Source organism: Apodemus sylvaticus, chromosome 5, assembly GCF_947179515.1.
Source record: "Apodemus sylvaticus chromosome 5, mApoSyl1.1, whole genome shotgun sequence".
NCBI classification, from domain to species: Eukaryota; Metazoa; Chordata; class Mammalia; order Rodentia; family Muridae; genus Apodemus; species Apodemus sylvaticus.
Window position 1 is genome coordinate 159,569,894 of NC_067476.1, and position 69,991 is coordinate 159,639,884.

General features: G+C 50.8%; 2 protein-coding genes across 2 annotated transcripts in view; one reads left to right on the top strand and one right to left on the bottom strand.

Moving 5' to 3' along the window:
* The first annotated feature begins 4,297 nt into the window (after positions 1-4,297).
* Vapb (VAMP associated protein B and C) lies at positions 4,298-48,551 on the top strand. Its single transcript, XM_052184451.1, has 6 exons — positions 4,298-4,478; positions 30,553-30,705; positions 40,166-40,269; positions 43,373-43,453; positions 45,058-45,234; positions 47,238-48,551. Exons 1-6 carry the CDS (start codon positions 4,421-4,423, stop codon positions 47,394-47,396), a joined length of 732 nt encoding a protein of 243 aa, XP_052040411.1. The 5' UTR covers positions 4,298-4,420; the 3' UTR covers positions 47,397-48,551.
* Positions 48,552-63,174: 14,623 nt separating this feature from the next.
* Positions 63,175-69,991, bottom strand: part of Apcdd1l (APC down-regulated 1 like) — a 6,970-nt gene continuing 153 nt past the window's right edge. The window contains 10 exon segments of the mRNA XM_052181739.1: positions 63,175-63,353; positions 63,356-63,394; positions 63,397-63,472; positions 63,474-63,842; positions 63,844-63,925; positions 67,967-68,049; positions 68,051-68,229; positions 68,232-68,273; positions 68,276-68,484; positions 69,439-69,484. Coding sequence (XP_052037699.1) covers positions 63,175-63,353; positions 63,356-63,394; positions 63,397-63,472; positions 63,474-63,842; positions 63,844-63,925; positions 67,967-68,049; positions 68,051-68,229; positions 68,232-68,273; positions 68,276-68,484; positions 69,439-69,484 — 1,304 coding nt within the window.

Sequence of the window (69,991 nt, forward strand, 5' to 3'; positions counted from 1 at the left end):
AGAGGCTGAGGCTGAGGTGGCATTTGAAAGCGATATTGTCACACATGCTGCACAATGGATGAGCCCCGGGGGACCTCAAGCTGTCAGCGATGGTGGCAGGGAGATACAGGCCAGCACTGCTGCCAACAGCCTGAAGAGCTTCCTTTCCCCTCAGAGACCTCTGCTCAGAAAGCCACATGCTTAACAATGGCGCCGAAAAGAATTTCAAGAAGAGACAAACTAAAGGGAAAAAAATCACTAACTTTATTAAGTATTTAGACAGAAACACAGGAAAAAGGCAGTGTGCACTCTAGCCATGCGTGTGTGCTTTTTTAAAAAACGATTTATTTATTTATTATATGTAAGCACACTGTAGCAGTCTTCAGACACTCCAGAAGAGGAGGTCAGATCTTGTTACGGATGGTTGTGAGCCACCATGTGGTTGCTGGGATTTGAACTCAGGACCTTTGGAAGAGTAGTCAGTGCTCTTAACCTCTGAACCATCTCTCTATCCCAGGTGTGCACTTCTTAAGAGAGTTCCAGAGTGGCCTGGAACTTGCTCGGCAGGCCAGGAGGACCTTGAACACAGGCATGTGCTCCGCTGTGGCTGACATCACTTAGGTGGCGTCACAGTGGCTGTGGACATGATCCTCTGGCTTTAAGTTGCATTCTTCAAAGGAAGCAATTTATTACAAGGTTTAGAGATTAATAGAGCTTGAAACTAAGTTTAAAAACCTTAGTCGCATTGTGCTCTGCCTCAGCGACGCTGTGAGAGACCATCTGAGGTGCACTGTTCCAATTAAGAGATGTGAGGGCTGCCTCTACCGTAGGACGCACTGTTGTTAGGTTGGTTTTGTTTTTGGCTTTTTTTAATCCTTGACTGAGGCGTGGTCAGGGAAACACACATTAGCTCTGACTATCTTGGCTCTGTCATGTGAACCATAGTTCTTGCATAGAAGCTGTATCTCCCAAGACTGGTTGGCAGGGCAGACGAGCGGTGATGAGGAGAGGCAGGAAGATTGCCAATCGCCACAAGTCATCTTATGCCTCCCGATAGCCATCTGCTGCCCTCTTCTACACCTGACCTAACAGCTCAGTGACCACTGGTTAAGTCCTTATGTATGCACAGACCCCTAGTTTCCACCAATCAAAGGGCCAAGAATACAGACAGATAGTATCTATGGCCTATAGTAGGATTTCCCCACTTTGCTGCAACCCGTCCACCTGATATCCTCACATATGCATTTGAAATAAAAATCCATAGGGTTACTGCTTCACTGGAATATGGAACTTGGGGAGAGTTTACATCTGCATTCCCCCACCATGGTCACTTTTGTTTGGTTCAGAATAATCATCTCCTTCAGTCCTCTGTGAAGGGGTGGTTGCCTTCGCCGACAAGAGGTGGTCATGTGAAGGTACTCTGACTTTTAGTCAGCAAATTATGTCCCAGGGAGGGTGGGGAAGGGTCCTTCCCTTCACACATCCCCTTAGCTGCACTCCCACCCCCACCGCCTTCTGCTCTCAATGCTAACTGTGAGATTCTACCTCACACCAGTCAAAATGGCTAAGATCAAAACCTCAGGTGACAGCAGATGCTGGAGAGGATGTGGAGAAAGAGGAACACTCCTCCATTGCTGGTGGGATTGCAAGCTGGTAAAACCACTCAGGAAAGCAGTTTAGCAGTACATCAGAAAATTGGACATAGTATTAATGGAGGACCCAGCTATACCCACTCCTGAGCATATACCCAGAAGATGCTCCAACATGTAATAAGAACACATGCTCCACTATGTTCATAGCAGCCTTATTTATAATAGCCAGAAGCTGGAAAGAACCCAGATGTCCCTCAACAGAGGAATGGATACAGAAAGTGTGGTACATTTACACAATGGAGCACTACTCAGCTATTAAAAACAATGGATTCATGAAATTCTCAGGCAAATGGATGGAACTAGAAAATACCATCCTGAGTGGGGTAACTCAATCACAAAAGAACACACATTGTATTTACTCCCTGATAAGTGAATATTAGCCCAGAAGCTTGGAATACCCAAGATACTCAGACCACATGAAGCTTAAGAAGGAAGCCCGAAGTGTGACTACTTTGGTCCCTCTTAGATAGGGTACAAAATACCCATGGGAAAAAATACAGGGACAAAGTGTGGAACAGAGACCTAAGGAAAGACCATCCAGAGACTGCCCCACCTGGGGATCCATCCCATATACAGTTGCTAAACCCAGACACTATTATGGATGCCAACAAATGCTTGCTGACAGGAGCCTGATATAACTGTGTTTCTGTCAGGTGCCTAGAGCACTCAAATTCAGAGACATAAAACAGAATGATGACGGCCAAGGGCTGGGGTTGCAGAAGGAAATGTAGATTATCGTTTAAGAGTGTGGAGTTGTGGAGTTTTGGCTTTGAAGGATGAATGTTTGGGATGGGTGAACCAGCTGGTTGCAGGCAACAGGAAAGGGGTCAGTATTACTGGGCCACACTCTTGAAAATAGAACATGGGAAGTGCTGTGTTAGCTGTAATTTACAACAACAACAACAACAACAACAGCAACAAAGTGACTTGAAGCCACCCTGGTCTCTATACAGTGAGCTCCAGCTAGCCAGTGCTATGCAGTGCCCCTACTTCAAAGATAAAAGAGAATTAGAGGCTGAGAATTAGAGCTGACAGCTCAGCTGATAGTGCTTGGCTATTGTGCAGCCTTGGGCCAGCTTCAGCCCTGCATGCACTGGGTATGAAAGCTAACACCTGAAATTCCTCACTTGGGAGGTGGAAGCAGGAGAATGAAGGTTATCCTCAGCTACATTGGGACTTCAAGGTCAGACTGGAATATAAGAGATCCTGTCTCAAAAACAAAGCAAACAAGCAAACAATAACAAAAGGAATAAAAGTAAAAATATTGACTGAAAAGCTTTGAGCTTGATGAAAGATACTCAATCAACAAATTTAGAAGGCCCAAAGAGTTCAAAGTATGGCAAACACAGCCAAACACAGAGACAGTGTGACAAAACAGGACGGAGACTGAAGGAAACACGGTTTCCTTTAAAAGCACAGCAAGGCATATAATTGAGCAGTGGGCCACTATAATGAACTGAAGTCCTTAAACTTCAAGAGAGCAGAACAAAAATGTCATAAAAGCTAGACTTTCAGAAAACCAGCACACATGTTAAAAAAATTAAAATAAGCACTGAAGAAGCAGTAGCAGAACACACAAGGAAAGAACAGATTGAGAGGAAAACAATAATCCTGACGAGTTAGAAATGAGAGGCAAAAAGGAACAGTACACCCAACGGGAAAAACAATGTAAGGTAGCAGAAATAAATCTAGGAATGCCAGCAAATATAATAAGTATAAATGGACTAGATACACAAACTAAAAGACAGAGACTACCTCTTGAAAACTTTTATTATGAAAATAAGTTCAGGTTTATAGAACACGGGAAATGCAAGAACAACATAGATATTCCTACCATACAGAGTCATGTTTACTCCATATATGAATGTTTGAGGAGGAGGCTATTAACGTCTATTTTACATAGTATATGTTACACAATGAACTACTGCTAATAAGAGCATACAGGGCTTATTTTGGGCATTAGACAGAACTAGGCTCCCAGTCACTTTTAATCATGTGATTTATATGTGAAACTAATTTATTCTCTCAGTAGGGTCCTAGCAAGGTGCGAAGGGGGTCGTTTTCTGGTTATTGTATTTCTAAGTATTTCTTGCATAAACAAATAATGCTATCAGCAAATGGTTCAGTGAAGCGCTTTGCGGTTTGGTAAACACTGAATGGAGAATAGCTTTTATTTATGACAGTTACTGAAAGCATTCAGCAGAGTGGCACGAAATAAGCAAACAATAATTGCCAGTTTATTATATTTATAATTGTTATTTATGAACTGTCACAAGGCCTGGCACATATCACTAACCCGTAAACATTGAGTTTGTGAGAATAATAAGTACTTTATTATATTCAGGCTCAGTAGAGCCTGGCGCCACACGTGCGGGAAGAAAGTGGAAGTTTATTCTTGTTAATTATTATTATTAAGTAAAGCACTTAACAACAGTTTTCCCTGCAGGGGCTTACTGAACAGTCTCACTACAGACCGCCCCTCCTCCCAAGCCTCGAGAGACCACGCCCTCTGCCGCGGAAGCTCCGCCCTCTGCCGCCCGGACTGTGCCTGCGCAGTGGCCCAGCAAACCGTGCGCATGCGTAGTCTCCCGTTTGCCGCTGGAGCCTCTGGCCACTGCCGGAGCCCGGCAGCTGCTACGTGCGTGCGTACGTGCGTGCGTCGGGGCGTGCGTGCGTACGTCGTGCGTGCAGTGAGCTTGCCCGGCACCGCGGCCTCGCCCTCCGCCCCTGAGCCCCGCCACCCAGGCCGCCGCCCCCCGCCCGCGCCGCCGCCCCCGACGGGGAGGACCATGGCGAAGGTGGAGCAGGTCCTGAGCCTCGAGCCACAGCACGAGCTCAAGTTCCGAGGTAAGCGGCCGGCCGGTACGGGAGCTGTCACTCAGCAGCCGGCGCCGGAAGGGACGCGCCCTGAGGGCAGGACACTGTCCGGCTGAGGCCCGCATGCACCCGGCGCCTAATGCATGCATGTGGAGTCAGTGCATGGAGTTGGCCTGGGTACCCTTCCGTCAGCTCCCCCCACCCAGGCAGCGAGCTGCCAGGGCGACAGCCCACGAAGTCTGTGCACACTTTCTGTGTAGTAAACTTTCTGTATAGTACACTTTCTGTATACATTTATGTGTAAAGGTGCACTTCATACATGCAAGCATGCACAGGTGATTAAAAAGGTGCACTTATACAACTATATATGACCATGTTATAGATAGTGTGTATACATACATACATACATACATGTGCGTACATATATATAGGTATACATACACATGTGTATGTGTGTGCGTGTATGTATGTATGTTTCCATTCACTAATTTTAAGGGCCACGAGGCAACAGGGTCCATGCCCAGCCTGTGCCTTGCTTCGTTGCATGTTTGAATCATGAGATTGGGCATTGGAGGCCTATAAAGCTCAACAACCAGTAAGCAAGACAGCAGCAGACAGCGGTGGGGATTAGGAAGAAGAAGATGAAACTGCTCAATGGAGGTGCACTTTAGCAGGGCCGGTGTGGCCCTCAGTGCATAGCCCACATGTAGCCCACAGCTGGGGGCTCGCGATTTGGGGTGCTTGGGAGTCATCGTTTCTCTGCCACCGGGAAGTTGTCGCATTTGAGTTCTGGTTTCAGACGTTCAGCTCCTTGGCCACTGTACCCACGGACTCTCAGAAGATGCTTCAGAGCGGAGGCTGCGCACGTTGCCTTCCAGGTTCCAGTGTGCAAGGACTCTTACGAGGAAGCAGAGGCCGTCCCGTTACCCTGAAAACCAAAAATCCTTAGGCAGCCTCACCCAGGCAGCTGTAGAGGTGGCTCACCAGATAAAGGAGCTTGCTGTCAAGGCTGAGGTCTCTAGTTCCATCCCTGGGACCACACAGTCAGAGGAGACCACCGACTTCTGCGAGACGCCCTCTGACCCCAACAGGTCACACGCGTGAACAAACACACGGACATATACACAACAGTTTTTAAGTAGGAGCATCCACTAAAATGTGGCTCCTCAGCACCAGAGGTTCCCCCACTTATGGGGACCCCACTTGTTAGGTGCGCGTTTGGTAGCGACTAGTTGGAATTTCAAATTCTGATCCTTTTCCAGGTTATGGTGTTGCATGATCCCGCGCAGGACTGCACAGCAGTGCACCGCCATCCAGTTATAACTGTAGCTCTGCATATTTCGTGTGTTTGCACCCTGTCGTGTGTACCAAGTATCCATCTCTGTGGTGGGGGTGCACATGTGTGTAAGTTCTTCAGCATATGTGCGTAAACTCTTCCGCGTGTGTTTTTATTTATTTTGCATTTATATATTGCGACTGGGGGCATGTGCGCCACAGGGAGCGTGTGGCGCTCAGAAGACACTGTGTAGGATTCATTTCTGTCCTTCCTTCACCGGGGTGCCAGGGACTGAACTTAGGTCTCCGGTCTTGCACAGCAGTGCTTCTGCTTCCTGAGCTGTCGTCACACGCTCGTGTTCTCCTTTAGAGATATGTAGTTCTCACGTTCTGAGGTCAGTTCAGGCAGACCTCAGTCTTTGTTTTGTTTTTTGATGTTTGTTTGTTTTTCAAGGCAGGGTTTCTCTGTGTAGCCCTGGCTGTCCTGGAACTCACTTTGTAGACTGGGCTAGCCTTGAAATCCGCCTGCCTCTGCCTCCCAAGACCTCAGTCTTGAGATGATCCTCTTGTCTTTGCTTCTCCAGGAATAGCATGTTACCAAACGGGCTTTGTGAAGTAGGGTTCTGTGCAGCTGAAGGGTGGTGTGAGCCTGGATTGGGGTCAGCTGTGATGTTTGAAAGGTCAAATAGGTTGAATGCACTTTTACGTAAACGTACTTTCAATGTAGGAAGGGGTTGTCAGGATCTAAGTTTATCAAGGGACTTCTTTGACTTTCTGTGATGTCTCAGTGGTTTCTCTGGAGGGGGAGACTGGGAAAGGAAGACCACAGCCGAAGTGACTTTACTGGGGTTGCCTGAAGCTTTTCCCCGTGCCGGTGATGTGGCACACTTATCCCGTTGGTCTGCCTCCACGTGTCAGAACCCAGGAGCATTCAAATCCAGTTGGTTGCTGTCGCCTGCTGTTCTCCAACACCCACCTGTCCTTTGCATCCAGGGAAAGAGAGGGCAGATGAGGTGACCTAGACTAGAGAGTGTGGGAAACAGCTTCCCAGGGCGTGGGAGGTCAGATCATGACAGAGAATCACCGATTCTGGTTACAAAGGTCCAATGACAGCAAGGGGGACGTGGGTGGGCGTGACCAGGCATGGACAGTAGTGTGCATAGAGGTCCCAAAGCTGGAGTGCTTGCTTCTTGGAGATGCTGTGGGTAGGAGGGGCGGGGCAGCATAGAGGAACAGACTGGCTGGTAACTGAGAGTCAGGTCTGTACACCCACTAGGGTGTGATTTGACTGACCTTCCTCCGGTTGATGCCCTGAAGCCCCCACACACTGTCGTCTCTGACAGAGGAGACCCCAGTGTCCCAGCTCTTTGGGTTCAGCGCGTGTGACCTTCCCTGGCCGCCTTTTGCTTTCTTACCCTGGGTTGGTGGCAGTGTTAAGAAGGTGACACTTCTCCAGCCAACATCATTGGTTGCCAGGAAGGTAGCCCAGAGGTTTGGTGTCCAAATGTCCTCACTCTGTAAGAGTCATCCAGGGATGTGTGGAGACTTGATGTGGGGGGGGTGTCTCATGAGTGCCAGCCATGCATAAGCGGGGAGCCCTTGCCTTGCAAATGAAGTCTCACTAAGCCTTCCAGGCTGGTATGGAGCGAGTGATTTTCCTGCCATATCTTCCTGGTGCTGGGATTGTACGTGGCACCACGAGCCCAGCTGGGGTGTTCAGTTTCTTGGTTTGTTTGCTTTAAGCTGAGTGCTGAGACAGTAAAATGAGAGGCCCAGTAAATTGGCTCATTGTGTTAAGGGAATTCATTTTAGGGTGAGAACCTTCGGATTTAACCGGTCTCCCTCCTGTTATCCGGAATAATGACTCTAATTTCTGAGGTTCATCTAAATGAATTACACTTATGAGCTAATCAAAGTACTTGTCATCCAGGGAATCATGGGTCTTTTATTGCAGTTGAAGATGTGCTATGGGATTTAGTATTGGTTGTAATCTTGGGAATTTTGTGTGATGTGTTAAATTTAAACGCATTATAATCTGGACATGGTAGTGACATATGCCTGTAAACTAAGTACTTTGGAAACTAAGGCAGAAAGATTGATTTCCAGATCAGATTGGACTACTTCTCAAGATAACATAAAAATAAAATAAAACCAAACCAAAAAAAACGATATAGGTCAGTGGTAGTGGACTCTTTGTTTGATCCCTAGCAACACACACACACACACACACACACACACACACACTGTGCATGTGCACACACATGTACGCACACTTGTATATACACACAGCTGCATATGCACACACAAGTACACACATGCAATACACATACACATATGTACATGCATGCACACACAATTACAGAAGAAAACAGCCTACAAGTTCCTATGCTTTGTTTAGTTCTGTGGACCATGCTACACTGCACTGTAGTAAACACCCAGAGGAGAAAGGCTCATGGGAAGACACAGTGCGTGTGTGTGTGGGGGGTTCTTGGACTCCTGATCTTTATGAGCTATCTTTATGGAGTCAGAATAGAAGTCCCTTCAGACGAGGGCACTTTCTGAGAGAGTGAAAGACTTCAGAAGCTTGTGGAAGGACTGTTCCCTTCTCTTTTCTCCTCCAGGCTTTGTAGGGTCTGACTGCTTCTTCCATCCTCCCGGGAGCTGGGACTTGTGTCTACCCACTACCTCTCAAAGGTTTGTTTTTCCTTTCTCTTCAGTCAGATCTCTTCTGTGGTGTGTGGTGTCTTGTATATTTTAGGTCATTGTCTAGGAGTCAACACCCCCACACCACTTTCTATTGAAGTCATAGCCGGGAATGATAGCTAAGCACCTCACTGGGTAGAGGCACCAATCTGTTGTGGGTTCGAGGCCTCCTGGCTTTGTTCTGGCAAAAGCTGGTTCACAGCCAGTGACATTTGGGAAGTCAGAAGCAGCTTAAGTACCTAGGTAGGAGTAATCACTTGAGCACTCCAAGCTTGTGGGTAGATACTGTCTTTTGTATGGAGAGAAGAGGCTTGGTATTGTTGGTTCAGGTCATTGAGTTGGTATAATACAAACTTGGTGGGAAGACACCAGAAGCAGTCTCCCAAGCAGAAGCTAGAGTCCTTGTTGGCAGTAATTACCTTCCCACTGCTTGCTCAGTGGGTCAGAGCTCTGGTTTCCTTAACATTTCAGGATCCTGTTGGCAGACTGCTTTACAGCACAACAAAATGTCAGCAGCGTGCTTAAGGTTCTTTATTGCTGTGCTTTAAATCCATCCTGAATAGATCATCTTCACGTATTTAATTATTAACCAGCTTGCTCATCAGAAAAGCAAGTGGCATTAAGTTTACTGAGTCAAACTTAAATCTTCATTGACAGTACTATTTACTTCTGAAACCTTATCCCTGGGAGAGAAATGAACTAAAAGGTAACTTTCTCTTATCTTCTTCTTAGAAACGTTTGCACAGCCTTGGCCTTGTACTTGGAAGGCAGGCTGGTTCTCCGTGAGGGCTCGTGTTGGGCATCCTGGTAGTTCCCCAGTAACTTTTCTCCCGTGCTGACTTACTGAAGTAATTAGACTGAACTGATGCCTCTTAAAGAGCCCGGCTCTAACGTAGCATTAACGCCATCTTTTATCTTTACACTTTCCGCCACAGAGCAGTATTTTGCGCCTGCAGTCTTAGGCTGAGTAGTTGGAACTGAGGGTTGGGACAAGGGAATACGTTCCAGAGGACATTAGAACTAGAAACTTGAGTTTTAAGATGAAGAACTTTCTCCCAGACTGCTCCATCTGTCTTTTCATTTGGTAAAAACTCTGCCATCTGAAGGCTGACCTGGCCTTGAAGGAGCACTGCTGTCTGCCAGATGACAGAAGATGAACACAGATGAGCCTTCCATTAGCCAGGGTGAGCTCGCCGTGGACTCTTTCATAAAGTAAGAGCCTTGAATTGTACTAAAACAAGGGTGCATTATGGTGCCGGTGTGGCTCGTTTTCTGTCATTTCAGGGCCTTCTAGACCCACGCACGGTCAGCACATCACACCCAGAGAGCTTTGGCCTTGTTCACTGGTTCTTTGAAGCCTTTGCCTGGGTACCTGGGCCCCTCTGCCTCAGAAACAAAAGTAGCATTAAAGAGTCTTGCTCACTGAACTTGATGGTCATTTCAAGATTATCTTAAAAAGTAATGGTGTGGTAATAAAATACCTCCTAGAATCTCCATATTTCAAAATGCTAAATGCATCCTTTAAACAGAAGCTGTTGTTGACTGGAAACAGGACCTCATGGGTACCTTGGGGTTCCTCCCATGCGTGGGGTGTCTGGAGTCACTGCTGTTAAAATTTATAGTCTCATAAGAAATTTTTTTATTATTTATATATAATATTAAAAATACATATTCGCTGTTTAAAATTGGTTGTCTAGAAGGATATTTAGTACATGTCTCTCCTACCCCCTCTCCTGATAGCTCCTTAGTGCTGGTTCACACAGTTTCATTCTCTGTAAAGTGGAAGTTTTGCACCTATGAAGGAATGGCCATCAGGATAATTTCTTTTATTTTGAGGGTCTTACCATGTTTAATTTTTAAAAAGATTTATTTATTTTTATATGATGTTTGCCTGCATGTATGTCTGTGGGAGAGTGTCAGATCCTTTGCAACTGGAGTTTCAGAACAGTTGTGAGCTGCCGTGTGAGTGCTGGGAATCAAACTGAGACCCTCTGGAGGAATAAAATAGGCAGTGCTCTCAACCGCTGAGCCACCTCTCCAGCCCTGATATTGTAAAAAAATTTATGTACAAGACTTGCATGCTCTCCTTCACTGGGTAGCCTTGAATAATCTATTCAAGAAAGGTCGCTTGGTTCAACTTAATGAAGCCTGTGTCCTTTGAGTACTTCTGGGAGCGTGGCAGGCACAAATCCGTCCTGCCTGCGTTTTCACTAAGAGCAAGGACCCCTTTCAGATTTTTGATGTGACTCCAGCACAGTGACAGACTAGGGACCTGTCACTCCTTCAGGTGTAATTTCCTAATGTTAGTTCATCTTTTGACCCTGTAGAGGCTGGTGACTGCAGCATGTTCACCGGGCCTTCTTGTGAAGACCAATTCGTCCTGTCAGGGTCTGTGGCATTTATAATTGCCTCCCCATAAACCCTAGGCAAGAACAGGCTGTGGTCCCAACCACCTCTTGGGTGTCAGCAGAGCTCACAAATGATAGAGGTTTCCTCACCTTGCAGAGACTGACAAAGTGTCAATCAGGAGAGGTGAGCGTGCACCCAGAAGGCACCACCTGAGGTAAACGGCCTTTCCAGGTGCAGCAAAGCCTCTCCCAGCTGATCCCTGAGCCTTCCTGCGGTAGCCTTGGCAGAGAGGCAGGGCAGGGTGAGTTATGTGGTTCTGTACTCGGTGTGCCCAGAATGACAGCGTGAAGCTGGTGGTGAGTTGAGGGCAGCTTGAGGTACACCCTGTCATGTTACATGTGTGGTGGTGTTTATCCACAGTTGTGGTACTTGGATGGTCTTCCGTTTGCAGCATTCATGCCCTTGGTACCACATTCTCCTTGCCCTCCTCTCTTCCTGCTAGCTCATTGAGTGGCACTCACATCTGTGCTGAGCAGCCTAGACAGGCCGTGACTATTGTGGCCACCTCTACCCTGTCCCCTCTGTGGTTGGCTTGTTTCACTCTGTCTGACTAATAGCCTCTTAACAGATCTTCCACTCTGAGACCTGTCTTTCTCCACATTGGTACAACTTTCAGAGATGCAAATATGACCATATTTTGCTTAAGTTTGTTAATGTTGCCCCGTGGCCAGCAGAGTCAAGATCATATCCTTTAACAGATTAAGTGTGGCTGTCACTTCTATCTGGTTAGTGTCATCTCCCCTCCAGCCCGTGCTTGCCTTGGCCATAGGACTTTCACACAGACCGTCTTGTCTTTCCTACTCTCCTGTTTAGTTCTGAGTCAGTCTCTCTCTCCCTCTCCCTCTCCCTCCCTCTCTCTCTCATTCATTGCTCCAGTACGAGGCTTCACACTTGACCCTGTGTGTTTTCCTTGGTGTCCTGTGTTAGTTGGGGCCTTCCTCCCCAAGCCTTGTGTAGCCAAATGACTGGGCACAGATTATTCAGCCCAGGGTTCCTTGCTCCCTGATTCTTCCCCAGGCCTCTCCTCACCTGTCTCCTGTCTCCTCCATCCTCACTTGGCTGAGGATACAGTGAGTTTGACATGTCTTCTCTTTGCCTTTGCATCCCTCTCTTTACCCCTCCCTGGACCCTGTCCATTCCCGGTTTTTTCCTGCCTGACTTGCTGTTGGAGCTCCTGGAGACTTGCTGGCCTCTTCTTGTCTCTGTTTCCATCTCTCAGGATTCTGGCCTTAGGCTTCTCTTATCCTGCCCTTTCAACTGTGTTTCCACACAGTGCCTTGACTACTCTGTGGCTCCAGGGGGTTCTTTGGGTCTTTTGGCTGGCTTGAGCGCCTGTCAGCCTGGTTGCCATGGAAACCATAGTCTCAGCCCACCCTGCCTTCCTTGGTGATTCTTACCCCTGAATGTGATCCTGTGTCTTCAGAATGTTTTTACATCCAGTTAGGCAAACATCCTTGATCCCCTTTTCCCTCATTCTCACACCCGTGAGTGAGTGAGACCACTTATATCATTAAAGTACCAGCCTGTTCGCTGCACACACCCTTCAGCAGGTAGTACTGTGTTCTCAGTCTTCCTGCTTCTGTCATACTTTGAACTATTGTGCATACAGTTGACAGACTCTCATTTCTTTAGCACTGGGGACTGACAGGATCCCATAAATGATAGGCACGGCCCTACTGTGGAGCTCCATCCCCAGCCTTCCTTTGTGAGGGAAGGGAACTTTTTATTTTGAGGCAGGTGTCTCTAAGCTGTCTAGGCAGGCCTTAAGCTTTTTCTGCTCCTACCTCAGCCTCCTAGGTTGGCTGGTATTACAGGCCTGTGCCACCAAGCCTGACTCAGAAAATCCTTCATAATTGAAACGTTACCTTGAGAATTCACTATTTAAGAACTATCGTTGGCTCCTTCAAGCTTGCACCACACCTCAGCTGTGTAGGAAGAATAATGTAAGTTAGTTTGAAGAGCTTATGATAGACCTCGGGACTCAGGCTCATGTCACACTTGAATTTTAGAGATAGGCCATATTGGTCTCAGTCTTGTGCTCAGTCACAGTCCTAGTTACGGATGGGATCCTCCATTCCAGCAGACTAGTTGCTCTATCTCCTTGTTTATGGAGCTCATCTTCCAGAGAGGAAAATTGGACTCTGGTGTCAGCAGGAGATGAATGCTGAGTAAAGACGGGCATGAAGTTAAAGGATTTGGGAACAACTTTGTTTTTATCTTTTTATGTGTTTTACTTACTTTTATTTGTGTGTTTTGTTTTAAAATTTAAAAAAGATTTTTGTTTTATTTTTGTATTTTAAAATATTTAAAAGATTTTGTGGTTCTGGGGATGGAACTTGGGGTCTTGTCCATGCTTGGCAAATGTACTTTACTGAGTTATATCCTGACCCCTGGGCTCCATTTTAAATAGGGCATTGGGGAAGCCACTTTACTGAGGTTGGTGATATTTGAGCTGAAAGGTTGACCTATATACAACTTGTGTAAACCTGAGATGTTTGGTGAAAGATATTTTAGACATTGGGAATGGCAAATGCAGAGCAGGTAGCTGTGAGCACCTGAAGTCAAGGAATAGCAGCAGCCTTGTACTTTGAAAGATAGAGGGGTAAGATGAGCTTTTAAGGGCACAGTCAAGGACTGCTGGAGAGATGAGATTGGGCTGTGATGGGTACAGGAAGATTTGGAAAGATTTATTTTTAAATTGGCCGGCTGTTAAAATCTGGTGATTTTGACTAGGTGTGGGAGCACTGTGATGATCAGGACCAGAGAGACAGGTGCAATGGACCAGAGTAGCAGCAATGAAAGGGGAGAGGCACTCTGGTTCTGACTGTCTCGAGGGTGGAACCCTCAGAATCTGCTGGCGACCAGGCAATAGAAGCTAAGGTAACTGACTCAAGGAGAGGCAGAATGGGGAAAGTGAGTCCCAGGCCGGTTGGGTAGGTGTGGCAAGTACACATGTAAAGGAATATGCCCAGAGAGATGGAAAATGGCTAGTGGGCTGGGAAGCCTAGAAGCCAGGGACAGGCTGCATACACATCTGCAAGTCAGCAGCTTGTTAAAGCACAATAGAATGTAGTAGTCTCTCCTGGTGGAGGGAGTCCTTAACCCTTTCTAAAAAAGATGTTTGAGCAGAGCTTTGAAGAATGAGCATACTCCTAAAACAGAGGAGGGTCCTGGAATGGCTACTTAGGGTCTTCAGTAACAAGTAAACCAGGCCAGAATCCATCCTACCAACCAGCTACATGCTGCCCTTTCTCCCATTGGTGAGGAGAGACTCAGAAGACTAGCCATGTCCTCCATGGTCTGTGTTGTTTGTAGGGAAGAGGGGCAGCTTGGGGGAATCCTATAGCCTGAGAGATTGAAACGATCATGAGCCATTATTTGTATTGCAGAGGCTGCAGCCCAGAGAACTTAGGGCCTTGCTTTAGGATCATTCCAACCCCTAAGATGGGTGTCTCTCAGCCGGCCCCTCTGTGCACTCAGGCTGTGTTTATGGGAAATGGCTTGTTCTGTAAAAGTTACTAGGTGTTTGTTAGTTGATGGGGTAAATATTATGCACAGGGAAATTTGTCTTTTGAAGATTTTGGGGGAATGGGTATATAAAATTCAGCTTGCATTGGGTCTATCCTGCTGGATGTCCTAAGGAACTGTAAAGGGCTGCGCTATATCTAGGCAGCCAGTTTTCTATTAGAAAAACCTAGAATATCACAGCAAGTCTGTCTGTCTGTCTGTCTGTCTGTCTGTCTGTCTGTCTCTCTCTCTCTCTCTCTCTCTCTCTCTCTCTCTCTGTGGTGTGGGTGTGATTTGTAAGGCTGGCTTAGAACTCATAGCAGCAATTCCTCTACCTCTCAAGTGCTGTAATTTTAGGAGTGACCCACCGCACTGATCTGAGCAATGTCTATTAGGTAAGTGAGGGTATCTCTTATGCTGATAACAACTTCTGCCAAAGTTGGAAGTTAGGTTCTCCTAGAATTATTGAGACTACTGCTGTGCTGAACATGTTCTAAGCAGGAACTTGGATTTTTATAAGTTATATTCCAATGACTATTGCCAGAAGTCTATTGGTTTTGGCCAGTGGATTAGGATGATATTTTTGTACCCACAGGATGTTTTGAACTCTTGAGACTGGGTTTCACTGTGTATCCCAGGCTAGCTTCAGACTTACAGAAATCCACATGCCTCTGCCTCCCCAGTGTTGAGATTAAAGGTGTGTGCCATCATGTCTGGACACAGGAGTTTTCTTTATGTAGAAAACATAGAACTAGCCAGATAATTGAGTACGTTGCAGACATAGCGTAGACACGTTAGTGGGCACTAACTCTGATTTAAACCTTTCTGTAGTGAGGTAAGTGAAATTGAGGAGTCTGGGAGTCTTTACTCCTCGGTTGCCGGCCCTCACTTCCTGCTTTCTCTTATGCGCCAGAGGAGTTTAGTGTAGTTTCTTTCTGTGTTTTCTGTATTAGCTAGCTGTGATCTATGTGTCCCTCAACATGCTTTTAAGACACAGTTGAGACACAGATACAGGTCATTCTTTCAAATGGCTGTCATCTTCCTTCAGACAGACGTAGTACATGTGTTGCACGTGAAAATTCTCTATAGCCTAAAGTCTCAGCACCTTGCTTCCTGGGCCCTCCTGTCTGACTTGCTGTGTTTTCTAGGTAGCTGCGAGTCTGGTTTCAGGCCTTTCAAGCTGAGAGAGTGCTGATTGCACTCCAGTTTTCCGCCTGTGGAAGACGTCAGGGCAGGGGGTTTAAGGAGCTAGGTAGGAAGCCAAGAGTCAGGTGACCCTCCTGTAGGGGTTGTCATCTACTTCTGCCAAGTTGGCCCTAGGTTCCTTTGATGGTCCTGTCAGTGACAGCTCTGGGTGTTGATTCCTCCACTGTAATAATGGGTGTGACATGGCTTGGCAGCCTCCTATCTCCTGAGGATGTTGGGGAGGGTACTTTATTGGTTTAGAAGACTTTGGGCTTAAAATTTCTTTGAAACAATTTTATTTGTATGTAGGGTTCTTTATATGACTATTTCAAAATAAGAGCTATAGGATTGGGCTTCAGCCTGGGCTGTTTCAAACATCTAACTGCCATCTGCACAAGGTGGGTGTGGTCTTCCACAGCCACCACACCCTCCTTGACAGGCACCTCAACAGTTGGTCAGGAATGCACAGGATGGCTGCCCCCAGGCCAGGCCTGGCTGCCAGGGACTCCATATGAGTTGCTGAGCTCCTGGGTCTCTGGTGACTGCGTGGTGGCACTGGGCTTCAACATGCACGAACTCAGTCTGCTGCGCCTGCAAAAGCACGTGCAACAGCAGCCTGGGGTGGCGCCCCATCTAGTCAAGGAGTTGTTCCTTGGGGAATGTCCACACAGACTGGGCAGAGAGGCAGCACTACCATCCCACTGGCTACCAGTGCCCCCTGCAAAGTGTTCTGGTGAGTATGGAGCCCTGTGGGTGCCAGCCCAGCAGGTCCTACAGTCTGGTCCTGCTAAGAGTCTGCCCTACTCTTCACTCTGCCCTCAGCTTTGGCCAGCTAACCCCAGGTCATTTGCACATTCTGTACCTCTGCTTGGGCCTTCTGGTGTCATCTGCAAGGCTAGATGTATTTTGTGGAGAATAACAGTTCACCCTCCCTGCCCTAGTCATTCTCGGCATGCATCTCCTGGGTTTGGTCTTCATGATTCTTGCAGGACCCCATGCCCATCCCCGCAGGGCACAACGGCTCAGGCAGGTTTCTTCCTGTTTGGGCCTGTTTACCTGGTCTCTCTATTTCCCACTCTGCACATCTCCTAACACCCAGCATACCCTGCCTGTCACCTCCTCACGGGCACCAAGCACTTCCTCAGGGGAGTTCTGTGGCACCACCCAGTGTGGAGCCTGACATCTGGATAAAGACAGCATAGCATTGGCACGTGCATTGGGAACACTGCTGGGGCTGTGGTACTTAGTGACATCTATCAGGACCCAGGGTGACCAGGGACAAACCCCTGATGTGTGTGTGCACATGTGCTGATGTTATAGGCGGTTGCACCAAACTCCACACACATTATGGACTTAATATAATGAACAGAGGTGGAGTTGGGATGTGGGCAGAAGCTCTTACTACTGAAGCTTGGTGGAAACAAAGGCAGCTGGGTGGTGTTTGGGACTCTGGATGAGGACCTGGGCCTCTGTGACCATGTGGGTCCACGGGAGGCCTGTGCTCCTCATTTCTCTTTTTTCCTTTGTTTCTTCCTTTTCATTGCCATTGCTTGAGACTGATTTTTGTGTAGCCCTGGTTGTCCTGGAACTCATTCTGTAAGACCATGCTGGCCAGGAACTCAGAAATCTGCCTGCCTCTGTCTCTGCTGCTATTAAAGATGTGTGCCACTGTTGCCCGGATGCAGCATTGAGTTAATATGTGAACTAATACAAGATGTAGCTTTATGAAAACCAACTGGAGAGTTCATGGTTGTTGAAGAGCTGACCCTCTGTGAACGTGCTGTGTGACCTCCTGGTATCTCTCTGAGTGTGCACTCATTCTTAGAGCCCAGGCTGACCTCAGACTCTCCATCCTTCTCCCATAGCCTCCTTGGATAACAGGCAAGTGCACTAAACCTGTTCTTTCTTTGTTTTTAGAAAGAAGGAAACTTTAAAAACTGAAGAGCTCCTACAATAACATTTTGGATCCAGACCCTTTCATGAGAACAACACATACCTGAAAGGACTTCATATGTGCTCCTGTTAGTAGCATACCCTGTACCACAGAAAACCTCACACAGGCCTGTCAGACATCAGCCCCTCTGACTGTTGGTGATACCTTGTTCAAGGCCTAGATGTGATGATGGATGGTCCAGTTCATGGAAACAGAGGCAAACATGCAGAATTGGTCCTGTAGGGAAGGGAGATAGTGAGTTTAAAGGGTGAGCCACACTGCAGGGGATATGTGGGAAAGAGCCCAGCCTTAGGGTCTCTGCCTGCCCCCCTCCTCCAGCCTTAGGGTCTCTGCCTGGCCCCCCTCCTCCAGCCTTAGGGTCTCTGCCTGGCCCCTCCTCCAGCCTTAGGGTCTCTGCCTGGCCCCCCTCCTCCAGCCTTAGGGTCTCTGCCTGGCCCCCTCCTCCAGCCTTAGGGTCTCTGCCTGGCCCCCCTCCTCCAGCCTTAGGGTCTCTGCCTGGCCCCCTCCTCCAGCCTTAGGGTCTCTGCCTGGCCCCCCTCCTCCAGCCTTAGGGTCTCTGCCTGGCCCCCTCCTCCAGCCTTAGGGTCTCTGCCTGGCCCCCTCCTCCAGCCTTGGGGTCTCTGCCTGGCCCCCTCCTCCAGCCTTAGGGTCTCTGCCTGGCCCCCTCCTCCAGCCTTAGGGTCTCTGCCTGGCGCCCCTCCTCCAGCCTTAGGGTCTCTGCCTGGCCTCCCTCCTCCAGCCTTGGGGTTTCTGCCTGGCCCCCCTCCTCCAGCCTTGGAGTCTCTGCCTGGCCCCCCTCCTCCAGCCTTGGGGTCTCTGCCTGGCCCCCCTCTTCTTCCAGCCTTAGGGTCTCTATCTGGCCCCCCTCTTCCAGCCTTGGGGTCTCTGCCTGGCCCCCCTCTTCCAGCCTTGGGGTCTCTGCCTGGCCCCCTCCTCCAGCCTTGGGGTTTCTGCCTGGCCCCCCTCCTCCAGCCTTGGAGTCTCTGCCTGGCCCCCCTCCTCCAGCCTTGGGGTCTCTGCCTGGCCCCCCTCTTCTTCCAGCCTTAGGGTCTCTATCTGGCCCCCCTCTTCCAGCCTTGGGGTCTCTGCCTGGCCCCCCTCTTCCAGCCTTGGGGTCTCTGCCTGGCCCCCCTCCTCCAGCCTTGGGGTCTCTGCCTGGCCCCCCTCCTCCAGCCTTGGGGTCTCTGCCTGGCCCCCTCCTCCAGCCTTGGGGTCTCTGCCTGGCCCCCCTCTTCTTCCAGCATTAGGGTCTCTATCTGGCCCCCCTCTTCCAGCCTTGGGGTCTCTGCCTGGCCCCCGTCCTCCAGCCTTGGGGTCTCTGCCTGGCCCCCCTCCTCCAGCCTTGGGGTCTCTGCCTGGCCCCCCTTTTCCAGTTTTGGGGGACTCTGCCTGGCCCCCCTCTTCCAGTTTTGGGGTCTCTGCCTGGCCCCCTTCCAGTTTTGGGGTTTCTGCCTGGCCCCCCTCTTCCAGTTTTGGGGTCTCTGCCTGGCCCCCTCTTCCAACCTTGGGGTCTCTGCCTGGCCCCCCTCTTCCAGCCTTGGGGTCTCTGCCTGGCCCCCCTCCTCCAGCCTTGGGGTCTCTGCCTGGCCCCCCTCCTACAGCCTTGGGGTCTCTGCCTGGCCCCCCTTTTCCAGTTTTGGGGGTCTCTGCCTGGCCCCCCTCTTCCAGTTTTGGGGTCTCTGCCTGGCCCCCTTCCAGTTTTGGGGTTTCTGCCTGGCCCCCCTCTTCCAGTTTTGGGGTCTCTGCCTGGCCCCCCTCTTTCAGTTTTGGGGTCTCTGCCTGGCCCCCTCTTCCAACCTTGGGGTCTCTGCCTGGCCCCCCTCTTCCAGCCTTTGGGTCTCTGCCTGGCCCCCCTCTTCCAACCTTGGGGTCTCTGCCTGGCCTCCCTCCTCCAGCCTTGGGGTCTCTGCCTGGCGTCCCTCTTCCAGCCTTGGGGGTCTCTGTCTGGCCCCCCTCTTCCAGTTTTGGGGTCTCTGCCTGGCCCCCTCTTCCAACCTTGGGGTCTCTGCCTGGCACCCCTCTTCCAGCCTTCGGGTCTCTGCCTGGCCCCCCTCTTCCAACCTTGGGGTCTCTGCCTGCCCCCCTCCTCCAGCCTTGGGGTCTCTGCCTGGCCCCCCTCTTCCAGCCTTCGGGTGTCTGCCTGGCCCCCCTCTTCCAGCCTTGGGGGTCTCTGTCTGGCCCCCCTCTTCCAGTTTTGGGGTCTCTGCCTGGCCCCCCTCTTCCAGTTTTGGGGTCTCTGCCTGGCCCCCCTTTTCCAGTTTTGGGGTCTCTACCTGGCCCCCCCTTCCAGTTTTGGGGTCTCTGCCTGGCCCCCTTCCAGTTTTGGGGTCTCTGCCTGGCCCCCCACTTCCAGTTTTGGGGTCTCTATCTGGTCCCCCTCTTCCAGCCTTGGGGTCTGTGCCTGGCCCCCCTCTTCCAGCCTTGGGGTCTCTGCCTGGCCCCCCTCCTTCAGCCTTAGGGTCTCTGCCTGGCCCCCCTCCTCCAGTTTTGGGGTCTCTGCCTGGCCCCCCTCTTCCAGTTTTGGGGTCTCTGCCTGGCCCCCTCTTCCAACCTTGGGGTCTCTGCCTGGCCCCCCTCCTTCAGCCTTAGGGTCTCTGCCTGGCCCCCCTCCTCCAGTTTTGGGGTCTCTGCCTGGCCCCCCTCCTCCAGCCTTGGGGTCTGTGCCTGGCCCCCCTCCTCCAGCCTTGGGGTCTCTGCCTGGCCCCCCTTTTCCAGTTTTGGGGGTCTCTGCCTGGCCCCCCTCTTCCAGTTTTGGGGTCTCTGCCTGGCCGCCTTCCAGTTTTGGGGTTTCTGCCTGGCCCCCCTCTTCCAGTTTTGGGGTCTCTGCCTGGCCCCCCTCTTCCAGTTTTGGGGTCTCTGCCTGGCCCCCTCTTCCAACCTTGGGGTCTCTGCCTGGCCTCCCTCCTCCAGCCTTGGGGGTCTCTGTCTGGCCCCCCTCTTCCAGTTTTGGGGTCTCTGCCTGGCCCCCTCTTCCAACCTTGGGGTCTCTGCCTGGCCCCCCTCCTCCAGCCTTCGGGTCTCTGCCTGGCCCCCCTCTTCCAACCTTGGGGTCTCTGCCTGGCCCCCTCTTCCAGCCTTCGGGTCTCTGCCTGGCCCCCCTCTTCCAACCTTGGGGTCTCTGCCTGCCCCCCTCCTCCAGCCTTGGGGTCTCTGCCTGGCCCCCCTCTTCCAGCCTTAGGGTCTCTGCCTGGCCCCCTCTTCCAGCCTTGGGGTCTCTGCCTGGCCTCCCTCCTCCAGCCTTGGGGTCTCTGCCTGGCCCCCCTCCTCCAGCCTTGGGGTCTCTGCCTGGCCCCCCTCCTCCAGCCTTAGGGTCTCTGCCTGGCCCCCTCTTCCAGCCTTGGGGTCTCTGCCTGACCCCCTCTTCCAATTTTGGGGTTTCTGCCTGGCCCCCCTTCCAGTTTTGGGGTTTCTGCCTGGCCTCCCTCTTCCAGTTTTGGGGTCTCTGCCTGGCCCCCCTCTTCCAGTTTTGGGGTCTCTGCCTGGCCCCCCTCTTCCAGTTTTGGGGTCTCTGCCTGGCCCCCTCTTCCAGCCTTGGGGGTCTCTGCCTGATCCCCCTCCTCCAGCCTTGGGGTCTCTGCCTGGCCCCCCTCCTCCAGCCTTGGGGTCTCTGCCTGGCCCCCCTCCTTCAGCCTTAGGGTCTCTGCCTGGCCCCCCTCCTCCAGTTTTGGGGTCTCTGCCTGGCCCCCCTCTTCCAGTTTTGGGGTTTCTGCCTGGCCCCCTTCCTGTTTTGGGGTCTCTGCCTGGCCCCCCTCTTCCAGTTTTGGGGTTTCTGCCTGGCCCCCCTTCCAGTTTTGGGATTTCTGCCTGGCCTCCCTCTTCCAGTTTTGGGGTCTCTGCCTGGCCCCCCTCTTCCAGTTTTGGGGTCTCTGCCTGGCCCCCTCTTCCAACCTTGGGGTCTCTGCCGGGCCCCCCTTCCAGCCTTGGGGTCTCTCCCTGGCCCCCCTCTTCCAGTTTTGGGGTTTCTGCCTGGCCCCCTTCCAGTTTTGGGGTTTCTGCCTGGCCCCCTTCCAGTTTTGGGGTTTCTGCCTGGCCCCCCTCTTCCAGTTTTGGGGTTTCTGCCTGGCCCCCCTTCCAGTTTTGGGGTTTCTGCCTTGCCCCCCTCTTCCAGTTTTGGGGTCTCTCCCTGGCCCCCCTCTTCCAGCTTTGGGGTCTCTGCCTGGCCCCCCTTCCAGCCTTGGGGTTTCTCCCTGGTCCCCCTCTTCCAGCTTTGGGGTCTCTGCCTGGCCCCCCTCCTACAGCTTTGGGGTTTCTGCCTGGCCCCCCTCTTCCAGCTTTGGGGTCTCTCCCTGGCCCCCCTCTTCCAGCTTTGGGGTTTCTGCCTGGCCCCCTTCCAGTTTTGGGGTCTCTGCCTGGCCCCCTTCCAGCTTTGGGGTCTCTCCCTGGCCCCCCTCTTCCAGCTTTGGGGTTTCTGCATGGCCCCCTTCCAGTTTTGGGGTTTCTGCCTGGCCCCCCTCTTCCAGTTTTGGGGTCTTTGCCTGGCCCCCTCTTCCAACCTTGGGGTCTCTGCCTGGCCCCCTTCCAGTTTTGGGGTCTCTGCCTGGCCCCCCTCTTCCAGTTTTGGGGTCTCTCCCTGGCCCCCCTCTTCCAGCTTTGGGGTCTCTGCCTGGCCCCCTTTCCAGCCTTGGTGTTTCTCCCTGGTCCCCCTCTTCCAGCTTTGGGGTCTCTGCCTGGCCCCCTTCCAGCTTTGGGGTCTCTCCCTGCCCCCCCTTCCAGCTTCGGGGTCTCTCCCTGGCCCCCCTCTTCCAGCTTTGGGGTTTCTGCCTGGCCCCCTCTTCCAGTTTTGGGGTTTCTGCCTGGCCCCCCTTCCAGCTTTGGGGTTTCTGCCTGGCCCCCCTCTTCCAGTTTTGGGGTCTCTGCCTGGCCCCCCTCTTCCAGTTTTGGGGTCTCTGCCTGGCCCCCTCTTCCAGCTTTGGGGTTTCTGCCTGGCCCCCTCTTCCAGTTTTGGGGTTTCTGCCTGGCCCCCCTTCCAGCTTTGGGGTTTCTGCCTGGCCCCCCTCTTCCAGTTTTGGGGTCTCTGCCTGGCCCCCCTCTTCCAGTTTTGGGGTCTCTGCCTGGCCCCCTCTTCCAACCTTGGGGTCTCTGCCTGGCCCCCCCTTCCAGCCTTGGGGTCTCTCCCTGGCCCCCCTTCTTTCAGTTTTGGGGTCTCTGCCTGGCCCCCCTCTTCCAGTTTTGGGGTCTCTGCCTGGCCCCCTCTTCCAAACTTGTGGTCTCTGCCTGCCCCCCCTTCCAGCCTTGGGGTCTCTCCCTGGCCCCCCTCTTCCAGTTTTGGGGTTTCTGCCTGGCCCCCCTTCCAGTTTTGGGGTCTCTGCCTGGCCCCCTCTTCCAGTTTTGGGGTTTCTGCCTGGCCCCCTTCCAGCTTTGGGGTTTCTGCCTGGCCCCCCTCTTCCAGTTTTGGGGTCTCTGCCTGGCCCCTCTCTTCCAGTTTTGGGGTCTCTGCCTGGCCCCCTCTTCCAACCTTGGGGTCTCTGCCTGGCCCCCCTTCCAGCCTTGGGGTCTCTCCCTGGCCCCCCTTCTTCCAGTTTTGGGGTTTCTGCCTGGCCCCCTTCCAGTTTTGGGGTTTCTGCCTGGCCCCCTCTTCCAGTTTTGGGGTCTCTGCCTGGCCCCCTCTTCCAAACTTGTGGTCTCTGCCTGCCCCCCTTCCAGCCTTGGGGTCTCTCCCTGGCCCCCCTTCTTCCAGTTTTGGGGTTTCTGCCTGGCCCCCTCTTCCAGTTTTGGGGTTTCTGCCTGGCCCCCTCTTCCAGTTTTGGGGTCTCTGCCTGGCCCCCTCTTCCAAACTTGTGGTCTCTGCCTGCCCCCCTTCCAGCCTTGGGGTCTCTCCCTGGCCCCCCTCTTCCAGTTTTGGGGTTTCTGCCTGGCCCCCTTCCAGTTTTGGGGTCTCTCCCTGGCCCCCCTCTTCCAGCTTTGGGGTCTCTGCCTGTCCCCCCTTCCAGCCTTGGGGTTTCTCCCTGGTCCCCCTCTTCCAGCTTTGGGGTCTCTACCTGGCCCCCCTCTTCCAGCTTTGGGGTCTCTGCCTGGCCCCCCTCTTCCAGCCTTGGGGTCTCTCCCTGGCCCCCCTCTTCCAGCTTTGGGGTTTCTGCCTGGCCCCCTTCCAGCCTTGGGGTCTCTCCCTGGCCCCCCTCTTCCAGCCTTGGGGTCTCTGCCTGGCCCCCCTCTTCCAGCTTTGGGGTCTCTGCCTGGCCCCCCTCTTCCAGCTTTGGGGTTTCTCCCTGGTCCCCCTCTTCCAGCTTTGGGGTCTCTACCTGGCCCCCCTCTTCCAGCTTTGGGATCTCTGCCTGGCCCCCTTCCAGTTTTGGAGTCTCTCCCTGGCCCCCCTCTTCCAGCTTTGGGGTTTCTGCCTGGCCCCCCTCTTCCAGTTTTGGGGTCTCTGCCTGGCCCCCCTCTTCCAGCCTTGGGGTCTCTCCCTGGCCCCCCTCTTCCAGCCTTGGGGTCTCTGCCTGGCCCCCCTCTTCCAGCTTTGGGGTCTCTCCCTGGCCCCCCTCTTCCAGCTTTGGGGTCTCTGCCTGGCCCCCTTCCAGTTTTGGAGTCTCTCCCTGGCCCCCCTCTTCCAGCTTTGGGGTCTATGCCTGGCCCCCCCTTCCAGCCTTGGGGTTTCTCCCTGGCCCCCCTCTTCCAGCTTTGCGGTTTCTGCCTGCCCCCCCTCTTCCAGCATAGCTGAACCTCTGTACTGCTTCTGGAATTGTTCCAGGTGCTACCACCAGTGTCAGCAAGAGGCCCAGCCAGTGCGATTTGTGGTTTCCATTATAGTGGAACAAATACAGACATTGCAGTCAGGTAAGGAAGGCAGCAGGGCTTGACAGTAAAAACAGACTGTGATGGGGTAAACATAAACGGCAGACCTGACTCTAGAAGGCCCATGTCTCCCAATTTTAATTTATTTTCCTATATACAAAGTCTATTGTATTGAGACCTCAAGGGCTGTTTTGTTGTCCCTGCAACATCCATCAGAGGTCTGCGCTTCTGCCCAAAGGCTTTCTGTGAGGTTGAAGTGAATGTGGCCGCTTATTGTTGGAGGGTCACAGAGAAGAGACTGATGCAGCCTTGTGTGCAGTCTTGAGCTGCAGCCAAGCTAATAACTTAAGCTTCTGTGTGGAAGGCTGAGACTCCGTATATTACATGTCAGGTTGGTGTGTAACTTGTATGGCAGTACATGCAGTGTGGATTTCAAAGGCTCAAAAACACACCAGGAGATAAATTACACAGGAAGGATGCATGTATATAAACTAGGATTTCGTGAGCTCTAGAAGAGGAAGAGAAGGGATTTATTTCTGTGCCAAACAGAGGGTCAGCGACTTTCTCCTCTGCACCTACACTTGCATGCATTTGAACTCAGGATCCACTGGACACGTGGATGCAGCATACCAAGCACTCCTCTTATAAAATATAACTTTCTCTAGATGATGGTGGCTCATGGGAGATTGTGCAGAAAAAGGGGGTCCCCAGCAGAGCAGCTGCCCACTGAAGTTGATTCTCTACCCTGGAGTCTGCTGGCGGCTGACAGGTGCTCACTGTCCACCCAGGACCTGTTTACCCTCTCTATAGCCATGCCTTTCTGTGGATTTATCTGTTGTTGTTGTTGTTGTTGTTGGTGTTGTTGTTGTTGTTGTTATTATTATTATTATTATTATAGTATCTACATCTAGATGTTCCATAGTTTATTGTATTCTCCTTCTGAAGGACCTTGTTTTGCCTCTGTGGTGGACATTGTTCTGGTGAGGCGGTTAAAACCGTTTACAGTGTGGGAATGGAGAGAGCGCCAGGGAGAATGCACGCAGCTGGGCTGAGAGTACAGGTCAGAGCCCTGGTTTAGCATGCCTGAGCCTCTCAGTTCAAATTTGAGTAGAACCACAAAAGGAAAAAGAAAATAAATACTTGACTGTCTCTCAAAGTGGCTGCATAGCCCATGTTCCCGCAGCACCAATGACATCCCACCGCCTTGAGTCCACCCCACGTTTGGTGCTCAGTGTTGGACTTCAGCCACATTAGGAAGAAGTGGTGACACCTTGTTGTGTTTTCACCTTGTTTAGTGCCATTCCTGCAGCTCTTCTGACCGGTTTTAACCCAGGTGGCATGTTTCCTTGCTGTTGAATTCCAGGAGTCTCCAATGTTCAGCAGATGCTCCTCCGTCAGAGCAGCTTGGACACACTGCCACTCTTGACCCTCCGTCCTGTCGGCAACAGTCTTCGGCATGGCACATGTTTCTGTTTTTATTCATTTGATTCTTTTTCTGTGTTGGAGATGGGCTCCGGGGCTTCTTGAGGGCTAGGCACCCCGTCTTCAGAGCCCTGCCCAGCCCACAGGCTCTGGGTACTAATGACGTCCAGCCCAGTCCTGAGTCTTCCTTACATTCTACCTGGCTTGGTTTCCTAAAAAGTCACCCAAGTCATTTAGATTCTCTTCCATTTTACCTTTCAGCAGTCTTACTTAGATTTTATTCATTTATTCATTGTGAAATAAGATGTCACGATGTAGCCTTGGGTGGCTGGAGCTTGCTGTGTAGACCAGGCTGGTCTTGAACTCACAGAGATCTTCCTGCCCTTCCTCCTGAGAGTTGGGGTTGAAGAGGCGACCATCATGCCCAGCTGCGTTAGACAAGCTAAGCTTTAGTTTCTAGTAAAATTGAATTGCCCTGTTAAAAATACAATGTTCTCTTTTCCTCTTCCATCATGTAGTCTTACCACTTACCAGGCAGAGTCTTAAAACAGACCTAAGTCTGCAGATGAGAAAGGCCTGGGCTGAGCCCCAAGCCCCTGGACTTCACCCTGGCCTGTGTAGTTGCCAGATGTGAACACTCACATTGTCCTCTTGTGAAGCTGGCATCTGGATTTCCTAACGAGCTCCATGTTAATGCTGCTCTCCAGGCGACAGTCACCGAGTGTTCAGACCTTTAAAGCCTGGGGAAACACTCTTGTTCCCAGGATGTTTCCCAATGGCTAGATTCATCCAGCCTTCTTGTCGTGTGTTTGAGACAGGATCTTACTCTGTAGCCTGCTGTTCTCTGGTGTGCATTGTGTGGTTCAGGCTGACATTGAACTCACAGTCCCTCTGCCTTAGCCTCTGAGATTACATTCCTGGGCTACTGGTTCCTGGCCTGAAACTCACTGTCTCTAGAGAGAACTTCAGCACCTGGAGCCTCCTCTCTGGAACTTGAAGATAGTGCTTTAAGTCAGAGCTTGTGTCCTGTGACCTGCCACGCAAGACACGTCCTCCAGGTCTCCTTTCACAAACACACACGTTTCTGTGGTCTGTGATCTTTGCTTTCTTCATCAGGTGGAATCCAGAGCTTTCTTATGTAATTTAAAAAAGAGAGAGGCAAGCCAGAGGGTCTGGGAGGGTGCCGGTGCTTTGTGCTGGGCCTTCCTGGGTCTGAACCCTCAAGAACAAGTGGGGGAGGTTATACTCTGTCGGCTGTGCTGTGTCACCAGCGTCCTCATCCACCTTAATAAATGATTGCAGGTGCACACGGCTGTAACCAGGGGAGAAAGACTCCTTCCAGCCAGTTACATAGAAGCAAAGAATGTTAGTCCACACTGGGAATCTGCCCCAGGTTGGGGTTGCTTCTCTGTGCTCATTCTCACCGGGAGATGTGGAGTTTCTAATTTCACACAGACATCTGGACCAAGGGATAGAGGACATGGAAGAAAGTAATTAAAGGATGTGATGTGCTCCCACTCTGGAGACACAAATCATTTTTTTCAATCTCTTAAAAGAAAAAAAACCTTAACTTTTGAAGATTTCATTTGTAAAATTGACTGTATTTTATAAGCAATGTTTATGTTTATTGGTGATAAATATGCATGTTTGTGGAATAAAATCCCATTTTTTACATAATGCTTTAATGGAAATGGCAGTTTTATGAAATGAAAGTGACTAGGAAAAATCTGAATGATGCCCATAAGCCTTCCCATCGTTTTTATTGAGGTTTTTGTGTGTTCTAATTCATTAGTACAGGGGAAAGGCGAGCACTAACATGGTTTATCTCCTGTAATTACTCAAATCGAATTTATTTTCAATAAAATTCTTGAAGTAAATTGCCCAGAGTGGGGCGAAGAGGATTGGCCTGTTTTTGCAAAATGCCTTGATTTTCACCCATGAGACTTTGCTGTTCTACCAGTGATGTCTGTACTGCATATATTTCTAGCATGGCTCCCTCCAGAGTTCTACAAATTAGCGCCCAGACCCAAGGCGGGGTGCTAGGGGAGAAATACAGCTTATTTTATCCCACTCACTGCTACCAATATTACTTGCCTTTTAATAATTTAGGCCATCTTTTATGTGATTCATGTAAATTGAAGAACCATTTATATTGCCACATAATAGGCAGACCTGGGTAACTTGCCACAGGGTGTTCAGTCAGTGGAATCTAGTTTATATTTATAGAATCCCAGAAGACGTTGGTGAGGTCTACAACTGGGCTCCCCAGTCCAGCTTAATGGGGAGCAGAAGGGGAGTCACTGGAAATTGCGGTGGGCATAGTAAGTGTTTTGTCTTCTCCATGTGGTGGTGGGTATGTTATATATCTGAACTGACAGTGTGTCTGCATGCTTGAGGCTAAATGACCATTCTGTGTACTTCCTTTTTTTTTTTTCCCCAGACAAGGCTTATTTTTGTATTGTAGATTGGCTTAGAACTTGCCATGTACCAAAAGACGACCTTCAACTTCTGATCTTCCTTCCTCCACCTTCCCAAATTCAGGATGATAGGCCTGACCTACTCTGCCTGACCTTTTTTCCATAGGCTTATTGACGCTGGAAACAGGCCTTTTTGCAGCCCCTAGAAGTCCCTGAGTACCCAGTCTTGCAGATCAGGGATTGGTGTGTCTTATGAACCACGTGCCTGCGAGTTGTACCTGTGGCAGGCGTGTAGGGCTTGCCACTGTCATTGGCCCTAGAAAAGCAGAGCTGTTTTTAGCTCTCCTTTTTATAGACTGTGCTTACTGAAGTGATCCCCACCTTAAGTAAAGGCATATCAGCCTTCCATCTTCCCATGAGTCAGCTACATGCAGTGCAGGTGGGATAGGGTAGAATTCCAGAGAGCTGCCATCCCACAAGCCCCTGGACATTTTCAACACCAAGTGTCTCATTTCTCTCTGGAGGCCAAGAACCTGTTGCCTCCATTACCCAGCTCCCTCCCTCCCCCATGGCTGCTAACCCTTTGAGTCAAGGCTAGCCGTTTCCCATGCTTCCCAGCGTGGGAGGGCTGGATGGCAGTGGAGTCAGTTCTGGATGTAGCTACATTCCGGATCCTTCAGGAAGTCCTCTCTCCTGGCTTCAGCCTGGTTCCCAGAGGACCAGAGTCAGGGCTTCTTGAAAGATAGGTAGCTGGAGGAGACCTCTTCAGGTGTTCAGATGTCCGCGGTGTTGTCCTTGATATGAGAAGAGCTTCTAGGTAAATGTCAGACACTGAGCGATGCAACCATCTTGTCACATGTACTGCAGTGCATGCATGCTTCCCCGCAGACAGCGAGGTGCAGCCGCAGAGCTAGGAGGAGGGGCTGATGGAATAGCAGGCACTACCACTGAGTTGCCACCTACCTCGGGATCCTGTATGGAGCTGGCCCCAGGCTTCTATTCTGAAGTTGCATGTGTGTGGCTGGTGAGCCCCTTGTGAAAGCCAAGCTGAGCAGCCATGTTGGGAGCACTCATGTTTGACACGGTGAGGCTGCAGGCACAGCTGTGTGTCTGCGGCTTCTGATGGAGAAGACTGTCCATTAGCAAATGTGGGCATTATCTTATGCTCAGATTGTGCCCGTCACACACATCTATCCCACATGGACAGCTCGGTGCTTCCTTGGAGCTGCCCTGGGTGCCACAGGCTTGATTTCGGACTTGCGCCTCCTCCCCATCAGCCCAGCCACCATTTGTGTTTAAGCTAAGCTTTTATTCAGTGGGTATTTCATATTTGGAGTACCTCAGAGGAAGCCAGCCCGAGGCACTCATTTTTCAGGAAATTACCTGTGAGTAGTTTTCTTCTTGGTGCATGTGTCTGGAGACCCTTACTGAGCCCGGACACAGCCCTGGGGTCTGAGATGGACAAAGGATAATCTTGCCCTCAGCAGCTGAGAGTCACTGCAAGCATTTTAGAGCACACTGTTGAGTGTCTGTTGGGTCTTCTGAGATGTGACAGGTGACCTGGTAGATATCCTTGTAACCACGGAAACAGAGTCCCCTTCCCTGCTTGCTTGTAACTGAAGGTGGGAGTCGGAAGCCTGCCTATAGGAAACAAGAATGTGCCACTTCTGCTGAAATAGGTACACATGAGGTGGATGGAGGCCTAGGGTGTGGCTCAGAGACTGGGTGTAGACGCAGGTCCCTGGGTTAGTTCCATAGCAACACACACAGCTGTCTGCACACACATGCATGCCCACAGGACAAGAAAAAGTGGTCTTGCAGTTCACCTCTCCCCAGTTGGCCCCTAAGAAGCCTAGTGATCAGATGTCCTTTTGCTCGGGTATAGATTAGCCAACGGGAAACAATTGTGTGGTATGTACATTGCTGCTAAGTCTAGATGTTTGGACAAGCGCCCACATGGTTAATATTAGTTACCTCAGGCACAAAGGGAAGCTTATTAACTTCTCTTTATACATCTTTCATTGTTTGGTTTGTTTTAAGAAGCATGTTTTACTTTTTTAATTAAAAATATTCTAATAAAGTATGGACATGAATAAGTAATAGTAATGAACCACAGCCCAGGGCCACGGAACGTGGCTCCATAGGACCACGAAATGTGGCTCCAGGCTTCTTGGGAGCCTCAGTGCTTAGAGCTGCTATCAGGGCTCTGAATGTACTCAGCTGTCCTTACAGACACAATGGTAGGAGTTTTTCTGTCTCCAGAATCCTACCCTCCCAGAGTCCGCCTGAGACCGGACACGCTGCTCTTAGTAGTCACTGGGGACCCATGCCTGGTCCTTTGTACAGTTTCTGCCAGATCCACGGTGGTTCTGTGGAAGTAAGTGTTGAGCATGAGTGACTGGGGTTGGGTTCTAGGGCCTTTCACCTCTCACAGAGGTCTCCTGTCTTCCTGAGCTCCTACTTTCCTCATAGGACACCAACCAGTGTCTGTCTCTCCACGTAGGTCCCTTCACTGATGTCGTTACCACCAACCTAAAGCTCGGCAACCCAACAGACCGAAACGTGTGTTTTAAAGTGAAGACCACAGCACCGCGCAGGTACTGCGTGCGTCCCAACAGTGGGGTCATTGATGCTGGGGCCTCTCTCAATGTGTCTGGTAAGTCCTGAGCCTAGAGGTCATGGGTGGGTTCCAAAGGCCCCAGAGCCATAGGGCCTTGTCAGGGCGGGTAGTTCAGAGTAGTACAGGAAGCTACAGACTTCTCTCCACCTCTCCTAGCCCACCTCTGGGTACAATACTTGGTGCCTTAGCACCTCTGACTTTCCATGATTCACGTCTCAAAATCTCGGTACCTTAGTAGCCAGTGCAGCATTAAAGTGGCGGGTGTAGATTTGGCTGTAGAGCAGGGCCTCCGTTCATTCGGAATTCAGTCTGCACCTTGACAAATCAGAAGGGGCTGAATAACAAATTTGCTTTGTGGGAGAATGCTAAATAGCATTATTTTCCTAATGCTAAATGGCTTCTGACCTTGCTCATGCCATCTGGTAATTGGAGGTACACTTTGCCCCCTGAAAGCTGAGGACGTGGGGCTGCAGAGCTGCACAGGCAAGGCTGTGGACCCCGTGTGTTCTGAGCCCCCCCTTCTCTATGAGGCTGCAGACATTTCCAACGCCTGGCTTCTGAAAAGATGCTGATAAGTGCCTAAGTGCCCACGTTGAAAATTGAGTTTGAGAACTCCGGAAGTCTGAGTGAGATGTTAGGGTTTAAATGTGTTTAGAAACTGGTGAACTTGCAGCTCATTAGAGCTCGTGCTGCTCAGAGGAGCTGCGGGGGAGTGTATGTCCTGTAGACACCAGCGAGTGACTCAGTGTCCCTTAGCTTCAGCATCATTAAAGGCTGCTTCTCATCTGAAGTGGGGCCTGTCTGGGTTTTTCCATGGTAGATTTTGATTGTGATACATTTGGCTATTCATTTGACACCTAAAAGAAAATGATTCACCTCTTTGGAGAGATACAAGGTGTTTCATTATCTCAGACTCTGATTCCTCGCCGCTGTTGGTGCCTCTCATTACAGAGCACCTGCCCCGGCTCCCCCTGTGTCCCTCTCTGAGTCTGCAAGGCCGGGTCTGGACTTGTGAGTCAGATTTTCAATCAGGAGCAGTTAGCTGGTAGCCAGCCCCTGGAAGGGTTCCCACTGCAGGACCCCACACAGTCCCATCATGTGCACTGTGCAGGACACATTGTCCCTTCTATTTTGTGTCCATTTTGAATCACTGAGTGGTGTGTGACAGAGCTATTGCTCTGGGTCTGGCCTGCTGGAAATAGGGAGTGGTCAGGATGTGGTATCTTGATGCCTCTGAGTGTCTTAAGTCTTTTGTTGAGATTAGTACAGCTGGATTCTTATATCTTTACCCCCTTTTTGTGTGGTACCAGAGGGCATTGTGTTGAACTGTCTAAGCCTTCTCCTTTCGTTAACCACGATCTGCCAATTTCTCTATCATTAACACATTTCAGAAAATTTGAGTTTATTAGCAGATGAAAATCACCAATTTTCATATGAAACAGGCAGCCTGGTTATCTGAATAAAATAATCTTAGCAGGTAGTTGTGTAGTGTAGGTGTGCTTTCTAATGTTATAGATGATATGTGGCTTGAGTATTTGTGTATGTGCGTCTGAGTACCTGTGTGTGCATGTTTGCATGTGTGTGTGTGTGAGTGCCAGTGTGTACATGTGTGTGCATGTCTGCATGTGTGTGTCTGAGTGCCTGTGTATGTGTGTGTGTGTCTGTCTGTCTGTCTGTCTGTCTGAGTGGCTGTGTGTACACATGGGTATCTTTTACCAGGAGCAAGTCTTTTCCTGTCTCAGAAGCGTCCTGACTGATCAGTGGCTCCTCGTTGGAGACAGCTTTTGTGTTGAGTCTACCCTCTGCAGACTTGAAAACACAGAGCCAGCATGGATGTGTGTGGTCCACATCACATGGTCTCTGTCACATGACTGTCAGCCATTTAGGTTATAGGCAGATGTTCTTCAGTGGCTCTGTGCTGCTGCATCGACAGCCTAAGAATGCTCTGAAATGTAAGGCATCGTAGGGTTGGGGAGACAGGAGGAGTGACATGTTCGCCCCTTTCCCCGCTGACGTAGGAGAGCCAATGAGAAGAGTTGCTATGGCACGCGCCGCCCCCCCCCCCCCCCCCCCCCGCATCTGTTGGTGGTGGTCTTGTGGGGACCAGGAGAGTGGTGCAGCCTGTTCGGTTTTAGGTGCTGGGTGTACAAATGTCACATTTTACTCTTGTATATCTCGGGTTAGGAAGCTCTGTGCTTGTCCAGGCCTGTTCCTTGAGGATTGATGCAGCTATTGGGGTGACAGCATGGTAAGCCAGAGTCCCTGGAGAAGGCAGGTGCACAGGCAGAGCACTATCCTTGGTGTGCTCACACCCACTTGTGACTGGCTGAGCAGTTAGGAAGCCTGAGTGTGAAGTTAGGCCTGTCCTGATCCCATTGGCTGACATCTTGCCGGCCTGGTCAGCTGTACAGACTCTGCTGGTGCCACTGTCTATGCACATAGCCAGCCAGCCACAAGCATAGACGAGGTGTGTACTGTTTGCATTGCCTTTAAAAAGCAAAGGAATTCTATGCATTTTACATATGCACGGCCTACGAGAATTTCTATAAAGCACGTGCCTGTGAGTGAATTTTCGTACATAATTTATAAAACGGTGACCATCAAATAAACTTAAAATTGTATCAGCATGGTTCTACTTAGTACCTAGGGTGTCACAGGATACCTGGAAAGGACAGGGTTAGTGTATCCTGCATTTCTAAAGACCCCTGGGAGGTACTAGCTGTTAGACAAGGCTATAAATCATCCCTGTAAGAGGCTGGGGGAGGAGGGGAAAGGAGCAGGAGCTAGAGGGGGATGGGAGTGATGGTGACAGGGCTGGGCTTTAAAGGCCTTGTCTTTTGCATCTAGATTCAACCCCATTTTGCATCTTTTTGGCTGTGGCAGGCATGGTTAGTGATCCCCAGCCACACCCTGTGGTGCTCTGCTTGCCTTTCCAGTGAGCCTGACTTTAAGTCATACTTCAACAGCTCAGGCTCTGACCTGTGTGTGCTGTTTCCTTCATAACACAGCGAATATGTGTGCATGGGGTTCCTTTCAGTAACCTGGGCAGCCCAGTTACAGTTAGACAGAGGGTAAAGTGTGACATGTGGACATCTGGGCCTGCCTTTGTCTTCACTCTCTGGCTGCAGCATTCTGCTTGTTCTGAGACACAGCCCGGCTAGCAGTTACTCCCACAGTGCCAGGCCTGGACTCCCGATGCTCCTGGGTTTCGGAGCTAGGCTTGCACCTGTGGATCTGCACCTCGACAGCACAGGCATGTTGAAGCCTGCGGGAAGGCAGGAGACTTCCCAGAGGACAGGACGGAGAACCTCAGCTTCCATGACTCCTGGGGGCCAGGCCGGGGCGGGGACAGCATCCCAGCCTCACAGAACTAAGGATCTTTCAGAACTGCATGGTAGGGAAATATTTTTTAGAGCATGTAATTTCTGAAGATGTCTTTGTAGAAGGCTGTTAGTGTGGCGGATCTTGTTTTTAATGATGCAGTTTAATAATGAGGGACTCTTCCATTAATATTCCAAACCATGTTTGCCAGCACATACAGCAGGTGAAGAGGTAGAATTATGGGCCCATCAAAAATACTTAGGCTTCCTGTAATATGACATTAAATTTAGTATTTGTATAACCTCTGTGAATTCTAATCGCACGAAGTGGTGAGCTTTCATCTGCAGTTCAGTCGTGCACGTTGCCTGCCCCTGTGCCAAGTGCATTACACATGCAGTCTCCACGGGGGGCATGGGCAGAGTCATTAAGACACCAGCATCCAGATACTCAGCTTGCCTCGGGATTGAAGGTGCATTCAAGCCAAACGTAGGCCCCCCAGTATCCGTGTGTGTGTGTGTGTGTGTGTGTGTGTGTGTGTGTGTGTGTGTATGTGTGTGTGTGTGTGTATGTGTTCTAAACTGGAATTCAGAGCACAGGGGCATGTTGGTGTCTGACAGTCCCTTCAGGACTCGTTTTATGTTTAGACATAAAGTTCTTCCAGCGAAGTGCTGAGGACAGAATGGGCATCAGCTGCTCTGGGGTGGGGATGTTGGTCAATTAATGTAAGTGGGTAGCACTGCAATTGATAATTAATCCGTTTATGATGGTGCTGGCTCGGGTGGATGGTACTGTTTACTGGCATTGGACCAGGCAGCTGTGTGTGCAACAATCAGGTGTTGAGCCTCAGGGTAGAAGTGTACTTAACCTGTTGACAGGAAGCCTGGCATTTGTCTCCAGTGTGGACGGAGGGGCTGCTGTGGGGACTTCAGCAGCAGTGCCCTTCCTTCCTTGGATCCAATCCTCACTTTGGAAGACTCTGATAAATGAGTGCAGCCTTTTAACTGGATGGCCTCCATGAGCCCTCCCAGATAAGGGCAGCCTACGCCACAGTTTAAGATAAGCCTCTAATCTTTTCACCAGATTAGATTATGGCTTAAAATATTTTACGAACAAAAACTCAGCTTAATTGTGCTTACAGCCTTTCAGATCTCGCTGTAGGATGCAGGCTTCTTGGGAAGACCGTTCCCATCTTTTTATGAATAAGACCCAAGGACAGAACCTAAAAGACTGGTCAAGAGATTCTTAGCTGAAAGGACCTTTTGGCTCTGCGAGGCGAGCCAGAAGTACAATCCATAAGATTTGGTGCAGCAGAGACGAGTCCCCTCGGTCTGCCCTTGTCGGTGGTGTCTTTGGCTCCCTTGAAGTCCCATCATACCTACCCTTTGTGACTTCACTGCTGGCTCATGGCAGAGGAGAGAGGGAAAGGTCATTGGGAGAGAACTGGCCATGAGCACTCAGAAAGCAGGCGAGGAAGGAGCCGCCAGGCCCAGGAACTGCCCTGCCTTCAGACACAGGGGTCTGTCTGTTGCAGACAGTCAGTCCTGAGGTTTGCCTCACAGTCTCCCTGAGATCATCTGACACCTGATGGGGCTCAGGAGGGCACTAAGAGAGGCCAGGCTGTGTTCTGGTGTTGGCTATGGTGCAGGAGACAAACTGAGAAAGCCTTTAGAAGGAAGGAAGGGAAGGAGGGAGGGAGGGAGGGAGGGAGGGAGGGAGGGAGAGTGGGCCTTGAGGTTTGACCTGCACAGCCTATCTCATGCCTCCCTTCTGTGGACCCTGAAGAAAGGCTGAGGCTGCGCCGTGGGCTCTGCAAACACAGATGGAGCAGGCTGCCGGGTGTTTGTTACTTGAGTTGAGCACATGAGCCTGAGAGGTCCAGGGAGGGTGGCCACGTTCTCATCTGAGGTGAGGTCAGTTTGAAGAGTAGAGGCCCAGGAAAGTATCACAGTGGCCCTGAAGGAAGTAATGGACTTACTTGTGGCGAGAGTGTGAGCCTTCCCAGTTGTCTCAGCTTAGAGTCCAGCATTCATGGCCATGCTGGCTGCCCCAGCTGTAAGAGGCTAATGCTTGTCTTCCATTTCAAAAGAGGGCAGTGGTGCCTCCGCCGCCACCACAAACAGAGTTGGTGGACCGTGCTCTTCTGACCTGTGAATGAAAGGGAGGAAGCCCAGAGGGTGTGAGCACTCAGATGGGTGGCTTCTGCTGGGGCAGTAGCTGCTGTTATAGGAAGTTGTCATCTGAGTGCTGTCGGGGCGCTGTGGGGTGTCTTCCTGGATCTAGAAAGCTAATTTGGTGGGAAAGAAACAGGGAGAAAGTCTGCAGAGCCTCTGGTTGGGAAGAAGAGCGTGAGTGGGTGAGCGAGTGAGTGCGTGAGTGAATGGGTGAATGAGTGAGTGGGTGAGTGAGTGAGTGAGTGTGAGTGAGTGGGTGGATGAGTGGTTGTGGCTTGTTGAATGTGGACACACCTCCAGGTGAGAGTCAGAGACTGGGCAGTGGAGCTCGTTAGACTGTCCTCACTTATTTGCCTGACCCACTGCGGTGTATGTGAAAATGGCCTGTGGCTGCCTGGCTCCCGGGAAGCAGCCAGGCCGTCATTTTCTAAGCCAGCATGTGTTTTAAGTGGCACACTTCTTTTGAGGGAAGTCTGATGTGATCGATCCACTTCTTCTTGACCCTGAAGGTTCTTCACAAGGGTCCTACCTTCGTGCCTAATGCAGCAGGATGTGTCCTATCCCAGCGTGGGTGAGCGGTGACTGAGCCCAGGTTGTCTCCTGGTAACAGGCCTCTTTTAATGTTCTGTCAGCAGATGCGCTCTGAAAGGAGGGACGGTTCACTTAGGGTTTTTATCATCAGTGTCTCTGGTATTTAAATGAAATAAATTAAGTTAATGGGAAGCTCTTTTATAGCCTGTCATGGAAAAAGTACATAATTTGTGCCACAATTTGCAACGAGCTAGCGCTGACCAACATTTATTCCTTCATGTCCTCATAACATCTCTGCTGAAACTGGATCTGACATGAGATGGTGGCAGCTGAGAGCAGGGACTCGGTGGTGTGCATGAAGGGCTTCGTGAGTCAGGGTGTCGGGCCTAGGTGTGCCAGGGGCCTGTGTAGTGTCACATACACCAAGGACAGCCAGTGGGAGACAGACAGTTGCTTCTCTTCTTGTTTCTGCAATGGGGGAGGGACAAGTCCCCACCTTATGCCCAGAGCTTCTTAGAAGAACACTCCAGAGGCCCTGGTTCCCATTCCTGGCAGAGGTTCTCTGGTCAGCCTCACTGGTGCCCTGAATATCAGTGTGTGTTGACTTAGGAATTGTGACTGACCACCACTAGGCCTGCTCTGTGTGCCCTGCCATCAAGTGGTTCTCTGGGCTCTCTAGTATAGGGCTAAGCAGGCAGGATGCTGTAGGCCAGGAGTCGGGCAGTGAGGCTGTAGACAGGATGCTGTAGGCCAGGAGTAGGGCAGTGAGGCTGTAGACAGGATGCTGTAGGCCATGCGTAGGGCAGTGAGGCTGTAGACAGGATGCTGTAGGCCATGTGTAGGGCAGTGAGGCTGTAGGCAGGATGCTGTAGGCTGGGAGTCGGACAGTGAGGCTGTAGGCAGAATGCTGTAGGCTGGGAGTCAGACAGTGAGACTGTAGGCAGGATGCTGTAGGCCGGGAGTCGGGCAGTGAGGCTGTAGACAGGATGCTGTAGGCCGGGAGTCGGGCATGAGGCTGTAGGCAGGATGCTGTAGGCAGGATGCTGTAGGCTGGGAGTCAGGCAGTGAGGCTGTAGACAGGATGCTGTAGGCTGGGAGTTGGGCAGTGAGGCTGTAGACAGGATGCTGTAGGCTGGGAGTCGGGCAGTGAGGCTGTAGGCAGGATGCTGTAGGCCATGAGTAGGGCAGTGAGGCTGTAGGCAGGATGCTGTAGGCCGGGAGTCGAGCAGTGAGGCTGTAGACAGGATGCTGTAGGCCGGGAGTCGGGCATGAGGCTGTAGGCAGGATGCTGTAGGCAGGATGCTGTAGGCTGGGAGTCGGGCATGAGGCTGTAGGCAGGATGCTGTAGGCCGGGAGTCGGGCATGAGGCTGTAGGCAGGATGCTGTAGGCAGGATGCTGTAGGCTGGGAGTCGGGCAGTGAGGCTGTAGACAGGATGCTGTAGACAGGATGCTGTAGGCTGGGAGTCGGGCAGTGAGGCTGTAGGCAGGATGCTGTAGGCTGGGAGTCGGGCAGTGAGGCTGTAGGCAGGATGCTGTAGGCCATGAGTAGGGCAGTGAGGCTGTAGGCAGGGAGTCAGGCAGTGAGGCTGTAGGTGAAGCTGCAGTTTTGAGGTCTTGAGGTATATACTTTCAGAGTAGCACAGGGACCATATGCCTGCCCATGGCTCAGACATTGGTGCCGATAGCCCTTTGTCTTTAGATTCGGCTGCCCATAGGCACTAGGCTGTCGATGTCCTCTAGAGAGGGCCAGGAAGGCAGCATCTGTGGCAGCCATGCTCTTGTGAAGTCTCTGAACTTTGTGTGCTACTGACAGCTGAAGACCGCAGAGTGTAGTAGGCCTTTGTGAGCTGTAGTGATAGCTATTATATTAAAAAATTTTAAATGACTAATTTCTTTAAAAATTACAATCTATCAATTACATGTTAGTAGTAATAGTTTTTATGAAAGTAGCTATTCTCATGAAATTGGAAGGCTGGCGATGTTGACAGCTTCTGCAAATCTGATGTCTTAATAGGCCGCTTCTCGTGTCTGCTTCCTTCAGTCTGCTGTACTGCTGTCATGGTGGGTGTGTCTCCCATACTGGAAGCTAATAGCATCCTTAGACAGCTCTGAGGAGGACAAGAAGCATTTTCTTTGTTTTGCTTCTTTTTCTTCTTCAGTGCTAGGGTTGACCCAGGCTTTGCATGTGCCATGTAGACCAGGTTAGCCCCAAACTGAGATGCACCTGCCTTTGCCTCCAGAGTGCCCGACTAAAGGTATAGGCCACCACTGCAGGCAGATTGGACCCATACTATGGGAATGTAACCCTGGAGTCAACCAGGCAGGAGCCCCTCCCCAGCTAGCCTTTGACCTCCTATCTAGGAGACAAAAACCTCTCCTGGGGCAGACTGCAGAGGGCAGGCCTGGCACCCTTTGATGCATGGAGAGCAGGAGCTGTGACGTGAACCTTTGGGTTTGCGTGCATATGTGTGTGTGTGTGTGTGTGTGTGTGTGTGTGTGTGTGTGTGTGTGTACTGAGGAAACTAGGTGCTATTTCAGGTTTTTTGTTTTTTATCAGAAAAACAGACAACACAATAATAGTTCTTCCCATAGCAACACCTGCCTCTCAGGATGGGGTCGGGTAATGATAGTGCTGAGGGCCAGGAGCCTAGTTTCTGGTGTGGAGACACTAGGCCCACACCAACTTTCTGAGGCTTCCCCTGTTCATGAACTTAGGTTTCAGGGAAGGTCACTAGGGGCACGGCTTATCAAAGCTGTGCAGCAGAGAGGGTGTGTCACAAAGCAGCCCTCCTGTAACAGGGCCTGGGTGGGTCATCAGGGAGGAAGTCCAAGTACATCAGAATCCAAGACTACCTCCACACCGCGGGGTGCCTTGGCTGAGCTTTCTCTGGGTTCTGGGTGGGAGTCGGGCAGGAGTCGGAATTGCTTTTCCTGCTGTGGCAAATCCAGCTTTTAAGCCGTCTCCAGAATTCTATTGGCAAAATCATATTTCAAGTCTTACCTTGATGAGCTGCGTGGGAAATGGGGTGGAGAGAAGCGAAAACCATCCTGAAACGATTTGAGTTTTCTGTTTTCTTTCTCAAAAAGATCATTTAGCAATGTTTCCTTGAGAAAAATAGGGCTTTGGTGTTTCTCCCATTTTCTGTCTTCAGTGAGAGCTGAAGGTGTGTGAGGGTGGCTCTGTGCGGATGTTACTACCTTTGTATCAAATCAGGCACCCAAGTTGCAGACCCACCTACAGGTCAGCTGGCACCTGCTGTCAGGCTGGGACTGTCCCCAGTTTTTCTGGCATTAGCTGCTGGCCTGAAAAATGGGGGGTGGGGAGGCCGTACGTCTCTGCTGCCTTACGGCCTTCCTCAGGGTCCAGATGGGAAAACTAGGAAGCTGTTTACTCCGCAGTGTAAGTATTAGCGTGACCGATGACTCTGATGACCACATTGTGACCATCCTAATGACATATTTTCTTTCTCAGTGATGTTACAGCCTTTCGATTACGATCCCAATGAGAAAAGTAAACACAAGTTTATGGTTCAGTCTATGTTTGCTCCGCCTGACACTTCTGATATGGAGGCTGTAGTAAGTACAAACACTTCTTCTCCTCTCCAGCCCTCTAGGGCAGCCATGGCGGGTGCATGCCTTTCTGTGGCTGATGGGAGGCGTGCTCTCAGGTCCCTGTATGGCCTTCCTAACTTTGATGACTAGCGTTTTCCACGGCTGTTCTTTACTGACTCGATGAGCAGAACTTGCTTCCGTTCTCTGCCCTCCTCCCTCTGCTGCACCACAGCCACGTGTGCTCCTCTCCACGCTCAGGAGGCTTCTGGCCTGTCTCCAGCCCTCACACCCAGGGGTGTGCCTAACACTGAATGCCCTCCTCCCGAGGAGGGCACTGCCTGGGGTTACTCTCCTTTTCTGCTCGGTCTGGTCAGCGGAGTTCTTCCAGTTTTTTGCTGAGGATGGAGCTTGGGTCTTGCTCACGCTAAGCATTTACTCTGTCTGTCTCTGAATAGAGCCTGCTTCTTTGTTCTTTAATTACCTTCATTTCCACTCCTCCTCCCCCATGTAAGTACATGTTTAATAGGGTCCCTAATTTTGGTAAAAATTAAGATGCCTTTGTTTTTATAAATAAGCAGTATTTTATGGTATTGATTTTTCTAGAAGAAGAGGGATTAGAATGGCAATTCTCCCCAAAGGTGGCTCCTCACCTACTCCAGGTGACAAGGACCTGGGTGGCAGCACATCAGGCACTGGTCCTCAGTATCTGGCCAGCCCAGAGACGGCGCTTCAGCAGTTGTCTCTGTTTTCAAGCTGAATGTGGCCGGGCCTTCTCACCCACTGCTCAGTCTCTGCTTTGGGGGGGGGGGGGCAGAGCCAGCTGTTGTCATTGCTGCTACCTTGGGGTAGAGAGGGAAGGTTGAGTCAAGTTTTGAGTTAGAGCGAGACCTTGTCATAAGACCGAGCTGGGGCATTTCTCTGACCTTTCATTTCCAGATTTGTGTTCTGTTGTTCTGTGTGCTGAAGGGACACATGACAGGCCAGACGGTGGACCGTTGACAGGCCATGATTTGGTCTGGCTTCCCCTTGTTGTAGCTGGAAAGGTGGGGGGTTGGTTGTGCTCCCTTGGAGCTGAGCCTGCCTCACTAGTGCTATGGACTGGAGCTGAGCCTGCCTCACTAGTGCTATGGACTGGAGCTGAGCCTGCCTCACTAGTGCTATGGTCTGGAGCTGAGCCTGCTTCAGTAGTGCCGTGGTCTGGAGCTGAGCCTGCTTCACTAGTGCCATGGTCTGGAGCTGAGCCTGCTTCAGTAGTGCTATGGACAGGAGCTGAGCCTGCTTCACTAGTGCTGTGCTCTGGAGCTGAGCCTGCCTCATTAGTGCCGTGGTCTGGATCTGAGCCTGCTTCAGTAGTGCCGTGGTCTGGATCTGAGCCTGCCTCCCTACTGCCGTGCTCTGGATCTGAACCTGCTTCAGTAGTGCTATGGTCTGGAGTTGAGCCTGCTTCACTAGTGCTATGGTCTGTTTCTGAACAGACTTTGTTGATGCTTCTTGAGTTTTTGGCCACCTGTGAATTGGGCATAAAAATGAAGCCCACGGGATTTTGAGGAGAGTGTGCCCACGCCTGACACGTCACCCTAGCAATTAGGGCTGGGCGCTGCAGGTTGATAAAGGGCTTTTATTTCTCGGCAGGTTGTTCTTTAATAACTGTTTTAAGTGTCTGGCAGCACAGTTTGAAGGGCGCTGTGGACACGCCCCACTGAGTGAAGGCTGAGTTGGATGCAGGTGACTGCTGATTCTCCCACACCAGGCCCTGCTGCTGTGTGGGCCTGAGCTGCTGCTCTTAAGCTGACGCCATGCAGGCAACCAAGAGCAGTGCCCATTGCTTTTGCCTTGATGTCCTGTGTGTGAACATCTGCCTCCTGGGCTGTCATAGGCTTCCTTGTGCTAGCTACCTACAGGAGAATGGCTGCTGACTGTCCCTGAGCCCCGTAAAACAAGGGCTCTGTTCACTACATTGTACTCAGTCTCTGTGTCAGTACAGTGAGCTGCTGTTACCAGTACCCTATAGGGGCTCACCCATCCAGTGTTTTCTGACAGTTCCAGAGGGGCCTACGGTATTTCCATGGCACCTTGGGTTTTAAGGCTTCAGGGTCCAGGTTGGTGGGCTTGGAGGGCTTCCATTATTTCCTCATTAAATTTAGATTCAAATTTGGGGTTAGAATGGCCGGTACTCAGGTGACATTACTGCTGGCTTGTCCTGCTCCTGGTGTGGTTTGATGAGTTGGCTCAGGCGGTGTGGAAGTGGTCTGCCCCGTAGTTTGTAGGCAGATCCCTGAGACCACTTGAGTGTCCTGCTGACCAGCACTGGGCACCCAGAGCTGGCCCTTCCGTGATCCTCTCAGACTCACAAGTGGGCCTTGCACAGAACAGCAGACATGTGTCGGTGTCTTCCTGTGTAGCTCTGTGCTCTCAGGGGCCCTGTGAGTGGGGGTGTGCTGTCCCATTCACTACTTGTGCCATACCTAGGCCATGCATGGTAGGGAGGGTGCGGATGGGTGTCTCCCTTTCCCAGTTGTCACCTTGCTGCCCTGATGGCCTGTCACTCTCAACTCTTCCTGTATTCCAATCTTCCACATCTGAATGGAGACATCAGTGAGGGACACATACCAGAAAAGCCCCTCGTTGATGGCTGGGGTAGCTCGGGCAGGGCCATCCTGGTGCAGGCACTGTAGTGGATGGGGGTGGTGGGTGTGCCCCACTGGCGGTTGCCAAGGTGAGCTAGAGACTCATCCCTCAGCTCTCTAGGTAGTGTGTGCCCTGTTGCATAAATGTCCTTGTCTCAAGGAGACGTGGAATTGCCTTTAGAGGGTGGGTAACCCTGGTTCGCCGTGCTCCCCGGTCCTGTACTGCCCATGTGGCAGCAATGAGTGAGCTTGGACAGGCTTTGAGGAGCCAGGCAGCAGGACTGCAGGGTCTGTAAAGTGTGATAAATATTCAGGAGAGCTAGTGCATTTAATCTTGTCATGTTAAAAATATTGAAATCTCAGCAGACTTAAGTTCTTTATTTGATATACATCAGGGCTTTCTCATTAAGAGTATTTTTCTGAAATTGTCAGTTATAGGAGGAGAATTATTCTTCCAGCAGCTTGATAATACCCTGATTATTAAATTTAAATTGTTTTAGTGGAAGGAGGCAAAACCGGAAGACCTTATGGATTCAAAACTTAGATGTGTGTTTGAATTGCCAGCAGAAAACGCTAAACCAGTAAGTATGTCTCTAGTTAACAGTAATCGAATGTTGCAAGCTGATACTTATTTGCATGCCATCTCCTGTGAAACCAAGATTTAAGTTGGCAAATTATTTTCCTCCCTCTAATGTATGAAGAAACAAGATAAGCTTAGGTCAACAGATAGGCTGTATAGAGTCAACCTTGGGGAAGCGGCTACCGGAAACAGTTTCCCCTTGAGAAGTACAGCCTGTTGACTCCCAAGGTCATGAGTCCCGTGATGGCTAAGTGTGGAGACAAGGCTGGAAGACTATCATTGGGTGGGCAGGCGCTCGACTCGCAGAACATCCTTGTCAGCGTTCCCCGAGCGTTCACCCCTCTTTCCCCATCCCCACACATCACCTCAGCGCAGGTCTGCTGTGAGACAAGAGGCTCTCAGCCCCAGTGCTGTTGGCATTCTGTGCTGGATTGGTATTTTTTACTGGGCAGCAGTGTCCTATGTACTGTGGAGTGCCAGGTATGAACCAGACCCTTCTCTGTAGACACTAGGGGTACCCCCAGTTTTCATAGGCATTGCTGTATGCCCACTGCCCCTTTGGGAGGCCTACTTGTCCCTTGCTTCCCTGGATGCCCCTCCCCCTGTGGTAACTTCATCTGGCCCTCACTGAGGACCATGGATGGCAGGAGCTGGGAAGAGGAAACGCTCTGCAGTATTTCTTCACATGATCGTAATGAGCACCAAGAATGCTGTTGATTGGGGTCAGAACCATGCCGTGTTTTCTTCTACTCTGTAATCAGCTACTGGCGCCTTAGTTCTTTGAATGGAGAGAGAGAGCAGCATCCTGTTGCAGGAAAGTTAACTTAGAATCAGAGAGACATGGATCCCAGCCCCAGCCCCAGCCCCAGCCCCAGCCCCAGCCCCAGCCCCAGCCCCATGATAAATGGGCTTGGCCTGGGCTCTGCCTTCCAGGCCTCTCCCTGCTGTGGGGATCAGGGGAGAACTGGATGCCTGGTTTTCAGATTGCTGCCTAGAACCTCAGGGGCCATCCTGAGTGCTTCCTAGCCCTGCTTCCACTGACTGGCTCATTCTCCAAGAGGGGTACCCCGGCCCTTTTTATGCAGGGAAACAGGAATGTGTGACACCCCAACACACCCACAACAGAGCCGTGCTGACTCGGTTGCACTCAGCCCCGTTGGTAGGTTGGTTGGTTGGTTGGTTGGTTGGTTGGTAGGTGGCCTACGTGTAGCATGCACTCTTTGGACCTTCTATACCCCAGCCCCTGCCTGGGATGCTCAGCTCTCCTGCAAACATAATTTGCAGCTGATAATTCCTGAGCTTGCACAATTGCAGTATGCTAATTTTTGCATGGCAGGAATTTGATAGTGCAATATGCATGGCCCTTTTCTCCTCCTTGAAGTATTAGCCTCAGCCCACCTTCATTATTTGTCCTTATTCATAATTTCTAGGGCCCAGTAGCTTTAGACTATCAAGATATTAGATAAAGTGATCCATTTAAACAAGGAATGTGACATCGTACCGTGTGGATGAGGTGCGGCCCTGTGTCTTGTGTGCCGAGGATGGCTGTGCATACCGTGCTTTCTGAGACAGTTAACACTCAGGCTCTCCTTTATGTCTGGACAGCACGACGTAGAAATAAATAAAATCGCGCCTGCAAGTGCATCCAAGGCAGATGCCCCAGCTGCTGCTAAGTCCCTGACGTCGCCCCTCGATGACACAGAAGTAAAGAAGGTGATGGAAGAGTGCAGGCGGCTGCAGGGGGAGGTGCAGAGGCTTCGGGAGGAGAGCAGGCAGCTCAAGGTAATGCCCACCCTCTCAGGGTCTAGTGGTTATCGCTGGGAGTGGGGGAGGGGAGCCTAGAGGGTTTGTTCTGTTGCTTTTCTTTGGCTGCTTTTTTCTCTTAAGGGGATACATTTGCAGAGCTTTCTCCCAGCTAACTGGTGTCTCCCCAAGGACCCAAATGCACTCCCACCCCGCTGGTCTAAGTTGAGCTGGTTCTCTGAATAGGCCTCGTCAGAGCCCACTGTGCGCCATCCTGGGCGATGTGAGTTAGAGGCCAAATCCTGCCCTGCGGTTTGAAGTCTGAGTGGGTCTAGGTGGCAGAAGCTCCTCAGCTGCTCTCAAGGTTGCTGGCCCAGGGAGGGACCTGTGGAGGAACACCGGAAACAAGGCTGTAGCCGAGGTACCTGGCTGGGCTGTCGATCGATCAGCAGGCTGTCTGGTTAGGCCAGAGGCTCCCTCGGCCACGCAGCCCATGTTGCCGTCATCACAGTTTGCGTGAGGTCTTAGGTCTTGGTGACTCCGGGCCCATTTCTCAGGCCTGTGTGCTAAGCATCTCTCTGGCTGACTTGTGGCTGCAGAAGTGTGGCTCTGTATGGATAGACCCGCACGCGCGTGTAGGAACCTTAGCTGCAGCTTACATTCTGAGGCCTGTTTGTTCTCAATCTTGATGACACCACCCAAGCATGTAATAGGTTTCCCCTCTACCCACCGTGGCGGCAGATGCGCACAGCCCACTCCCTTAAGCCATCCCCGGCTTCAGCTCTGAGAAGGATGCAGGAGGACAGCGGCTCCAAACAGCCTCAGTGTCTTTGCAGAGGCTTCTCTTTGAGTTGTTTCTCTTCAGAAACAGAGTTCTGAACCATTTAAAGCTACCTATAGGTAGGGATAGCTTCCTTGTAAACCAGATAAAGTCAGTGCTGCATTTTGCTGTGCCCATTTCTTTGAAGTTAACTGAAGGCTGCAGCTCATTCATCGCCGTGCTGTGATGTTGGCCTTGCCCATGAGCAGAATATCTCTAAAATCATGTCAGAGCCATCTCCATGTCCATGTGGGTAGGGGTAGTGGGGGCGCTTTATCCTGCCAGACATTGCCTTTTTGTATAGTGAGATCTGCTATGTGCCAGGTGCTGTGGGCTCAGCTGTGAGCAGGGGAACTCCCTGTTAGTGGAGCTGAGGGAAAGACAAGACAGTGACGGCTACAACCCATGTCCTTAGGAGGCCCATGTCCAGTAGGAGAGCTGCATATCCCGGGGAGCCTCCTCTTGGCATTTGGCAAATAAGAAGGCAGCAGAGGAAAGGACAGAGTGTCAGCAGTGTGGGGCGTCATGGTGGAGTGACCTGCCGCTGGCCCTGTGCAGGGTGGGGCCTGAGAAGGGCCTTCAGAAGCAAAGGAAGACAGACACTTTGTTTTTTACCCATCCTGGGGACCGTGGTGGGTGTGGTCTGGTGTCTTGTGTGCCTGACAACCAGAAACCATGCATTAGTTAGAAGGCAGATGAAGGCTTCCTTTCCTCTTCCCCTGTCGTGACAGTGGATGCTCATAGTATGTGTTTAAAAGTTGAAGGGAGACTTGCTTTGGCTATCTACCTAGACCTGTTTGTAGCAAACCACCAGGGCTGCAGGGTATGTAGGTCCCCACTGGACAGCAGAATGTGGTTTGGATCTTAGGAATACCTGGGAGTTCACTCAGAGATGAATTGACTGGGCAAACTTGTGGGTTCAAGACAGGGCAGAGGTCAGACCTGCAGGTACACAGAGGTGAGGCTAAGACTTGGCTGAAGAGCCTGCTGGCTGCCCCCTGAAGACCTTTCCTTGTGGTTCATGGAGAGTTGAGGGGTGTTTTCAGGTGTGTTGAGAGAGAGAGAGAGAGAGAGAGAGAGAGAGAGAGAGAGAGAGAGAGAGAGATCACAGCTCTGGTAGGAACACAGAGGCCAGGAGGGTCCTGACAGTGCCGTTTGGCTGGATTGTGTCTGCCATGCCCTGAGCTGCTTCTGAAGTGTGCCCTTGTCCCTTCCCCCACAGGAAGAAGACGGGCTTCGGGTGAGGAAGGCGCTGCCGAGCAGCAGCCCCATGGCGGCTCTGGCTGCCACCGGGAAGGAGGAAGGCCTCAGCGCCCGGCTGCTGGCCTTGGTGGTTTTGTTCTTCATCGTCGGCGTCATCATCGGGAAGATTGCCTTGTAGAGGCCGCATGCGAAGGACGGCAGATTGGATGGATGGATCTACCACACCATGGGATTTAAATTTATCATAACCATGCGTAAAAAGAAATTAATGTATGACGGCATCTCACAGGTCTTGCCTTTAAATACCCCTCCCCATGCACACACAAATGCACACACAAATATAGCATAATATAATGATCTTTTAGAAAGTTAAAAATGTATAGGGAACGGATGGGGGAAGAACGGTCTGTCGCCGCAGTAGGACGGGCCGTGATTAACCACAGTGGCACCTTGTAGCTGTCACGTTCAGTTCGGGTAGGCCTTGGCACGTGTTGCTAGATCACTCTCTTAAAGCAAGAAGCTCTTCCTCACACGTTGGAGCTGGCCCGTGGGAGCGGGAGTCCTGCAAGGTGGAGCAAGCTGTCTTTTCTTACCCAAGTGGCTTCCCCAGGCCTGCTGTTCTGTCCAGGCACTGTCTCCTCAGGCCTACAGAGCCGCAGGAGCCAAAGTGCATTGCACAGCGGCCACATCCTGTGTACCTGTAGGTCACATGGGAGAGACACAAGTGGAGCGATGGGCCCACCGCAGGGAGTCGCAGTCTGCGCTCTGTTCTCTTGAAGGGACCAAGCTAAATTACTGTCGGTTGGAGTAGTGAGCTGGGTTGTCATCAGAGCTGATGCTGATGGAACCTGTTTCATCTCCTGTCCCTGCTGCCACCAGAGCACAGGCACTGAGGGTTGCAGCCTGACCACCCCACCGGAGAGGGAGGAGCTGCTGCTGCAGGCTCTGGAGGTCTGAGGGATGGGAAGGGTCTGAGTCAGGGGTGTCTTGTTGTAGGTCAGTAACTGCTGTCCTGAGGAGGGATACTCTTTATAATGACAGTCATCTCTGGAGTCCCAGCCTTCTAGAGTGTTCTTCCCCACTCTCCCTAACACTCATCCTTCTAGATCATAGGCCAGCTCTGACCTGCCCTCTCAGGATGAATGAGCCAGGCTGCAGGGGGTGAAGGGCATAGAGGGGGCGGGGAGGGGGGAGGGGAGCCCCTCAGCAAATCCATCTGCTGGTGATGAAGAGTCTTGACTGAATTAATTTCATGCCATAAAAGACCGATCCAGTTCTGCTCAACTATGTAGCATCCTAAAGGAAGAGATTAAAATAAAGCCCCAAATTATGAGTCCTTTTGTCATTTTGTCACATTTGCTGTGTGGGGTTCTTATTATCAATCATCGTTAGCGTGCTATGGAAGGTTGATTTTAAAATGAGCTCTATCAGTGGGAAACACATGTGTAATGATTTCACTGCACACATCTGTGTACATACGCACACACATATATTACTATTACTTTTATTATATCTTGGTTGGCTTCAGCTTAACAGCAGGAGCCATCTCAGGCCGGCTGTCCTTCCCCTTCCATGACCTTGGCCCTTCAGTGACTGGCCTGGGTCCAACAGGACAGGCCCATCTGAAGGAAGACTGGCCTAGACACCTGGGACCACACTGCTGCTGTGCCCGAGTAGCCAGCTGGGACCTGGAGACGGCTGAGACGGCACCGGGCGGTAAGCAGCCCGCAGTACCCTCAGGACATGCTGGGCAGCCCTGCTGTCCCCGTTATTACAGTGTTTCCAGACCCTTTCTGTGTACCGGAGGAAGGGAGGGTACAACTGAGCTGAGGGGAGCTTTGAGCGGCCACCTCGCTTGGTGGACAGAGGTTCAGCAGTCTAAGGTGCTGTCAATAATCCTCTTGCAGCTTTTGAGAACAGAGCAGCTCAGTGCCCCAGACAGGACCCGGGTGTCATCTAGCTCTAAGATGCAGAGCCAGGGTCTGCAAGTGTAGTCAAGGCATGGCTCTGTGTGTCAGAAAGAAGCATAGCCAGCTGCTGAGGTGAAAGCGGGTCTGGGAACTGCTGTGGCTTGGGCCGTGGCCGGTGATTGTGTGTATGCTGTCAGAGTGCTGTTAGCAGGCCAGAGGCCACAGACATCTGCTGTAGCAGCAACAACAAAAACTCCAGATCCTAAAATCCTTCCTTTGACCCTCAGAAGTCCGTCCTTGGAGAAATGACTGGCTTCTTGGTAGTTGGGGCTTCTTGACCAAGGAGACGATGGGAACTCAAAGGAGGTTAGCAAGGCAGAATGGGTAAATCTCCGAGTAACCACCATCACTAAAGAACGCCAGAAGAGAGGTATCTGTAGGAAGAGTGCTTGGATGTGGGCCTCTAAAGAGAGCTGTGCACATTTTGGGTGTCTTCTCTGAAAATCTCAGAGCAGGAAAACCTGAGTGCGGCCCAGAGGAGGTGAGTACTACAAGCCTGCTGTCTCGGCAGAGGGTAGAGCTGGCTGCTCTGGAAGGTGTGACGCTGAGAGCTGGTGGGACAGTAGCCATGAGGCAGCCAGGGCGAGTCCTCCGCAGTTACGGGCCAGCTGCCCCTCCTTTAGTAAGTGTCCTGGCTTTAGAGGCGCCAGCCGCCGTGCTCACAGATGGACACAGCAGCAGGGTCTCACCAACCACTATTGATTGAATTTCCAAGTTGATAATTTAAGCTTGGAAAGAGACAGAGCACCTCTCGGAGACAGTGAGCACTATTATCCATCCGTGCGAGGCCCTGGCTTTAATTTTCTTCTCCTCCTACTTTGCATGTTTCCCCTCTCTGGTCTTTTAAACTGCTGGCACCAGCAGTAATAAATACTGATAAAATCAAAATTGATTTTTACCAGTGGACAGTTTATGCCTAGAGAGACGGCTTATACCTACATAAGGCAGAAGGGGGATGAAGAGCCTCCAGTGAGCCGTGGAAAGCTAACTGCTCTCAAGCAAATCCTACGAACAGCATTGCTGTGTGAAGATAGCAGTGCCCAGCCTGCAGGCTGTGTTGAGTCAGACAGCACTGAATGCAGCTAGAGCTAAATAGCCCCTCAGATTAATTTGAACACAAGCCCTGTGTGTGCATGTGTGTGTCTGTGTAGCATATGTGCTGTGTAAGCAGCTTGACAGTTCCCAAATGGTGCCTGTTTTTTGTTGTTGTTGTTGTTGTTTTTTGCACAGAGATCTGGTGTTTTCAAACTCGTGAGTCTAGGCCAAAATGCAGTATTACTTCTCATTTTCAGGCTCCTCAAAATTAACTGGCCCCAGTGCGAATTTCTAGTTACAGTTCACAAAACCTTTATTTTAAGGGAGAGACTGGGGCAGCTGGTCCTGTGATCTAGGTGTGAGTGACATTCTTCTCCAGTGTAGCGGCCCATGCTCCCCTTGCTGCTGTGGTAGCTGCATCTCCCCTGGACCCTGTCTACTGTGACAGAGGGGATGAGTGAAACTTTGTAACCGGAAGGCAGGCACCAGGCTCATCCTAATTACACTTGGCCTTGTCTACTGTTACTGAGAGTGAATGCTTCTCAAAGCCAAGCAGAGGTGCAGTTGTGTTTAAAAGTTCCCTACAGAGCATGGCTGGATGGCTGCTGTTCTCAGCACAGAGAGGCCCCGTTAGCGCTCTCTGGGATCATGGCCTGCTTGCTGGCTTCCTCAGGCTTCCCTGGCTTGACTGGATGTGGAGGAGGCCTTTTCTCTCCCCAGACAGAGCTACTACTGTAGGAACCTTTGTCAACACTACCCTGGCTGTAGAGCACCTCACAAAACCTCTTGTTAGGCTCTGCCCTACACACAGGCATTCAAAAGCCCCAGTGCTGTAAGGTGGGGAACCTTTTAGTTCTGAACTAAGTCACCACCAGCTGTGTGTGCATGCCAAAGCACTGCTTGTTGAGATCTGCAAATCCGTGGAGGGAACAAGGCAGAGGGAGGGATTCACTCCAGGCACCTCAGCTCACCAGCCATGTTGTCTGCCCCCTGCCGCAGCTGGTGTTTCCAGGCTGAGCAGGAAGAGCCAGGCCCCTAGTGTGGCCTGAATGCATCCCACATGATGAATGCATATCGTTGTTTCTATTTCGCTCGCTGCCCGTGTGCTTGGGGAATTGTGGGAGCTTTAGAGAGAAAATTACCACTCTGTCTCAGTGAGGTAAGGCTGCTGTGTCTGGAGGCTCCTCATAACTTGTAAATTAAATGGGAATGAGAGAAGTTCATTAAAATTGGCATCATAGAAGTGGCCTATTGAGGGTTGAATGCAGCTGAGCTCATGGTGTCTGGGCCCCCTCTAAACCCATGGAGAAATGCATTAACAAGCAACAGGCGATGGCCACGGCCGCAGCAGCATAGGGCACAGACAGCTTGGGTGCCCAAAGTGAATCACTGCCTCACTTCCTGCCCTCCACCAGTCACTGCATGCTCAACACACTAGGCTCAGTCACTAAGAATATTTGCTCTTTGGAGTGCACAAGGGAGCCAGACCCCTAAGGGAGTGGGCTAGTGCTATTTCCACAGCAACGTGCATATTGTTTTCATTGATTCCTGCTACATAGGTATGTGTAAAAATTTCAAAGGCATAGCACACACAAACATCTGTGTATTATGGTTCAGAGAGATACCGGGAAGGCGGAGGAGAGTTGTTTTCGGTGAATATAATAATTACCTTAATTTTTTTCCCTTAATGGAATTAATGCATTAGAAGATTGTGCATCTGCTCTACAGAAAAGGAAGGAAAGCTAACAGTAAAAACACAGCTATTATCCACTTCACCACAAATGTTGGCAGTTATTCTACCTTGGAATGTTGCCACAGTGTGGATTCCACTGATGAAAAGATGTCGCTGGGAAGGAGAGAGGCTGTGGGTCGCTGGGCGCCACAGTCTAGTAATGCTGCTGTTTATTTTGAACCAGGAGGCATTGGTTCTGTAACAATGCCCCATTACAGTTGCTATACTGCAGCAAGGGGCCGAGGCAGGTTTAATCATCTCGCTAATGGATGTGGGTGCAGGACGGATGCTCTGTCCTGCTTCCCTGCCTGCATCCTGATGAGCCTCAGTAGCCATTAGGGCTGTTGCATGCTGGAGCTGCAGCTGCAGTTCCATCTCCTGATGCTCAAAAGCCATGTCTGGCCAAAACAAAACAGATTACCTGTTCCTTTCTTCCTCCCTCCAGAAGACACCAAATATGGGAAACAAATAAGATCTCTTAACACAATCTCATTAAGGCTCCATGCTAACAAGAGTACAGAGCTTACATGACTTACGGACGTGATAAATTCTCATGTACACACCACACGTCGACTCACCAGTTCTCCCCGTGACAGAAAGGCCTCCATCTTTTTTATGCTTGGGTTGCCTGCATTCCAGTCTTTTTGCTTTTTAGAAGCAAACTATCATTCAGCTGCTAGCCCTCTAGTGCAGCATTTATTTTAAAAGAAAAAAATACCTTTTCCCATTGAGTCTGTTATATGGCCTCTAAGGTCAGAATTTATTGTCTGTGATAGTGAAACCCTGTGTACAAAACTGCCTTTTCTTCATGATCCATGTAGCAGACGTTCCTAAAGTGCTTTGTCTGTTTTCCGTATGATGAGGTGCTCAGAAAATAATCAGCAGGAGTCATTTAGCGAGTGTGTATTTCACTGGTAAGCACTAAGTCAAATGCAAAATGCATCAGGCCTCTTGTGTGTGTGTGTGTGTTTGGCTGGTGTTTCTTTGTTTGGTGGTTGTGTGTGTGTGTGTGTGTGTGTGTGTTTGGCTGGTATTTCTTTGTTTGGTGGTTGTGTGTGTGTGTGTGTGTATGTGGCTGGTGTTTCTTTGTTTGGTGGTTGTTGGTGTTTGTTTATTCTGTTTAGGATTTTAAATAAAATATATGAACTGCTGGCATTTAGAACTTCCTATAATAAACACAAGATAATGTTCCTGTCACTGCCCCCTCCTCATTGAAGAGAGACACAGTCTCAGTAACTCATGCTGTCCCTGTCCAGTTTTACATCCTTCCTCATCTCTAAAGATCTCTGCAGCCTGGGACTGTGCTTGACCTCAGTATTCTGACCTCAGTAGACATCATCATTTTGAGGACTGAGTGTTTTGAGGGATGCTTTAGAATGTTCTTCTTTCCTGATCTCTCCTTTATGATTTTAAAGTGTATTTCCTGTTCCAATGTGGGACTTGTTCACAGAATCAGAGCAGGAAGGGACTCTTTCCTCGCTGTGCACTCTGCTTGTCTGATGTGTGATAAATCCATGGTTTTACGGCTGACTTTACATTTCCCAGAGGGAAGGAGGCACATTTCTGGTGTCCAGACCAAAAGAGCTGTTCACCCAGCGTTCTCACATGTTGTGTACTGGTCTGATGAATCCTGCCCTCCACGGCATAAACTTTCGTATGAGCTGTCTCCATATAATGTTCAATAAATCGTGTGCTCTGAATATATGTAAATGATGATTCCATGTATAATTATTTTGAATGGATGACTTGAGAACGTTTGGTGTGATGTAGAGAATGTACCAGGAGTCATCGCTCTGCGTTCTCCCTGCTCCTTTGGGGGCGGGGGCGGGGAATCAGATTAACTGAAAACCACAGGTCTTTGCACTAGAACCCAAATTTTAAGGTGACTGAGATCAGCTTCCTCATTTTGCCTCTGAAGAACTTCCCAGGAGCAGGTACCCCTCTGCATGGGGTCCTCTGCATTGTCCCAGCATCCTGTTGGAGGAGGCAAGGCTGTTGTCATCACAAGTGTAGATGAGCTGGCCTCTGCCTTTTGAGCCCTGACAGACTTAAAAGTCACAGTGTATGTGAAAGCATTCACCAAGGCTCTTTTGGAAAAGTAACACAGGCAAAAACTAAGAAGTCATAAGACCAAAGGACACAGATCCAAGGTGGTTCCCCACTGACTCCCTTTCTCTGGAGATGGTCTGATTTTTTTCCCACCTGCTCCGCCATGCAGCTGGCCTCTTGGAAATGTATCTTGGAGACCATTTTATGTTAGCACACACAGAGTTGCTGTCATTACTTGGTACTTTCCCTCTGTCTAGTGCACCCAGAACTCAAGAACTCAGCCAGCTGAGGTGTCCTGAAGCAGTTTATGCTCTTGCTGTGCAGATGAGTCCTGACATCATGAGATTGGCCCATAGAAGGTGAATGGATGAGGGAAGACTGTGTTTTGAAGTTAGATAGCTAGTGCCATCACCTCCAGGACAGCACTGCTGTCTCAGTCCTTCTGAGCCACTTCCTCGTCTTCTCGCTGACTGGTCCTCTCCTTACACTGGCCTTTGCCCATCTGAAAAGTGAACATAAGTCTTGCTGTCCAAACCCAACAATGGCTGATTTTCACCAAACAGGCACATTCACATCAGACATAGGGTTGGAGAAAAGCCATCTACACAGGACAGGCAGTGCTAACTGACAGAGAAGGGATGCAGGGATGCTTGTGACTGCAGAAAGGGCTGTCCCCTATTCTTATGGGAAGACTGCAGCCAAGGGCATAGGAGTGTGTGTGTGTGTGTGTGTGTGTGTGTGTGTGTGTGTCGGGAGATGACTGCATTGGTCCAAACTTGCTTGTGTCCCCTGAATCTTTGTGGGTCTTTACCCCCATGGTGTTCAGTAAGATTGCAAATCAAAAGCCAGATCATATCCCTGCTCCTGGTGTAGGGATAAAGAATGGAGGTGGGGTGGGGTCCTGATGGTCAGGATGGGAGCTGGGGAAGTGGAGCTATCCTGTAGAAGAAACCACCGTACTCTCAGGGTCTTTTGTTAATGCATTAGGAGATGAAGCTGCCATCTGTGGACTTGCTGGGTCCTATAATGGGAGTGGGGTGCCCATCAGACACTGAAAACACCCCAGAATTGCACTTACAATCTGAGCTTTCTTTTTTTTCAAGTAGAACTTCTGTTTCTGTTTTCTTAGCAATGTTTGACCACTAAAATCACTTCAAAGAAGAAAAGAAAGAGTGAAAGTTGGGAGAAACACAAAATACGTGCTACAGACCTTTTGAAAAATGGACCTTTCTTCTACTTCAAAAAATGTTAAGAAAATGTGTAGGAAGGCAGGAGGCTTTTCAAAGCCAAGTCCCACTGTGCCTCCACCCTCCCCACCATCGTGTGGTTGCTCTGAAGTATGGCTCCTGACCAGGAGAAATAGTTTCCATTAGTAATGATAAAAACAGCCACCAATATTGAGCCAGCCAACATGTGAGGAAGGGCTGATGGCTCAAGGCCAGGTCCCAGTTGTTGACCCATTTTTCCTTCCTCCTGTGTTTCCCATAGACTCAGGGTGGAGGCTGTCCCATGTCAGATTGTCCAGTGCTATATCCTCCTGTTAACCGATGTTTTCTCTCTGCAAACCAAGAGTCCACTGTCTTGCTTCCTCAAAGCATTCAAAATCCCTTTCATTAGGATCTGCCCTTTATGTCATTAGATAGAAGTAATGTGGACCACACACACAAATGTGGATAGACAGGCATGCGATTGGCTTTGTTTGTTTATGTCAAGGCCTTTTGTGTGCATAATAATAATTAAAAAAAAAAACAAACCTGAAGTTACCTGATGACCATGCAATGAAAATCATCAGACAGTACTACCCTGAACTTCCATGCCCCTTGGGTCAAGCAGCACTTGCTCCAGACTAGCCCTTCCAGTTCCAAATATCATGCATTTATAAATGGCTTTTGAACTCAGATATTATTATTATTGTTTGATTTTTTTCCTTTATGAAAGATAAGGGGTTGCATAGTCTCTCAACCATGTCCCAAGCACAGATTTTCTTCCTCTTCCTTTCAAAGAATTATGCCATAGAATTAGGCTACAGCAGTGCTCTGTTCTGTGACTGAGCAGCGTGGCTGACAGTCGTGCTGGGAATCAACCTTTTATTCATAACCCATAGTTTCCACCAGAGTCGCTGAATCGGTGTCTTACTGGTTTAGGTTTCACTGTACAATGGATTTGACACCAAACCCTGACAGGTAAGTCTCTGCACTCACACACATCCATGTTGATTTTTCCCAGATGTCTTTGGAGGTCCCACTCCAGTCACTGCAGACCACATCTGTGCCGACACCTCACGTGTGCTTCTTTTACTGACATTAGTAAATCTCCTTTGCTCTCTTTCGGGTTGCATCTCCTTTTTTCCAGGTCTCCATTTTCCCTTTTCTGATTTATTTAGTTATTTCCTTACTGTATTTTTCGAAAAAAACACAATTGCTTTGTTATAACTGACTAAATGGAGACAGTGCCCAGCAGGTCTAAGGAACCCTCTCAAACATTCCCCAGACTCCGTGCTTCGCAGTGAACCTCTGAACACTCATGACAGCCATTCTGAAGGCAGGAGCTTCACTTAAGGTGTGTACTTCCAACATCAATTGCATTTTTTATTCATGTATGCAACACACACACACCACAAGAATGTATTAACGAATTGAAATTAGAACAAAGATAGCTTTAGATCATCTGTCAGGACTCACGTGTCTGCTGCTTGTACTCTGTCCTTCCTTGTCTCTTGTTATTAGCCCCCTGGTATCCTTTCTAAATTTTAAAGCATGTTTGTACTTACACCCATTTACATATGAACATATATACAATTTAGGTTAGGATCTGCATATGAGGGAGAACATGCATTTCTTTTCTTTCACCTTGCTTAATATTCTTTCCAAGTCTGTCTGTTTTCCTATAGATTTCACAATTTCATTGTTTACAGATGAATAATAATCCACTGTATATGCACACCGTGTTTTTATTATCTGTCCATCTGTTGATGGACATCTAAGTTGCTTCCATTTTTAAATTTATTTTATTTATAAATAGGTAATAAATAAATAGTAAATAGAGCAACAATAAGCATGAATATGCAAATATCCCCATGGTAAGACATGGAATTCTTTGGGTAAGTGCCAAGGAGAGGAATAACTAGGTCTTTCTTCTTTTACTTCTTCTGTAAAAGCACATCCCTTATCAGGTCTTTCTGAAAGACATATGTGGAACATAATTTTTCTCAGAAAAATACAGGAAACTGTCCCATTCTGTCCTCACACTTGACTGGACAGTTGTACTGGGTATAAAAGTCAAGGTTGACTGTGCCTGTGGGGATTTTGAAAACATCATTCCACTTCTAATGGACCCCTTTAAAAATGTAATGTCACCCCAAATTCTGCTGTTAATTTCTGGGGATTTTTTCAACTCTAATTTATAGTCTTTTTACTTTTCTGTTTTATTTATTTATTTATTGGTGACAAGTCTCACAATATAACCATGGCTGGCCTGGAACCCTCTATATAGACCAGGTTGGTCTCCAACTCACAGAGATCCACCTGCCTCTGCCTCCTGCATATTGTAATTTTTAAGATTTCTTTCTTTCCCAGTTTGTATTTGTGAGTAACAACTGCTTCTTGAACATACACAGACACACACACAAACACATAGCCACACACACAGATACACACAGATACACACAGACACAGACATACAGTCACACACATACATTGCATTAGCTATATGTATATACATTTGAATTTAGTGTGTGTCTGTGGTATGTGTGTGTGTGGGGGGGGGGGAGTGTTTGGGAATTATTTCTAGAGATAGGGTCTCCTGTGATCCAAGCTAATATCCAGCTTACTACAAGGTTCAGGCTGGCCTTGAACTCCTGTCCCTCCTATTTCATCACCATATTTAGCAGATGTAGATTTTTTTTTCCTTTTCTAGGAACATAATTGTTAGATTACAAACATGTAACAAAGATGTGACATGTTTGATGGTTTGTTTTTTCCTGTCAAAGGAGCTGGGAAAGGCAGGTTTTTGTTTTGTTTTTGTTGTTGTTTTCTGTTGTGTGGTCTAGCACATGACTTATTTAAAGGGTTATTTAAAGGGTTAAAAATCTTCCATCTGCTGCCTGGCTGTGCGCTCTTGCTCACTCCCTCTATGGAAGCCATGGACAGTGGGATGCCCTCCCTGCAGCATCTAATGCTAGGGTTTGATTCATAGCCCATGATCCTCTGCTCCTGCCTGTCACTGAACAAGGGGTTGAATGTGTGGTTCTTTTCTGGCTCTAGTGAGCACAGCTCCTTAATTTACACACTGAGAAGTACTGCAAAGATGCCCCGTGCCCACCCCTTCTGCCCTTCTGTTGTTGTGAGCTGGCCAGGCAGCTGGTTCTCAAAGCCCAGACCTGTGACACATGAGGCTGCTTCTGAGCCTCACCCTGACCACCTAGAAACTCCCTCTCCGAGGCCTGCTGTCAGGGCCCAGCTCCCTACCACCTGCCCCAGCTCAGTCTCTCTCCCATCTCGGTGGCCATATTCTCTTCTCCCTGTCAATTTAGCCTTGAACTTCTGAAAGAAATGGAGGGAGAGGAGCATCTCTGTGACTCTCTTCAGCTCAGCGTCTGAGAGCCGGACTTCCTCCCGAGGTGCCTTGCGTTTCTTTTAACAAACAAGGCCTCCTTTGCTTGTTACTTTCCCCCTTCATCTTAAGAGATTAAAAAGATACCCCAGTATGAGTATACAGAACCAAGAGGTATCGATTACTAAATGCCTGTAGGAAGTGCCACACACTGGGAGGAGGCCCTCCTCACCGTTGGTTTTCTAACTGGGGGCTGAATGGCCTGGAGCCCTCTGCCAGTCACCTGCTGTGGGGCTTCAGGGCCGGGGCAGGAGGCTTCCTTCATGGGGTTCAGGGCCTCTCAGTCGTTTGGGGTGCACAGTCCGTGGCCTCCTGAAGCAGGAGTTAGCCTCGATGCTCTAAAAACAACGACCCCTAGAAAGCCAAGTGTCCTCCAGGTCTCATGTCTGGGTTTGACTCTATCCATCCTTTCTGAAAAAGCAGTACGGAGAGTGCTTGAAACCAGCATGTGGATGGCTTGTAGATAGTTAATAGCCACATCCTGAGCCTCCAGACCAGACAGCCATTTACCCATTCAGCCCGTGTTCTGTAAGCTCTCGCCTGCAGGGCCAGGTGACACTGTACACGGGAGGCCCAGCAGGGGCTCTGATGGGAGGTCTGCTGTTCTGAAGCTCCAGCCTGAATAAACAGGATGTTGTTGATAAATGTGTGATGGAGATGTAGGGGGCAGCCACCCAGCTCTGCAGGGGCTGGAGGAGCCGGAAGGCGTGGGCTGAGCTCTGTGAAGAAACAGGGAGGCCACAGAATGACTGACATGGAGGAGAGGGCTGCCTGGACGACAGGAGAGTCCTCCAGTGTGGACGGATGATTTCTGTCCTTTGTGGAAGTGGGTCTTCCATCTCTTCAGGTGACTAGGGGGTGGTGGTGGACGGCTGCTACCCAAAGACCACCTCTGTAAGTGGGAACAGCCCCTGCCCCCAGCTCTCATCAGTGACTAATGACTCTACTGCCAGGGCCCTAATGCAATTCCACCTGCGTCAGAGGCTCCAGCCAGCGCCTGAGTCACCCAGGCTCCCAGGAGAGGACACACCGAGAGAGGCCGCACGTCAGCAGCATACACTGCTTCTCGGTAGTACCGCTGGGAGATTAAACACACTCGCTTAGAGAAAAGCAAAGAAACAACGTCTTCTGCTAGGCAGAGTCTGGTAGCTAATGGGCCTCTGAGAGCTGTGTACAATCTAAACTTTTTATTAAAAAGAAAAAAAAAAGCTCTTTTGCTCTCCTGGGACTTGCACTGTGAAATTATCAACCGCACGGGCTTTGCCGCCCTTTCAACGTGACTGTATGTGACTGCACATATAGTGGAGAACATTAATTTTGTTTTGTTTTGCTCGCAGCCAAGACTAGGCTCTTCCCTTCTGCCAAGGACAATGCTCCTGGGTCTCTCTCTGCCAGGGTGGCAGGGCCGGGGGGTTCTGAGGCCTTGGCCTCTGCCCACCACTTCGCTCCTCACATAAAGAGGCTTTTCTTCCGTTAGCTATCTCCATAGTGGGCATCAGTGACACAGCCCAGCCTGGAAACACCCTCTGACTTAGCACACCTAACTAGGTGGCACAGGACCTGCTGAGCCATTCCAAATGACCTTCCCTGTTACAGCAAGAAGCCCCCCACATTTCCCCTGGAAAGCCCTGACTCAGGATCCAGCTGATCCTCTGCTTACCGTGAAACCTCATGCCAACCCCCCCTCTGCACCCACATGTCTCCACATGGAAGCTACAGGGAAGCTGCTTCAGGCTTTCTCACCCAGGGAGGCCACAAGGGGCCTCTGGCTTTCACCAGTCTCTGTATCCCCAAGAGTTAGCTGTGTTCCCAGGCCCTTTCCACCAGGCACCAGGCACTTCCCACCCCACGGGGAAGATGCTGAGATGGGGTTACATTCTCTACGGGACAGACATGAATAAACTGAAAACCTTTCTAACACTGACTGACATGTGGTGCAGTGCTGGTCGGAAGAGAGACGGGGGCTGATGTTTTGGGGGTGAGGCACTTATGCTGGCCTTCTTGAGGAGATGATGTTCAGCTGAGACTTGAGTGAAAGAGCCTTAGTGAGGGCACGCGGCAGAGGTCCCCAGCCACCCCCCTCTGTGAGCAAGAAACAGAGAGGCAGATGCATCTGGGGTGTGGGGAGCAGCAGATAGCCGGAGCTGCGGTGCTCTGAGCACAGGAGGAGCAATGAGGGATGAGGGAGCGGTGGAGGGATGAGGAGCGATGGAGGGATGAGGGAGCGGTGGAGGGATGGAGGGATGAGGGAGCAATGGAGGGATGAGGGAGCGGTGGAGGGATGAGGGAGCGATGGAGGGATGGAGGGATGAGGGAGCAATGGAGGGATGAGGGAGCGGTGGAGGGATGAGGGAGCGGTGGAGGGATGAGGAGCGATGGAGGGATGAGGGAGCGATGGAGGGATGAGGAGTGATGGAGGGATGAGGGAGCGGTGGAGGGATGGAGGGATGAGGGAGCAATGGAGGGATGAGGGAGCGGTGGAGGGATGAGGGAGCGGTGGAGGGATGAGGGAGCGGTGGAGGGATGAGGAGCGGTGGAGGGATGAGGAGCGATGGAGGGATGAGGAGCGATGGAGGGATGAGGGAGCGGTGGAGGGATGAGGGAGCAATGGAGGGATGAGGAGCGATGGAGGGATGAGGGAGCGGTGGAGGGATGAGGGAGCGGTGGAGGGATGAGGGAGCGACGGAGGGATGAGGGAGCGGTGGAGGGATGAGGGAGCGACGGAGGGATGAGGGAGCGATGGAGGGATGAGGGAGCGACGGAGGGATGAGGGAGCGATGGAGGGATGAGGGAGCGATGGAGGGATGAGGGAGCGGGACGTTGGGAGGGCGCAGCCGTCTGGGCTTCACCTCTTCTTTCTTCTTCTTTCCCTCGTGTCTTTTCTTCGGAACCATAGTCTCGTTGGTTGACTTTTAATAACCAGCGAGAACATTTTTCAGGCTGTTTAACTTTATTAAAAGATTTAAATTTGATGATGGACGTTGGCATGGTTGCTTCAAGCCTCAGAGGCTTGCTCAGCCATGGCTGTATCCTCGACACCTACTGTCACCCCCACGGGGCTAACCTCCCTCCCCACTGCCATGTAGTCCAGGACTGTAAATAATCTAATTATTTCTTGTACTTGGTAAATATGCCAGGAACACTCGTAGCTGTCTGAGACCCACAGAGAATATTAACTTGGTGCCTTTTTTTTTCCTCTCGAGAAGAATGGATAATAAGTTAGAGAGGCCTCCTTAGCCTGACTGAACTGCACACAGTCTTGGAGAGGCCAAGGGCTTTCCTCTGCATGCATCATTAGTCTCATATAGGATTGTTCAAGATCTGTGATAAGAGACACGGGTGGGGGTTGGCAGAAGGAGCAGGAACAAGTGGCTCACGGTCCTGAAAACCCTTGAGCCCACTAGGACACCAGTTAATCTCTCAGTGAGCAGATAAAGCCTGGGCCTGGGAGCAGGGTCCCCACAGGGATGACAGCCCCCCTGAGCAGATGAGACCCGACATATTAGCATCTCGGTGTGGGGACAATGGAGGGTCAGGCTTGCTGGGTCCTGCCTCCAGCCTCATGGCCCTGACCTCCCCCTCGGGCAGTCTTGAAGATGCTTGCCAGGGTTCTCCCCACCCCAGTCTGATGCTCGCCAAGGTTCCCCCCCACCCCCGTCTGATGCTCTCCACGGTTCCCCCACCCCCGTCTGATGCTCACCACGGTTCCCCCCCACCCCCGTCTGTTGACAGCAGCAGATTCTGGAAGAAGATGCAGGGCTAATTACAGAGCACATTGTGCTGCAGCCATCATTAGTATTAATTAGTTTCCAAAGGCAGAGATGCACTTTCCTCCATGGATTGTGCCCCCGCTTGGCGAGCCCTAAGCTTGTAGGCGCTTGGCGTGGGCGAGGGAGACTTAGAGGCCGCAGCCTGCGGGGAGAGGCCAAGGTCTCAGCTCAGATCAAGCCCTCTTTTCCGTGCTGTGGCCTCGGAGGACCGGATTTATCCATGTGCTGTGTTGCCAGCTTGAGGCCTGGCTTACAGAAGCGAAGGCAGATGCCTGAAGATGCCAACAGGCAGAACTCAAGAAAGCCGGCTGGCCCCAGAGAGACGAGGCCTTTGCCAGAGAGCTGAGAGGCACCAAAAGCCCCAGACGGCATCTTTAATTCATGCTCTGCCTGAGTTTGTATTGCTAAACTCAAATTAATGATCTTTAGACCGCAACTCAGAACCTGGCCAGGCGGCAGGAAGCACCTTGGGCACCATCATAGCACGTTCTCTCTGTCTCAATACCTAAGGTGAGGAAGGGCCCATTAGACTGACACCAACCTCAACGACAGGATTAAAACTAGCAGTAGAGTTTTAGAAACAATATTTTGCAGCCATATCCAGGTCTGTGGTCCGCACCCCTGGATACAGGCTAGACTAGAAGTGACAGGGCCGCACATTCGTCCAAGACAGAGCAACTGGAGAAGCGCTGTCCTTCCCCTGTAATGCTGTGACAGCACAGAGCCAGGTGGGTGTGGGCAGGAGGGCCATACACGGTTCACAGCCACCCGAAAAGTGGAAGGCTGACGTCATAGCCATTCAAAGAGGACCGGTCCTTGAGTGAAGAAGAGCATGGGGAGAGAGATGACAGGAAGATATGGTGCCCACCCAGTGGGGAGCCTCTGCATTTGAGGCCTTGGCCGTGAGGGCCTGGGGGCTTCTTGGGCCTGCCTCTTGCAAAGCAGCAGTGGGTCCTGGAAGGGGGTAAGCGTTTCTCAGGAGTGTCAGGACTGGACCCATCTGTGGGCTCTGCCCATGTGGCTCTTGTTCCACTTTGAACAGCTCATACTCTACATGTGGGAGCCTGATGCCCAAGGACGGGCAACCCGCTGGTGGCTGCGACATTCCTCTTAGTACCTGCTGACCAGACGCCTGGACCACCACAGCTGCTTGGCTTGGAGAAGTTGACTATGCCTGTAGTGGCCTGGTCCATGGGGGTCACATGGGCCCGTGTAACCTCAAACACCAGCTCAGTGTCCCCGTGGACCTTGGGGGACAGGGTGCCTCTGGAGTAGTGGCCAGCCGCAAACACCGTGAAGGTGGGCTGGCAGCAGGCAGGGTCAGAGACATAGTGGCAATACCCTTCCCAGGAGCGGTGGCAGTCATCCACGCTGAAGTGCCATGTGAGAAACAGTACCTCAGGCCTCACCTCAGAGCTCATGCTGACCCAGTGGCCACGGAGGCTCAGTGGCAGGGCTGGCCAGCCGGGAAGGCAGCACGGGCAGGTGGTCGTCAGAGCGAGCAGTGAGACTGCAAGGCAGGCAGGGCCGAGCGTGGTGATGCCAAAGTTGAAACAGAATGGTCAGGCGGCAGGGAGAGCCAGGCGCCAACTAGAGTGGCCTCGCAGTGCAGGGCCCCATGGCTAGTCAGGTGCAGGTGAGATCCACTTACTGGGTGTCTGCTGTCTTTGTCCTCAGGTTGGCCTCCTGAGCGCCCGCCCGTGGACTTAGAATGCAAAGTCACCCTCTTCCCTGGGTGCTTCAACCCAACGAAGGCTTGAACTTTATAAAGCAGCCTCTAGCCCTGTCAGTTTACATGTCCTCTGTACTGGGAGCACCAGCACCAGCATTGGTTATTTTTGTTTTGTATGTATGGTGTATGTGTGGGGGGAGGTGAGGGTGTACGTTCGTGTGTGTGTGTGTGTGTGTGTGTGTGTGTGTGTGCAGGCACATGTGGATCCTTCATGTTGACACGGGGAGTCTTCCTCGTGTCGCGAGTCACCATATTCTGAGGCAGAGTCTCTCAGTTGAACCCACACTTGTCGATAGGACTCATCTTCCTGGCCTGCTGGCCCTCCTCTCTGCTTGGCCTTGCTTTGCAGCCCGGGCTGGCCTTTCGTGCCTGCTTCTCCTTCTGCCTCTCTAATGTGCTGCGATGAAGAGCATGGACCACCGAGTCCTGCCTCCAGCATTTATTACAACAGACATAACAAGTTGTGCTAGAGACTCCAGCATTTATTACAACAGACATAACAAGTTGCGCTGGAGACTCTGCTCTTGCAGTGCTTTCTTCAGCTTTTGATTACTTTGATCACCCCAGGCTGGGCTTTGCTGAGGTGAGTGAACGCCTACCATCAGGAAACACTAAATCTAACTGTGTGGAAGCGGCTCGTCTATAATCTGGAGTGAAAAAACTTTAGTAGACGCCGAAAAGGAACCATATAGAGACTCCCATCTCCCCCCCCCCCCTTGCCTCTCCTTCTTTCCTGAAGTCAATGCAGAAGTGTGGAAACGTGATGGCCTGGGATAGCCACCGTTCAGCGCTGACAACCCTGTTCCTGCTGTTCCTGAGGGAACAGAAGTGAGGCCCGAGCAGGAAAGGCGAGGGGGGGGGGGGCGTTGGCGTTTTTTTCCTTGTTTGGATTGCCACCCTTTCGAAGCTCTTACTATTAACACTTCTTCCTGTGAGGAGGCTGGAGTTCTATTTCTACAGCACATGACCCTATATCACGCTTTATTTCTGTGTATTATTCTTACGCTTATCATCTCCCATTATTATTTTGAGAGAGCCTTACTGTATAACTGAGGCTGAGTTCAAACTCCAGGCAATCCTTTCTGCCTCAGCTTCCGCGGGGCTCAGATGACTCCTCAGGTGAATGCCATCAGGCCTAGCTGCCGTTCGGGGGGTTCGGGGGTTCGGGGGGATTCTGACCCAGAGGACCGGAAGGCACTTTGAAACACTGGTAAATGGTGGCAGACTTGTTTGTGATGGAGAAGGCAGTGGCAGTTACCCAGAGTGCTGGTAATTGGGAGGCTGGCTGATAAGAGTTCCCTCTAATTTAGGCCTTTTAACCTACATTCTGAACTGTGCTCACACTAATGTGTATTGACAGGACCAAATGTACAGCATTGAAATAATACTGAGTAGCACTTTCCTGCCACACTCATGGGGACACATGCATGACCTCACCTGTGTATGATCCCTGAGTAGAGGGACATTGCAGGAGCTGACTGGTCACTTGGGACAAGTGATTTGGGGCAGAGCAGGTGGTTGAGGTGACAGAACAGGCATTTCCTGTTCAGGGGCAGTTAAAGAGGATGACACAGTGCCCCTGTCTCTGTTGAGAGCCTCTAGGGTGTCCTCAGCAGAGGCCAGAGGCCTCTGTGTTAACAGACAAAGCCTTCGGTCTCACACTTGCCAACCTTGTACTGATGTGAGCCCATGCCACCTCACCGGGCCATTCCTCCTATGGCATGTACCAATTGCTAATTAAGCCCCAGAGATGATGCCTGCCCGGATGACTATGGTGGAACATGGACCGATTGATTAGTATTCTATATCCGGGCAATAAATTTGGGGATCAAATTGGTTTTAAATTAACATCTAAAAATGTTCAATGTTTACCATCTGGTTTGGGTTGTGGGCAAGGCTCAGGCCCCCAAGAACAGAGGAGCTATCTTGAGATTTGACTGCAGTGTCTCCTTCTCTCAAAGGATCTTCCTCCCCCTCCCCAGGAGGAGGGTTACCTAGCAGACCTTTAATTTAGTGTCTGCATCTGGCGATGGTCTGCAATGACATCTTTCTAGGTGTCTTGTTTCTCCTGTGGAGGCCACCGGGACTGGCCAGGTGGCAGGAAGGGAAGGGGTAGTACCCCTTACCCCACTCCCCCCAGGAGAGGGGAGTCCAGCAGACTTCATGGTGCCTCTTGGAACAAGGAGGTGGGGGCTGGTAATCAACTCACCTCCTCTGGATTTCGGCCTGAGTAGTACAGGTGACTTTCAGTGGATGGGGATCCATGTGGAAGTCAATTTGAAAGAACCTTGAGTCTGTTTCTGCTCAGCAAGGTTGCTTCTCTACCCCCCAGATCCTGGGTTTTGGGGACACTTGGAAAGTGTAAAGAAGGCAGGGGAGCTTGGACTCTCCTCACTAATGTTCACCCCTGGGATTCTCACAAGCAGTAGCTATAAGGGAGCAGAAGTTGCCCCAGCTGGCTTTGTAACCAAGTGCACAGAACACAGTAGGCTCTCAGTGTATGCTTCGTGACGGCTGGACGGCCCAAGGTTCAAACAACTCTTGAGAGACGCCTGAATTTATTCGTCTATCTGTCCATTTGTTTGTACTATGTTGTCCTGTTGGTTTTTGAGAACTCCCTGCCTCTGCCTCCAAAGTGCTAGGATTACAGATGTGAGTTGCCAAGCTTAATCTGATTACCAGGAAATAAATATGGGGTAGCCTGGTCAGGAGTGCCTGACCCAGAGGCATAACCTACCTTCATCTCCATTCACAATAAGCAATATTCCTCCAGTGTCACCAGCTCCATCCTTTTACAGTCTGGGTCATCATGGCGTTTCCACACGGTTGAAGTGTATGGCTGCTGCAGGGATGCTGTGGAATCTCATGGAGGGGCTGATCACTATAGCTAGAGCCTCTTTCTTCTGGGACCACTCCATAGACCACCAGGCACAAGAGAGTCAGGACTACACAGAGAAAGCCTTTCTCGAAAACCACCACCACCACCACCACCAACAACAACAACAACACCACCATCACCACCACCACCAACAACAACAACAGGAAAGAAAGAAAAAAGAAACAAAGAAACAAAGAGAACCACAGGCCTCCCGTGGACCCACATGGTCACAGAGGCCCAGGTCCTCATCCAGAGTCCCAAACACCACCCAGCTGCCTTTGTTTCCACCAAGCTTCAGTAGTAAGAGCTTCTGCCCACATCCCAACTCCACCTCTGTTCATTATATTAAGTCCATAATGTGTGTGGAGTTTGGTGCAACCGCCTATAACATCAGCACATGTGCACACACACATCAGGGGTTTGTCCCTGGTCACCCTGGGTCCTGATAGATGTCACTAAGTACCACAGCCCCAGCAGTGTTTCCAATGCACGTGCCAATGCTATGCTGTCTTTATCCAGATGTCAGGCTCCACACTGGGTGGTGCCACAGAACTCCCCTGAGGAAGTGCTTGGTGCCCGTGAGGAGGTGACAGGCAGGGTATGCTGGGTGTTAGGAGATGTGCAGAGTGGGAAATAGAGGGACCAGGTAAACAGGCCCAAACAGGAAGAAACCTGCCTGAGCCGTTGTGCCCTGCGGGGATGCGCATGGGGTCCTGCAAGAATCATGAAGACCAAACCCAGGAGATGCATGCCGAGAATGACTAGGGCAGGGAGGGTGAACTGTTATTCTCCACAAAATACATCTAGCCTTGCAGATGACACCAGAAGGCCCAAGCAGAGGTAACAGAATGTGCAAATGACCTGGGGTTAGCTGACCAAAGCTGAGGGCAGAGTGAAGAGTAGGGCAGACTCTTAGCAGGACCAGACTGTAGGACCTGCTGGGCTGGCACCCACAGGGCTCCATACTCACCAGAACACTTTGCAGGGGGCACTGGTAGCCAGTGGGATGGTAGTGCTGCCTCTCTGCCCAGTCTGTGTGGACATTCCCCAAGTAACAACTCCTCAACTAGATGGGGCGCCACCCCAGGCTGCTGTTGCATGTGCCGTTGCAGGTGCAGCAGACTGAGTTTGTGCATGTTGAAGCCCAGTGCCACCACGCAGTCACCAGAGACCCAGGAGCTCAGCAACTCATATGAAGTCCCTGACAGCCAGGCCTGGCCTGGGGGCAATCGTCCTGGGTCTGGTTGAAGCACCTGGCAATGTCAAGGAGAGCTTGGTGACCACACACACCTTGTGTAGATGGTAGTCAGCCTCAGTGGCACCGTGGATGACCCAGGAGGCCTGGCACAGACGAACTTTGCCCTTGATGAGCAGGGTAGGCTCCTGGCTGGAGGGGTCCCTGGAGTAGGACTGGTAGGCTCAGAAGAGATGGTTGGAGTAGAAGGCGTAGGAGCAGGTGAGGAATTCTTGCCCTGGGCGAACCTCGCAGCTGCCGGGGAAGCAGAGATGTGTGTTGGGCAGAGAAATGAAAGCGTACCTGGGGTCCCCCTCTTTCTGAGCTGAGCTCCCTCATCCCCAGCTTCTTTCACTCAAGCCTGGGCCCCATAGCCTTAGTTTCCCCAGTTGGGGTGGGGTGGGAGGACGTCTCCATCTTGTGATCTTCATAAAAGCTCTCCAGTTCTCCTCCTGGTCGACCCGCCCGGTCCACTGTCTCCCACTCAGTGTACTTAGTCTCTTCCCTGGGTCCCCAGCTCTGTCCTGGATCTCCTCCTGATGGAAGGACCTAGTCATTGAGCAAAGGGACATCTCTCAAGTGTCTCCCTCTGACAAGCTGTCCCCTGTCCTAGTTCATCCTCCAAGAGCAAGCTATTTCCAGGGTGCGGCAACACATACTCTAGGGTCGCAGGCTGCTGGAGGACCTGTGCCAGCCACCCTGCATTGCTGTTGATGAAAACGACTGTACTGAAATGAGACCAGAGAGCAAGACCAGAGAGATAGCTCGGGGGCAGGGGCGGGGGGAGTGTTTGCCACAGGAGCATAATGCCCCGAGTTTCATCTTCATTGTTCACACAGTGAAGCAATTGTGATGTGTGCCTATCATCCTAGCTCTCGGGTAGAGACAGAAGGGTCTCTCTCTAAGGCTTGACAGAGAGTCTCGGGTCCCAGTGAGAGGAGACTGTGGTCAAAAAGCTAAGGTGTAGAATGACTGACAACCTACCTCTGCAGAGAGAGAGAGAGAGAGAGAGAGAGAGAGAGAGAGAGAGGAGAGGGAGAGGCACTGAGACAGAGACACAGAGAGATAGAGACAGAGAGACAAAGACAGAGAGAGACAGAGACAGAGAGACACACAGAGACAGAGAGACACACAGAGACAGAGAGAAAGAGAGAGAGAGAGAGAGAGAGAGAGAGAGAGAAAGAGAAAGAGAGAGAGAGGGGTGGTTACCTGGCCTGGACTTCTAGCTCTTGTCTGTTAGCAGTGTAAACAGGTCCTGGGGTATACAGAGGAAGGGAACAAACTGACCCCTGGCCCCATAATCATAACCAAGGATAGAAAACATTGCCAAGGCCTCATTTTTTGGGTGGATGCCCTCTCATTCCCTGGTGCCCACCTGGACTACCATCTTAATATGGATTTCAGAGTTAAGTTGTTATCATCCAAGCAGAAAATGGCTCCCACTTCTCCCTCAGACTCTCTGCTGACATGATGGAGAAAACCCTCACCGGGACCTAATGAATCTTAAGCCCCGGCTACCCTTTCTCCCAGAGAGAGCAGACATGGAGTCTGAGATGGGCTGTGAATCCAGAGAGAACTCAATTATGTGGTTTTGTTTCACTGGGTCTCTTCACAGTTACTTCTTATTTATGGTGAGGGGCTGTTCTCTGCATCCATAGCGATGTTAGGCATCCTTTAAAATAATTATATTACACTATAAATGTGTGCTGTTTATGTATGCCAATTATATCCCAATAAGGCTGTAAAAACACATGAATATGTT

What these genes read in the sequence shown, in the direction of transcription:
- Vapb (XM_052184451.1), top strand. Translation starts at nt 4,421, where the DNA reads ATGGCGAAGGTGGAGCAGGTCCTGAGCCTCGAGCCACAGCACGAGCTC. An exon ending in CTTCTGATATGGAGGCTGTA is followed by an intron (nt 40,270 to 43,372) that starts GTAAGTACAAAC and finishes AAATTGTTTTAG; the next exon opens with TGGAAGGAGGCAAAACCGGA. An exon ending in CAGCAGAAAACGCTAAACCA is followed by an intron (nt 43,454 to 45,057) that starts GTAAGTATGTCT and finishes ATGTCTGGACAG; the next exon opens with CACGACGTAGAAATAAATAA.